Source organism: Phocoena sinus, chromosome 10 (assembly GCF_008692025.1).
Source record: "Phocoena sinus isolate mPhoSin1 chromosome 10, mPhoSin1.pri, whole genome shotgun sequence".
Taxonomy (NCBI): domain Eukaryota; kingdom Metazoa; phylum Chordata; class Mammalia; order Artiodactyla; family Phocoenidae; genus Phocoena; species Phocoena sinus.
In genome coordinates, this window is record NC_045772.1 from 64,384,896 (window position 1) to 64,456,984 (window position 72,089).

The 72,089-nt window shown below is 40.6% G+C and overlaps 3 protein-coding genes and 1 long non-coding RNA gene across 5 annotated transcripts in view; 3 read left to right on the forward strand and 1 right to left on the reverse strand.

The window, feature by feature from the left end:
- Positions 1 to 18,565: 18,565 nt before the first annotated feature.
- LOC116760706 lies at positions 18,566 to 31,186 on the reverse strand. Its single transcript, XR_004351809.1, has 4 exons — positions 31,063 to 31,186; positions 22,263 to 22,345; positions 19,782 to 19,876; positions 18,566 to 19,355 (listed from the first exon to the last, which is right to left on the reverse strand). It is a non-coding gene; the product is annotated as an uncharacterized LOC116760706 (long non-coding RNA).
- On the forward strand, positions 30,965 to 35,403 carry TUBA1A (tubulin alpha 1a). Of its 2 annotated transcripts, XM_032645999.1 has the most exons (5): positions 31,214 to 31,312; positions 33,104 to 33,192; positions 33,344 to 33,566; positions 33,709 to 33,857; positions 34,211 to 35,403. In XM_032645999.1, the coding sequence occupies exons 3-5, from the start codon at positions 33,446 to 33,448 to the stop codon at positions 35,189 to 35,191; spliced, it is 1,251 nt and encodes a 416-aa protein (XP_032501890.1). In that variant the 5' UTR covers positions 31,214 to 31,312; positions 33,104 to 33,192; positions 33,344 to 33,445; the 3' UTR covers positions 35,192 to 35,403. The 2 variants fall into 2 exon arrangements, with proteins under 2 accessions (XP_032501889.1, XP_032501890.1); XM_032645998.1 differs by lacking the exon at positions 33,104 to 33,192 and having other exon boundaries at positions 30,965 to 31,312.
- A 16,129-nt stretch (positions 35,404 to 51,532) lies between these two features.
- Positions 51,533 to 52,949, forward strand: LOC116760983 (kelch-like protein 8). Its single transcript, XM_032646613.1, has 2 exons — positions 51,533 to 51,745; positions 51,912 to 52,949. Exons 1-2 carry the CDS (start codon positions 51,533 to 51,535, stop codon positions 52,947 to 52,949), a joined length of 1,251 nt encoding a protein of 416 aa, XP_032502504.1.
- A 16,535-nt stretch (positions 52,950 to 69,484) lies between these two features.
- Positions 69,485 to 72,089, forward strand: part of LOC116760287 (tubulin alpha-1B chain) — a 3,897-nt gene continuing 1,292 nt past the window's right edge. The window contains exons 1-3 of the mRNA XM_032644941.1: positions 69,485 to 69,746; positions 71,350 to 71,572; positions 71,715 to 71,863. Coding sequence (XP_032500832.1) covers positions 69,744 to 69,746; positions 71,350 to 71,572; positions 71,715 to 71,863 — 375 coding nt within the window. The 5' untranslated portion in view covers positions 69,485 to 69,743. The remainder of the gene's footprint in view (positions 69,747 to 71,349; positions 71,573 to 71,714; positions 71,864 to 72,089) is intronic.

Consider the following 72,089-nt stretch of genomic DNA (forward strand, 5'->3'; position numbering starts at 1 on the left):
CTATTTTTTCTTAAGTGGAGGCCAGGCTTGTAATATTAGCTTCCCCTTCTGCTTTAAGAAGGTGTTTGGCAGCTGAAGAGAGATAAAAAAGAACAGGAGCAACAAATTGCTAATACTCAAGGAGGAGGTCAAATGTCTACATTTTTCATGTAAACAGAATATAGGGAACTCAAGACTTCCCCTTAAGAGTGTTCAGGGGCTTCCCTAGTGGCGCAGTGGTTGAGAGTCCGCCTGCCTATGCAGGGGGCACGGGTTCGTGCCCCCGGGAAGATCCCACATGCCGCGGAGCGGCTGGGACCGTGAGCCATGGCCGCTGAGCCTGCGCGTCCGGAGCCTGTGCTCCGCAACGGGAGAGGCCACAACAGTGAGAGGCCCGCGTAAAACAACAAACAAAAAGAGTGTTCAGTAACTCTTCCCAGCCTCACCGGTTAGGAATTTGACCAGCTGTCTATCGGGAAATGGGCTTTTAAAATGTCAAGCATTCTCTCTCTCTCTTTCCCCTCCCCCCGCCTCTGCCTCTCTCTCTCTCTCTCTCTCTCTCTCTCTCTCTCTCTCTCTCTCTCTCACACACACACACACACACAGACACACACACACACACATTCACATTCACAGATTTCAGTGCTTAGCAATACACTATACGTATGCTATTTACTCACATAGCTTGTTCCTTATTTTCAGTTATTTCTGTCCGTGGTAAAGTGGGAAGCATTCGGAAAGGCAAACTGCTCTTAGTTTTACTATGACTCACAATGAGCTCAAGTCAGGCGCACCAGCAACTGCCACATCCAGAGCATCATCATAAGGACCTTCCATTTGGTGTAATTACTGACCACAGACAGAGGGACTTGACCAAAAGCCACAGATATGGGCCTAGGCAAAATGCTTTGGTAAATAAATTTAACCTCACAGGTAAACAAATTTTCAGATCTAGAAGGAAACCTAAAGAACATGTAAGCCCTGAAATTCTTAACTTTTGTCAAGCAACAAACTTACTTCAGGACTCTTGAAACATCTTGGGATGAGGTCCCAGCATTGTATATTTTTCAAAAAGCTTCACATGTAATTCTGCTGTACATTAAAGACTAAGAATCACTGTTCTAATCCCATTCCTCTTATTTTACAGATGGTGACCTGGGGCCCAGAGAGGTGCTGCCTTGCCCAAGATCACACACCTGGTTAAAAGCAGAAACAAGTCTAGAACTCAAAGCTCCTGATTCCTGGCCCAGGGTCTTTATTCTTACACTACCATCCTGCCCCACTGACTGTTTTCCAAATATTTACTATTATTCCTTCCTAATACAATTGAAAATGTATAACCTTTGGTTATTTAATGACAAATCATAGAGTTGCAAAATCTAGCATTTATGAAAGGAGCCAGTCACAAAAGACCACATATCATATGATTCCATTTATATGAAATGTCCCGAGTAGGCAACTCCATAGTGATAGAAGTAGATTAGTAAATTACCAGGAGCTGGGGCAAAGGGTGGAAATGGGTACGGGTTTCTTTTGGGGGGTGATGAAATGTTCTAAAATTAATTGTGGTAATGGCTGCACAACTCTGTGAATATTTAAAAACCACCGAGGGCACTTCCCTCGTGGTGCAGTGGTTAAGAATCCACCTGCCAGTGCAGGGGACATGGGTTCAAGCCCTGGTCTGGGAAGATCCCACATTCCGAGGAGCAACTAAGCCCGTGTGCCACAATTACTGAGCCTGCATGCCTAGAGCTGGTGCTCTGCAACAAGAAAAGCTGCCGCAATGAGAAGACCGCGCACCACAACGAAGAGTAGCCCCCGTTCGCTGCAACTAAAGAAAGCCCGCACACCCCAATGAGGACCCAACGCAGCCAAAATAAATAAATAAATGTATAAAAAAATAAAAATAAAAACCATTGAATTGTACACTTTCAAAAGATGAATTGTATGGTATATGAATTATATCCCAATAAGATTGTTTAAAAGAGTCCAGGACTAACTTCTCACTGGACTCTGAAAGATAATTTAAAAGTTTTACTTACTTCATTCTTCAACATATCTCTAAAATAATAGTTTCCAAATGGGTCTTATCCTTAAATGTAGTTTATCCCTACTTAGGCGCATTTCCCAGTGCCCTATACCCCCCAAACAGATTGATCTTCCCAGAGCTTAGTCTGACATTTAGGAGTTTTGTCCTTCATGCCACCAGACTTTGTGCCTTTGCCAAGACTGTTCCCTCCACTGAGGAGGCCAAATTGTGTTTTCAAGGCCTGGCTCATATGTCATCTCTTCAAGGGCCTTTTGTCTCCACCACACTGGAGGTGGTCTGCCTTCCAGGGTATAAGAGGTGACTTTTTTTTTTTTTAGAAACAGACTTTATTAAAAATTTTAATTAATTAACTTATTTTTGGCTGTGTTGGGTCTTCGTTGCTGCGCGCGGGCTTTCTCTAGTTGCGGCGAGCGGGGGCTACTTTTTGTTGCAGTGCGCGGGCTTCTCATTGTGGTGGCTTCTCCTGTTGCGGAGCACGTGCTCTAGGCATGCGGGCTTCAGCAGCTGCAGCACGCGGGCTCAGTAGTTGCGGCTCGTAGGCTCTAGAGTGCGGACTCAGTAGTTGTGGTGCACAGGCTTAGCTGCTCCACGGCATGTGGAATCTTCCCGGACCAGGGCTCGAACCCGTGTCCCCTGCATTGGCAGGCGGATTCCTAACCACCGCACCACCAGGAAAGTTTCTGTTTTTAATGTATTTATTTTTGACTAATACATCAAAAATAAACAAATAAAATAAATAAATCTATTAAAAGAAAAGAAAAAAAAAGTCTGTTTCTAAAAATAAAATGTCACCTCTTATACCCTGGAAGGCAGACCACCTCCAGCGTGGTGGAGACAAAAGGCCCTTAGATGACATATGAGCCAGGCCTTGAACACACAATTTGGCCTCCTCAGTGGAGGGAAGAGTCTTGGCAAAGGCACAGTACACATGTGGTATACATTTTTGGTGTATTAGTCATGTTTCTCCCAACTAGACTATAAATTTACTTAGGGTAGGAATCATGATTTATAGTTCCTTAAGATCATAAGTTCTGGAATCAAAATATGCTCAAATCCTGGCTCTCCTACTTGCCAGCTGTATGACATTGGGCAAATGGCTAACTCCTCTGTGCCTTAGTTCCTAATATTTAAGACGGACATAGGGGCTTCCCTGGTGGCGCAGTGGTTGGGAATCTGCCTGCTAATGCAGAGGACACGGGTTCGAGCCCTGGTCTGGGAGGATCCCACATGCCGCGGAGCAACTAGGCCTGTGAGCCACAACTACTGAGCCTGCGCATCTGGAGTTTGTGCTCCGCAACAAGAGAGGCCGCGATAGTGAGAGGTCCGCGCACCGTGATGAAGAGTGGCCCCCGCTTGCTACAACTAGAGAAAGCCCTCGCATAGAAACGAAGACCTGACACAGCAAAAATAAATTAATTAATTAATAAATTCCTACCCCCAACATCTAAAAAAAAAAAAAGATTAAAAAAAAAAAAAAAAGACGGACATAGTAAAAGTACCTATCTCATAGGAGTGGCTATAAGGCTAAATGAGGCAGCTCATGTACAACACTCAGCAGATGCCTGGCACGTTGTAAGAACTCAGTAAACATTAGCTACTACTATTACCCTCCACATTGCTCAGCATATCAGTGAACACTGAGTAGATGCCTAAAAATTAATTGTTGCTGATTTATTAGGTTACATATAAATTTCTTTTAGATGCCTAAAAGAATCAGAAACTCTTGTATTAAGACAAAAAGGGTGTATTTGTACAGACACTAATTATTTTTAAACATTTATCTGGAAAATTTTACTTCCCCATTTTTGAGGAGCATCTCACCACTGCCCCCATATATGCTCTCACCTGGGTCCTGGAGACCAGGTGAGGAAAGCAAGAGGATTATCTCCCTCACTTTATAAGGAAATGGGGAATGAGCATTAGATGACAAGATAAAACTCAGATGCTTGGAGTATTCTGGGTGCCAAGTATCAGCCACCTGCTAAGAATTCATACTAAAGAGTCCATATTTGCGTAGTTTTTTTGTTTTTGATTGTCTGTACCTCAAAGAAATAAACATAAATTACCGTATTGGCCTGTTGGTAGTTGAGGGGACAGTATGTCTAGTAGAGTACAAGACAATAATAAAGGTGAGAAGAAGGTAATTAAAGACCCAAGGCTGAGCTCTAGACACACACTATTATTATATTTTATATTATACCAATTACCATGCATGCCCCTCCCCCCAATAGTCTACAAGCTAAATGGCTTCAATCAGCTTATCTGGAAGAGCCAACACCTGAAGTCCCATGTGGTCCCTGGACTGCATTCTGGTAAAATCCTTGGGACTCAGGTTGCTACAGAGAAAAAATTATTGTTGGAGGGGGAGGGGCTATGAGACTGCCCCAGATGATACTACCTAGACAGTTGTGGGATGTGTGTGTGATCCATACCATTAAAAAAGATCATAGAATGTGAATTGCTTTGTAAAAAAAATTCTTTGGGGCTATTCCTCTTCTTTTACACTTAAGTGTCACATTTTCCAAATGAAAGATTAAAAAAATAAGAGCTGGTTGAAAATCAGAATTGATTTATTTATTTTAGGATGTGATGATACAAGACAGGGCTAGAAGGCAATTGCACTGAATCACAATCCCATCTGCTGACTGTTCCCTTTGTCCAAAACTTCTGATGGCTGAGGGGCCAGAGCTGTCAGGCAAGGTGGGAATCAAATGCAGATGTGATGGGAGGTCAGGATGCCAGGAGAAGAGTGAGCACACCTGGCTTTCAGCCCAGTTCTGCCACCACTTGGCTCTGCCTCTTTGGACAGGTCACTCCACTTTTCCTCATCAGTAAGATGACCAGTGAGGGACAGGAAAATCATCGCTAAAACTCTTTCCAGCCCTGACATTTTATGATTCTGTTGAGTCTGAGAAAATCTATGCATTATCCTGCATTGTAAATTACAATTTACCTAAAAAGTTGATCTTTCTCTCTCCCCTCCTCCTCCCTCTCCCTTCTCCCCCAAACCTCCCAGCATGCACACACTGTCCCTTTCCCCCTCTGACTTTCACTTCAGAATCTGAAAAATATTCCCAAACCTAAAATTATTGGTTACAACAATGTTTTCCCCTGGATGTGTCTACGAGGCATTTGCTGAAAGCTTGAATTTAAATTTGTAGTTTCAAAGGAGCAGGAAGGATGATGATACTGAATGCTTGGCCATGTAGAGCTGTCTCAAGGCAGTTTCCCTACACAAGCTGAACAGTAGTTCCACATAAAGCTAATGATTTTATTTCTTCTCTATTTCCCTTCAAATGGTTCCTTAGAATTAGGATTGCTCTAAAGTGTCCATAATTATTTTAAATGACTGGGTCTTCCAATACTGTTCTCTAATATAATTTCTGGGTAGGCAGTCAGCATAAAAAAGGACTAGGTCAGCTCTCTCTGTGTCAGTGCTTGGCAGCACAGCTCCTCTGGGATGTGTCTCCTGGCATCCACCCAGCCTAGCTATCAACAATAAAAGCTTCTGTTTGTGCTTCCAGTAAGTCATAAATAAATCTCCTCAATCCCACCTGTTTTCTGAGAAGAGCTTCAACAGTGTCCTTTACCTTGGGTTAAAAAAAAAGAGACATGATTGTTGCTTTAGGAAAATAGGTTTTAAATGTCCACTAAGCAATTGTTGCTTTTCATTGTTCCCTACTCCCAACATTTAGATGTGTAATTTGAGTTGCAGTCCCTCTGGTTGCCAAGTTTCTGAGACTGGACTGCTTTCCCACTTTATGTTAATTGCCTTTTTGAAGCTGCTCAGCCCTAAGTGATCCTCCTGGGTATGAAAAGTGTTAGTTGTGGAAGAAGGGCTCTTCACCTGAGCAGCAGGGAAGGCATACCCTCCAGTAATGCAACCACACAAGGGGCAGAGGCAGTGACCTACCTGGCTACGGCTTCAGGAACCCTAATTATCATCCTCAAAAGGTGAGAGGTCCAGGACTGTTGGCCTCTGGGGGAATACCAGGCACCCAGGCTGGTACTAAAGGAAGAACAAATTAGCGTTCCTGTTTAGCTAAACAAGAAAACAGGCAAACTCAGTTGCAGCCCAAACAGGTTGGATATCTTAAACACTACTCGTCACAAACCTCCTCTGAAACATTAAGCCTCATATTACTGTTCTGAGGTAAACATTAATCTTATTTTCCGGCAAGATGTAGAATGAGGTCAAGCACATTGTTTCCTACTGCAGTCAACATTAGAATTAAAGAAATCTGAATCTCTTCTCAAAACTACATAAATGAGTCATTTCAGGTGATTCACCATTGAGTTCATATGAGCAACATGTTTCCTGAAGCATTAAAAATGGAAGCAGGGATTTTTTCCCCCTCTGTCACATTCCACTGGCCATGAAAGAAACCCAGGACCAGAAGTGAATGTTACCAAAGAAAGTCTCCTATCTGTACTTTGGTCCTTATGAAGGGACATAGATTTCTGTGCTTGTGCATACTTCTTTCTCTTGTTATTATCCTTTTTTTTTTTTCTTTCCCCCGCGCTGTGTGACATGCGGGATTTTAGTTCCCCAGTTCCCGGACCAGGGATTGAACCTGCGCCCTCAGCAGTGAAAGCACAGAGTCTTAATCGCTGGACTGCCAGGGAAGTCCTCCATACTTCCCTTACTTGTAATGCCAAACTCTGCAAGAGAACTTTGCACATGTTCCCACAATTCAGATATGTCCAAGTTTCCCTTTTTATAAAAATACCAGGGAATTAGGGCCCACCCTAATGACCTCACCTTAACTCGATTACCTCCTTAGAGACTCTATCTCTAAATAAGATCACCTTCTGAGGTACTGGAGGTTAGAACTTCAACATATGAATTTTAGTGGGGGATACAGTTCAACCCATTAGACTGCCACAAGTATGATTCCCCGGGAAGCAGACTCTGAGATGGAATTTAGCATGCACAGTGTTTTTTCTGTTTTTTAATTTTAAATTTATTTTATTGAAGTATAGTTGATTTACAATGTTGTGTTAGTTTCTGCTGTACAGCAAAGTGATTCAGTTATACACACACACACACACACACACACACACATTCTTTTTCATATTCTTTTCCATTACGCTTTATTACAGGATATTGAATATAGTTCCCTGTACTATATACAGTAGGACCTTGTTTATCCATTCTATATATAATAGTTTGCATCTGCTAACCCCAAACTCCCAGTCCATCCCTCCTCCACTCTTCCTCCCCTTTGACAACCACAAGTCTGTTTTCTATGTCTGTGAGTCTGTTTCTGTTTCATGGATAAGTTCATTTGGGTCGTATTTTAGATTCCACGTATAAATAATATCATATCGTATTTGTCTTTCTCTGTCTTACTTCACTTAGTATGATAATCTCTAAGTCCATCCATGTTGCTGCAAATGGCATTATTTCATTCTTTTTTTATGGCTGAGTAGTATTCCATTGTATATACATATACCACATCTTTTTTATCCATTCATCTGTCAACAGACATTTAGGTTGCTTCCATGTCTTGACTATTGTAAATAGTGCATGCACAGTGTTTATTGAGGCTTGTCCTTGGGATCAACATCTGGGGAAGTGGGGGAAAGGAAGCAGGCAGGATTAGACAGAGGGATGTCAAGTTGTCATGCAGGCCCCACAGCTGCCTTAGCCAACCCCACAGCACTCTCTGGAGCAAGAATGGCCCTTCAGAGTTGTACTAAGTTGGGCTGAGATGGTCAGGGCTTTATACTGCCACATCAGTCAGTCATTGGACCCAGCCACCTCAGGAAGTGGCATGACTTTGGGTGAGGCAGTTCTCTATAGCTGAGGCAGTCTCTGAAGCGGCTGACAGCTGAGGGCATCTGCCAACAGCACACCCAGCAGCTGGGGCAACAAGCCCTCAGTAAAGGGAGATCTGGGCAGTGTATCATAGAGCCCACCACACTGACTACAAAAATGGAATATGGTGTAGGTCTTCTGCAACTTGCTTTTCAAAAATGTTAATGATTATTTTCAAACAATTCCAAAGTAGAGAGAATAGTATAATTAACTGCTATATACCCATCATCTAGATACTTCAATTATCAAGATTTTGCAACACTTGCTTCATCTATCCCTTTCTCATTTTTGATTTATTACTTTAAAGTTGACTTCATGTCATTTTACCCCTGCATACTTCAATATCCATCTCTAACAAATATGAACATTTTCTTACATAACCTCAATGCCATTTTCATACCTAATAAATTTGTAACAATTCCTTGGTCCATTTTTAGATTTCCCTAATTATCTAAAAAAATTCATTTTTATAATCAGCATGTTTCAACTAGAATCCAAATAAGGGGAACACATTATTTTGGTTATGTCTCATTTCTTTTCATCTAAAGCCATTTCTTTCCCCCTTTATCTCCATGTTATTGTCCTGTTGACTAATTAAAAGAATGTGGGCCATCCTTGTTTATTTGCTTCTTAATGGTTCTTTTAACTTGTCCCTCTATCCTTCATGTTTCCTGTAAATCTTAAGCCAGTGCTAATGCTTGCTTAGATCCAGGTTCAAAGATCACAGGTAGTGCTGTGTGCTTCATACCGCACCACATCAGAAAGCACACAATTTCTGGTTACTCAACTGTTAGTGACACTAAGACTCACCAGTAGGTTCAGGTTGTGACTATCTGAGCCCTCCACTGTAAAATTCCCCATCAGTCTTTCTTGTAATTGTATCATCCTTTGGTGATCTTTGCCTGAAGCAATGATGTGACAGTGAGTTGTAAGAGTGATTTTCTAATCCTGGACTTTCCCCTACATTTATCAGCTAAAATTATTTTGTAAAGAAGTGCTATTTGGTTGCCTGAAACATAGTTTATGTGGCAAAGATAGGATAAAGCTTAATTCTTTACCTTTATATTGCCAATTTTCAGAATATAGCGATGAATGTGTCTCACTTTCTCTCTGTAAAATCTCTTCATGAAATCGTGATTTTAAAAATAGGACCAGTGTGTTGCCATCAATTGCAGTAATTGTTCTTTTGAATGCTTATGGTGTCCGATTTTTTACCAAGAAGAGTCTCTTCGTGTTAGCTCCTGTGTCCTTTTGACACAATCCAACTAATTTTTTTGAGAACTTACTTGCTTTCCGGAATAACAAGATATCTCAGGCTCATACTGTACATTTTATTCCCCAGACAAGGAATTAGCCATTTCTCCAAAAAGCTCTGCTTCTTTTTAGTAGGAAATTGTATTTTTTTTAAATAAATTTTTTTGTTATGGAATCGTTTTAGATTACAGAAAAAATTGTAGAGATAGTATAAAGAAAAATCTCATATACACCATACAGTTTCCCCTATTATTAGCATCTTACATTAGTATGATATATTTGTTACAATTAATGAACCAATATTGCTGCATTATTATTAACTGAAGTCCATACATTACTCAGACTTCCTTAGCTTTTATGTAATGTCTTTTTCTGTTCCAGGATTCCATCCATGATACCACATTACATTTAGTCAACATCAACATGTCTCCTCAGACTTTTCTTGGCTATGACAGTTTCTCAGACTTTCTTTGTGATGACCTTGACAGTTTTGAGGAGTTATGGTCAGATATTTATAGACTGTGCAACAATTGGGATTTGTCTGATGTTTTTCTCATGATTACCCTGGGACTGTGGGGCTTGAAGAGGAAGACCACAGTGGTAAAATGCAGTTCTCATCACATTGTAACAGAGGTTCATGTTATCAACATGACTTATCACCAATGATGTTAACATTGATCACTAGGCTGAGGTAATGTTTGTCAGGTTTTTCCACTGTAAAGGTACTCCTCTCCTCCCTCTTCATACTGTACTCTTTGGAAGGAAGTTATTATGCACAACCCACACTTAAGGAGTGGTAAGGTATATTCCATCTCCTTAAGGGAGGAGTATCTACATAAATTCTTTGGAATTCTTCTGCATAGGAATTTTGTCTATTCTCTTCCATTTATTTATTCATTCAATTATCAGATATTGATTTTATATCTTGGGTTTTAATCCAATATTACTTTATTTATTTGTGCTCAGATTGCTCCAGCTTTGGCCATTGGGCTCTTTCGGTCCACTCCTGTGTCCCTTTGACATAACCCCATCATTGTGGGGTTTCTTGAGCACTTTATTACTTTCTGGCGCTACAAGGTGCTCCAGGATCATCTTGTATATTTCTTGCCCTATTCTTTTTTTTGGCTGTGTTGGGTCTTCGTTGCTGTGCATGGGCTTTCTCTGGTTGCAGCGAGCGGGGGCTACTCTTCCTTGCGGTGCGCAGGCTTCTCATTGCAGAGGCTTCTCTTGTTGCAGCGGAGCATGGGCTCTAGGTGCGTGGGCTTCAGTAGCTGTGGCACACGGCCTTAGCTGCTCTGCGGCATGTGGGATCTTCCCGGACCAGGGCTCGAACCCGTGTCCCCTGCATTGGCAGGCGGATTCTTAACCACTGCACCACCAGGGAAGCCCTATCGTCCTAGTCTTAGAATCAGCCATTTCTCCATGGAGCTCTGGTTCCTTTTACCAAAGAATGTTATTAGAAATACAAGATAGGTGTGCTTGTTCATATTGGGGTGTGTCATTGCTTCTAGGCACTCTCAGCTGACAGAGAAAGGAAATATATGTATGTATACTAATCTGTATATATACACACATATTTATTAATATTTCTATATGTAACAATTGTATCTATATCAAGCTAAAAATGGGTTCACACTGATGTCTTGAACTCTAATCCATTATCACGTGGATCATTTTAGTTTTCTCCTCTTGCTTGTCTGTAACCTCCAACTCCAGCACTAAGGAAGAAATCTGGCTCTCACCATTCTCCATCCATTTACCTGATTGTTCAGTTCCAGTATGGATGTATACTGATTTCGGAATTGTTAACCTGTACCTTTGTGGGAAACAACTTTATTGACTAGAGTATAGTACTTATGTATGACTCGTTCACTTTTAGTCATACAGACTCCACTCATTTCCAAAGTTACTTAATCAGCACCTTTTCTCCCCATGCTTTTCAGAGAGGTTGGCTCATACATTTGTCATACAGTTAGATCCCTTTATCACATTCTATTCTAGGATTCTCTGACCTCCTAAATGTTCTGAAATAGTTTTTCCAACTTACAATCTTGGTGCTAAGGGAGCTCTTTGCTACTAGCATGTAATTATTTCTAGACCTATTCAGTGAGAACCAGGAAATAATTTTTTTCATGGCTATCATCTTTCTTTTTAAAAAAGCTTTATTTAGATATAATCAACCCATTCAATTATATCTAACCCATAAAATTCACCCACTTAAAGTGCACAATTTAATGGTTTTAAGTATATTCAGAGTTGTGCAACCACTGTCACATCAATTTTAGATTATTTTCATCACCCTGCAAAGGAATTCTGTATTCATTAGAAGTCACTCTCCATTTCCCCTAACCACTTCCCATACCCCCTCTCCTTACCAGTCCCAGGCAACCATCAATCTGCTTTATGTATGTATGGATTTGTCCATTCTGGACATTTTATACAAATGAAATCACACAATATGTGGCTCTTCATGTCTGGTTTCTTTCACTTAGCATAATGTTTTCAAAGTGCATCTATGTTGTAGCATGTATAAGTACTTCATTCCTTTTTATTGTTGAATAATACTCCATAGTAAGGATATACTGCAATTTATTTGTTCATTCATCAGTTAACATTTGGGTTGTTTCCGCTTTTTCACTATTTCAAATAATGCTGCTATGAACATTTGTGAACTAGCTTTTGCGTGGCCATTTGTTTTCTTTTCTCTTGGGTATATAGCTAGGAGTGGAACTGCTGGGTTATATGGTAACTCTGTGTTTAACATTTTGAGGAACTGCAAAACTGTTTTCCAAAGTGGCTGCACCATTTTACAATCCCACCAGCGATGTATGAGGTTCCAATTTCTCCACATCCTCAATAGCACTTGTTATTATCTGTGTTTTTTATTATAGCCATCCTAATATGTGTGATATGGTATCAGACATTTGTTTTTAATCATAGAATCTTCTAGCAACTACGCTCTTTTCCCAACACATATTCTATGGTAGGAAAGTTTATCAGGTAAATTTCATTTAACGGTTACAGTTTATTGTTGATAAATAGCTCTGAATTAGTAGAAAGAGAATGAAACCTAAATTTAGATATACTTAAGCTCAAGACCTATGTTTCTGCCTTCTTATGTATATAAAATGAAGATAATGAGAATATCTATCTCACAAGGTTGTTGAATGGATTAAATAAGATAAATTGTGAAAGTTCTCTGTAAACTATAAGGCACTACACAAATTCATTATTCCTAGCATTGTGGGATGGTAAAAAAGTAAAAGTTTTTCCTTAATGATGCTCCTTTATAAGATGCTGCACTAGACTTTGAGCTCCTAAAGGAGTGAAACCATGTATTAATCTTTGAGTCCCGGACAGTGTCCAGCACATCTTGAGCCTACCACCTTCTCCTTTACTTAAACTCTCAGGGAACACTCAGACCCATAGATAGGAATCATCTGCTTGCTTTTTCCTCAGTATTCACTTTTCTGTTGTCTTCTCAGATCATTAGAATTTCTGCAGGCAGGGGTTCTTCTGGGTTTCCATCTTGTTTGTTTCAGGTCTTGCCTCCCCTCTTGTTTCACCCATTTGGATTTAGCAATTCAGCTTTAGAATGTAGTAACCTAAGCTCTACTTGCCTGGAAACTTGATGGGTCCCTGCATCTGGCTATTGTCCCATGACTCCACACGCTATATCTCACCTCCCTGCCCCACCTCGACACTTAGGACATTATGAGTTGTACCATCTGGGGAGGGACACTAGACACTCAAGTCCTATCAGTTACCAAATCCTGAAAAATCTGCTTCTAAATCTCTCACGTTGGATTCTTCCTCTCCATTTTCACTGCCATCAGCCTCATTTAGGTTTCATTACCTCTTCGATCTTTATGATCATATGTCCATCTTCAAGGGACTTTGCTACTAGACAATAGGGTAACTGGAAAGGAAATAAGAATACTGGAAATTCAGTTTTAAAATAAGATACCAGGTATTCCCTGGTGGTGCAGTGGTTGAGAGTCCGCCTGCCGATGCAGGGGACACGGATTCGTGCCCTGGTCCGGGAAGATCCCATATGCCGTGGAGCGGCTGGGCACGTGAGCCATGGCCGCTGAACCTGCGTGTCCGGAGCCTGTGCTCCGCAACAGGAGAGGCCACAACAGTGAGAGGCCCACGTACCGCAAAAAATAAAAAAATAAAATAAAATAAAATAAGATACCAGTAGTAAACTGAGCCATGGCATGAAGCCACATATACAAAAATCTGGTACAGTGAATTTCAAACAGTAGGTTTACTACTCATTAGTAGGTCAAGAAATCAATTTAGTGAATTGTGGCCAGCATTTAAAAGGTGAAATAGAATAGAATTTTAGGTAGAAAATACCAGATGACATTATGCATAGTAAGAGTATTATTCTGTTTCAGATATATAATATGAATGCAAAATGTATTTTTTACAAGGGGTTGATGGTCAAAGGTTGAAAACACTGAACTAGTGGTATTCTATATATTACGTTAAACCTAAATGTTAATCTTGATCTACATTTAACATAAAAAAATATACCAGAAGGCCTATAAAGGATTAGAACTTGGACTTCTTGGGTTTGAACTCTGGCTCTAATATATGCTTGGTATCTTTCAGAAACTTACTTATAAACATTTTGTGCCTCGATTTTGTCATCTGTAAAATGTGCATATTTGGCACATAGTAATAAATTAAGAAATAAATATTCTCACATCATTTAGCAATAGAAAATTCCATTTTTCTAACAGTTACCATTCTAAGTTGGGTCATAGGCTTCTCACACATAGGCCCATCCTCTATAGACTAGGCCTATCATCTATAGATTTCAATAAGACTCTTTGGGCTATCATCTCAGAATCCAAAAGCTACCTACAGATGCTGTTATGAGAAATTATGCTGTCCCTGCAACCTGCTTTTACTTTCACTCTTAGACATTCCCAGATATACCCAACATTCTGACAAGATGTGTATCGTACCATAGCCTGCCCTGTGTCAAATATCGAACATAATTTCTACCAAGTCTTATGCTTGAAGGGTATAAGCTGTATGCCCTCATTTAATACTTGTACTAGTACACATCACTGAGCTGAGGACTTCATTTACACAATACAGGAGAAGTTCAGCAACATTATGCCAGTAACACAAGGATTGACTATGTTTCACTGAAGTTAAACAGCTGATGCATTGCTTTTTGAGAACTCCTCTCTTAGCGGTTTTCTAGTAAATGTTTAACAACTAGCTCTCAGAGAGGGAAAAAAGCCCCGATTTGTAGCACTGGCCAATTTCCATGGTGTAAATTCTTCCCTCATGACCAATTTCAAGCTACCAATGTGATTCTGATCACTAAATACAGAACTGGGAAGAGGTACATACAACCAATTCTCACAAGTCCTTACAAGCAGACCACCACACACCACCTGCATGTAACTATTTCAAGCTTTTTGCCCAGTGCGTATGGAAGAATGAAAGCTTTTTTAAATAAAATATTTTTTAATCATCAAATATTTCTTTGCTTTGAAATATCAATTCAATGGAGTTTGTTATGCAACGAGAAAGGCAAGATTTATTCTGGAATGAAGATTTAAAAAAATATTTTCCTTTTATTTAAAAAAAGTTTGGCCACACCTTGCGGCATGTGGGATCTTAGTTCCCTGACCAGGGATTGAACCCATGCTCCCTGCATTGGGAGCACAGAGTCTTAACCACTAGACTGCCAGGGAGGTCCCTGGAATGAAGATTTTGAGACAATGTGGCTCCAAAGCACTAAACCACTCTGGATAATGTAAAATGTTACAGCTATCCAGATTGTTCTTTTAAAAGGCTTTCTTTTCTAAATTAGAATTCAGACTAAACAGCCCCTAAAAATGATCTCCTGTTCTTATTAGATAAGGAAATGAGAAGAAGAGATCAGGTGAGTACAGGAAGGCTCTAGAGGCAAGCCTTCCTCACACTGAAAAAGAACTGCCAGGTTGACTGGACTGGGACTGCAGAGCCCAATCTGAACCATCCATCTAAAGACTCTACTAGGTGTTATTACATATGGAATAACCTAGATTTGGGGAAATGCAAGGATGGGGAATTGCAGGGTTCTGGAGGACTGTCCTGGTTGAGCCATTGTGGCAAAGTAAACCACAGAGAGAGCAGACATTCTGAGTTTCAACTACCCTACAAGGGGACAGAGGAACACCAGAGCCTATACTCTTCACCTTGACACAATGATGTACTACACAATTTATTCCCACATGAAAAGTATTCTCTATTAAATGGAATACATAGAGTAGTAGTTCAGAGTCAAAAGCTGAGCAGGATAGGTCCAGGTTTAAATTATCATTTTGCCACTTATTAGCTGTGAGAGACCCTGGGCATATTATTTATCTTCTCTGAACCTCAGTTTCCTCAACTGAGGAAAAAACTGAATATAACTGTACCTACCTCCTAGAGTTATTTTAAGGATTAAGTTAGATAATACATACAAAGTCCTTAGCCTTGATTAGGTGCTCAAAAATTAGTAATAATGACAATAATAAGTAGGTCTCAGTTCTACTTTTGGAGGCTAGATACCTGGTTTTAAGTAGATATAATGTCTTAGCGTTATAATAAATCTCACCCCAGATTTATAATTGTTTCCAGGTAAATTCAGAGCTAAAACTGTCTATGACTGGGCAGTTGTTACACAGGAAACAAAATTTAAAGCCTGCATCTGTACAGGATGGCTTAAGTAAGTGGGCTGTATTGATTGTGAGGTTCATCTAAGAGCTGATGTTTAATTTCAAGAGACAATGTCTGTTATTCTGGGGATGATGCTGACATGGATCTTTTTTTTAATTGAAGTATAGTTGATTTACAATGTTTCAGTTGTACAGCAAAGTGATTCAGATATATATATATAGATAGATATAGATATAGATATATATTCTTACAAGATACTGAATATAGCTGACATGGATCTTTATCAGAATCTTCTGGATTCCTATTTGAAATGGTGCCATCATTTGCACCATGGCTTCTGTGGTCACTACAGTGTCATGCTGTCAGCAAACACTAAGGGGGCCACCCTACCTCAGAATAGGAAGTCATCTAAATCTAACGAAATCTTTCTTGTCTGTGTTCCCTGTCTCAGACTCTTTACTGAGTATTTAGTCAAAGCTGGTGACACCAGAATATAAACCTTATTTTATTAAACCATCCCCCCAGGATCCTCTTAGTGCTCTGCACTGAGAGCACTGGCATTCGTGAAGAGGAAGCTGAGGATGAACTCTTTGTGTGAAGTCTCCATTTTACACTGATTTTCACTGAACACAAGATGGACTGTTTGCAACAGGACCATTGGGGACAACAGGCTCTGGATTTTGCGCAACGATTTCTATCTCTGGTCTTTCTGGCATTGATTAAGGTTTCAGGCAAACAGAGGCCCTGAGGACCTAGCAACAATCGCTAGGGAGCTTCCTGGTTGCCAGCAACAGTAAATACCACAGAGACACAAAGACTCAACCTTTCACATGCACACAATGAAACCTAGAGCCTGGTTTCTTATTTCAGATACAAGAGTCCTCTAGGTAGAGCACAATAGCTTCTTCTTTCCCTTCTTTATTTAGATTTGTTAAATTTTGTACAGAAATACATACCGCCCAGGAGCCTATATAACCACCTTGTTTCTAAATTTGTCCAAAACATTTATATTATAACCTCCCTCTTAGAACTATCTTTTTTTTTACTATTTTGAGGGAGAAATGGAAGGAAATAGTGTTGTATATCTGACTTTGGAATTTTAAATAATGTATGACTTGTTTAATGTGTTTGTAATTGGCAGTCTTCTGTAAGAGTTACAATTGATTTCCACCCTTCTGAAAATATTCAGGAATATTACCTGAAAGCTCTTCTCCAAGTTTACTGTCTAATATGCTTTTAGAAAGGATAGAAGCATACAGAATATGAAATAGAACACTGGCAATTTAAGGTTTTTTCATGACTCATTTAAGGAAATTGCATAATAGCCTTCCTCATCCAACCTCACACACTCTTCTCAAATACTTTGCTGTTTTCCTTATTCTATTCCCTCATCCTGGTCTCTTTTTCCATCCTTTCTATGGGCCATTAACTTTTCTCTCTTTTCTCTAAGGCTGTAAAACTCTCTAGGGTACAGTCATGTGGTATGCAAAGTGATGAGGGAAAACTGAACTACCCCCAAGCTTGCTAGTCTGTCTCCTGGCAACTGTATGATACGTTGCTTAGTAACACAAAGGGTGAGAGTGAAGTCTCTCTTACATACCTAAAAATACTGAAATCATTTAAAAATATTAATACTGAGCTTATTTAGTAAAGTATGCTAAATCCAGAGACAATCTTACCATGAGGAGGGACTTATTTCAGGGCATGCTACCTTGAATAAACCTCTGCATCTCTTATAATCTGTATACTAAATAACAGGTTGCTGTTCTTATAAGCAGATGAAGAAAAAAAACCGCAGCCTTTTCTAATCCTTTCTCTTCAATACATGCATAATCAATGTTTAAGGAGAATAGAGAAATGATCTTTTAGGCTGAGCAGCCTTTCCTCTCTTCTGCACATGCATAATTGATTTTTAAATCTAAAGGAAGATGGAGAAATGTTTCCCAAAACCTTTTGCAGCTGGATATCACTGGGAGTTGCGTCTTTCAGAATTATGACTGTCTGGAGAGTAATTCTCTGTCAATTTATTCGGGGGTTATCAGAATTTAGAAGTAACTGAATCACACTACTCCAAAGCATTAAAACTCTTTAGTTCCAAGCAGTAAATTATTAATTCTAAGAGAATACTATTTACTGAATTAGACCTACTGCATCAGACTCTTCAATGCAGGAACTGGAATCAGTATTTTTAACTAGCACCCTAGTTACTTCAGCACATTGAGGAAACACTGGTGTAGTGGATGATTCCAATATGTTACAAAGGGTTATCTTCTACTATTTTGGCTCATGGATTTATACATGTAATGCTTAAAGAGGAAGCTCAGGGGCTTCCCTGGTGGCGCAGTGACTGAGAGTCTGCCTGCCGATGCAGGGGACACAGGTTTGTGCCCCGGTCTGGGAAGATCCCACATGCCCACGGAGCGGCTGGGCCCGTGAGCCATGGCCGCTGAGCCTGCACGTCTGGAGCCTGTGCTCCGCAACGGGAGAAGCCACAACAGTGAGAGGCCCACGTACCGCAAAAAAAAAAAAAAAAAAAAAAGAGGAAGCTCAAAGAGCAATTCCTAAATATTCTGCCACATCCTCCCCTTGAGCTAAGCCCTTTGGCTAATAAAATTGGTCAAGCTTTAGATGATTAGTCATTTGTTCATCCTGCAAATATTTATTATGACAATTTTGAAATATAATTGACAGAATTTAGTGATTAATTGGGATTAACTTAAATCAGTTAATAATATACATAAAGTGCTAAGAATAGCGCCTGACACATAGTAAATATTATATGAAGTTATTATTATTTTAATCTAGCTTGATAGACTAGAAAGATGGTGACAATGAACTGATATTGAGAATAGAATAATTGAGAGTATAGAATACTCAGGAGGGTAATGGAGAAAAACAACTAATTTCACTTAGATATATTGAATTTGAGATGCCTGCAGGTCATCCAGGGGGATAAAAACCAGTAAGAAATATAAGTCTCAAAGATGGGGAGCATGTTGTATAAGACTTTTAAAAACTAAATTCTTACTTTTTGTGTGGCTAGCTCTACATAAAAATGGACCAGTTATAATTCATCAGTATTTTACTTCTAACAATATCAATTCATCTATAAACAATTTTGGAGGCAGTAAAAATTTTTTCTCACTAGTAAATCAATCTCACCCTGATTTCTCTATAACATGGAATTAATTAAGACAAGGGCTTGAGAGAAAAAAAGAGAAACACACATTTGGATGGTTGGGGGAAGGGACTCTGGAGCTTTTTTTTGATTGCTACTAAATCCCTGTAGCCAGTACACCATGGCAACCTTCCCAGTCTGCCACCTAATTTCCATCTGCTTTGAGGTAAAGGAGGGGCAGGACTGAAGCAGTTCAATGTGCATTCTTGTGAGTGTATGTAATTTGGGTTAATGAAATGCAACTAAATTATAAATTGTGTTTCATGGAAAACTGAGATTACCTACTGTCTTTTACACTTCCTTCTCTTTCTTCTCTTCTCCGGATGCCTTTGAGCCTCTTCAAGTTTTGTCCCCTTTTTCCAAATGTCAGATTCCATCAGTAGACTTGGGTAAAGCACCTCCTCAATGTACCAGAGCAAAATTACAAATTAAAATGTGTATCTCAGTACATAAATATTTTGTTAAAAACAGTGTTTCAGTAAATGACTGAACATCAGAGTGACCTCAAAACATTGCACTACAATACCAGAGATATATTTTTCATATTACAGGGTACACGTGTTTAATGTGTTATTTTATAAGTCTTACTTCTAGAACAGAAATTCATTAATATTTGTCTCTGCTATACTACATATAAACGTCCTTCCCAAAATAGATGAAACTCAGGTACCAGAATCACCACAGATAATTCTTAACCACCATTATCCAGAAAAAAACTATTATTTAGTAATAGTGCATTTGTTGACCAGAGGTTGAAAAAATGAATGTTAAGCTTTAAATAAAACTCTGAATTCAGGTGTGGGGTCATATTCTTACCTAGACCTTACCATTGAAATTTTGTCAAGGGGAATGCAGCAGATAGTCTTTAAAGGCCATACTTAGTGAGAGCCAGTTCACTCAATACCTTGATCAGTGCTGAACCCTAAAATAAAGATAAATGTAGAAAAAAAAAAGAGAAATGTAAATTCAGCATGTCAGCATAATCATATTCATCTCCTTGCTTAAATTTAGAATTTGAGGTGTGTTTTTGTTGTGGAATTCAAGGGAAACTTAGTTGTTTGAATTTATCCATTTACAATCAAACCTACATGAGGAAGGCAGCATGAGGTGGACAGGTATGGTCATTTCAAAAGGATGCAGAGGCAGTGTACACCACAGTGGGATGAAGTGGGGAAATGTGACACGGTTCTTTGTGTCTGAAAGCTCCTGCACTGACCTCTCTCTCACAGCACTCAACACAGTTTCCATTCTCGGGACCTTGAACTCCTCTGGGCCAGAAAACATGTTTTATGTCTTTTGGCCAAGCCCTTGCTGTATACTTATTTCCTTGTAGCTAAATCCAATGAACACTCTACTGTCCTTATTAACAACCCCTCTACAGTATTTGATGTTACTCAGCACTCTATCCTGACACTGTCCTTCTTTTGTTTCTACAACATCAATGTCTTCTGCTTTTTCTCCTTCTTGGCCAGTGCATCTGTGTGTCCTTTTCTGACACTGCTTTCTCTTGAAGTCCTTTACTGTTATTTATTTATTTAAATTTTTGGGCTGCATTGGGTCTTCGTTGCTGCGTGCGGGCTTTCTCTAGTTGCAGCGAGTGGGGGCTACTCTTCGTTGCGGTGCGGGGACTTCTCACTGTGGTGGCTTCTCATGTTGCGGAGCACGGGCTCTAGGCGCTCGGGCTCAGTAGTTGTGGCTTGCAGGCTCAGTAGTTGTGGTGCACAGACTTAGTTACTTAGCTGCTCCACAGCATGTAGGATCTTCCCGGACCAGGGCTCAAACCCGTGTCCCCTGCACTGGCAGGCGGATTCCTAACTACTGCGTCACCAGGAAAGTTTCTGTTTTTAATTTACTAAGTCTATTCCCAAATCAGGTAAATCAAACTCCCAAATATCCCCCAAATCCATCACTTTCCTTCCAACCACTCTCTTTCCCTCTATCCCCATGACTTTCATCATAAAGCCTGGATGATTGCAATAGCCTCCTAATTAGTCTCCTTGTCTTCCATCTCAAACGCTTCCAATCCATTCTTTTTTTTTTTTTTTTTTTTTAATTTATTTATTTATTTATTTATGTATTTATGGCTGCATTGGGTCTTCGTTGCTGTGTGCGGGTTCTCATTGCGGTGGCTTCTGTTGTTGCGGAGCACGGGCTCTAGGCACGCGGGCTTCAGTAGCTGTGGCTCGAAGGCTCTAGGGCACAGGCTCAGTAGTTGTGGCGCACGGGTTTAGTTGCTCCACGGCATGTGGGATCTTCCCGGACCAGGGCTTGAACCCGTGTCCCCTGCATTGGCAGGCGGATTCCTAACCACTGCGCCAGCGGGGAAGCCCCCAGTCCATTCTTTAAATCCATAATGGTCTTTCTAATCTGGTCTAAATTATGACAAAAAGGAGAATTAAGCCCAAGGCTGGCTGGCTCTGGAGGCAGCAGCCCCATCCTTCATTCCTTGCTGCTCCTCATTCCTACATATCAGCAGCTCCTCTAGATTCAACCTTCCATATATTTCCCAAATATATCCACTGTTTTCCATTGCCACTACCACTTCCTTAAATCAGTGTTATCATCAACTAACCAGCCATCTTCTAACCAGTCTCCCTGCTTCGTGTTCCTCCATCCCCAACTTTGTTCTATCTATTCTCTCTCCACAGAGCAGTCAGGATCTTGCTGAAATGCAAAGTTCATTATTCCTCTTTCCTTTAATGGCTCTCACTGAGTTTGGAATAAGGTCCTTTCATAATCAATTCTTTGCATAATCCTCCAGACTAGTATTCCCCAATCCCCTTATACTTTATGTAACAAACCATAACAAACCACTTCCAATTTCTGAAACTCACCCAGTTGTCTGTGTATTTGCATGTGGACTCTCCTCCACATTTGTACCTACTACTCCTATTCATTTTTCAAGACAGCCCCAAGTATCACCTCTTCCAGGAAGCCTTCCTGCATTCTTTACACCACACCACCCCCCAAAGATCTGGAGATTATAAGTAATACATATGTCTTTGCACAGGATCATGCCAAGCCTCTTCCTTGGGACTTATCAGAATGCATTATGTCCAGTTAAATCTTAGCCAAACAAGCACCTATTAATACCCTAGGCTATGCTTGGCCCAATATGAGCACCTTAGAAGGCAATCAATATGTTGCCAGGAAGAAAACAAATAAATCAACATATGAAGCCTATACGGTTGTTCATCCATATGAGTTAATCACTTGGGTTAAAAAAAGATTTTAATAATTTAGAAAATGATTAAGTTGGAATATGTATGAGCTAGAAAGAACGGAGGCTTTCCATATATATATGGTACCTTGATTTATGACAAAGGTGTCACTGAAGTCCAGTGGGAAAAGGATGGTCTCCTACATAAATAGTGCTGGGTCAACCGTATATCTGTATGGAGAAAAAAATAAATCTTAATCCCTACATTGTACCATACACACATAAAAATATCAATTTCCATGTGTATTGTGGAACTATACAAAAGGTTGAACAATAAATCCTTCAGGAGAGTATGTTAATGACCTTGTGGGTAGGCAAAGATTTCTTAATTATAACTCAAAAAATTGCTAACAATAAAGAAAAAATGGTAAATTGAACTACATTAAAATTAAGAACGTCTGCTCATCACATGACATCATTAAGAGAGTGAAAAGACAAGGTACAGAGTGGGAAAAGATTTTCTTTTTCCATCTGTAAATCCAACAAAGGACTCTTATTCATAATATATAATGTATTCCTACCAACGCTTAAGATTGGTAAAAACAGGCAACCCATGAGAAAACATGAGAAAGACTTGAACAGGCATTTCAGCAAAGAGGATATCCAGATAAACAAATAAACAAATGAAAAGGTGTCAACCTCATTAGTTAAAAATTAAAGTCACGGGACTTCCCTGGTGGTCCAGTGGTTGAGAATACATCTTGCAATGCAGGGGATGCCAGTTCAATCCCTGGTTGGGAACTAAGATCCCACATGCCGTGGGGCAACTAAGCCCACGCGCCACAACTAGAGAGAAGGCCATGCACCATGACGAAGGTGCTACAGTCACTAATGGCTACAGTGAAGGAGGATGAGGAATGACCAGAACCCTCGCATACTACTAGTGGGAGTGTACATAACCACAACCACTCTGGAAAAATTAACATTTTTTTCTACTAAACTGAACATATACATGCCTTATTACCCTACAGTTCCACTACTAGGAATTGAAATTCCTAGCAGCAGAAATTTGTAAATATATTCACCCAAACACATGTACAAGAATGCTAATAGCAATGCCATTTGTAATAGCAAAAAACAATGCAGATATTCATTAACATTGGGAAATAGATAAATAAATTATAGTATATTCATACCATGGGGTACTACATAGAAATAAGAACAGTTTACAATTGCATTCAGTGGTATGAGTGAATTTCACAAACATAACATTGAATAAAAGAACCCACATATAAAAGAGTATATTCCATTTATATAAACTTCAAAAACAGGCAAAACAAATCCATTGTGCTAAAAGTCAGTGGGGATTACTGAGAGTAGATAGTGACAGGGTAGGGGAACCAGAGGGAGGCCTCTCAGATAGTTCTGTTACTTGATCTGTATACTGGTTACTCTAGTAATCATAAGTTTGCAAAACTGTACATTTATGATTGGTGAAAATTTATGTACGTACGTTATCCTTCAATAAAAAGTTTTAAAAATAAAGAATAAAAAAGAAAGACAGGCTTTTCACTTGGTGAACATAGCTGTACCCGTGTTGCCCATTCAACAGCATAACTTGAAATTCTGGGTTACACTTGGAGAGCTCTATTCTTATACCACACCACTGGCACGTAATGCTGTTGTCATTAGGTTCCAAATATACATTGTCACACCTCTGATGCTGACCTCTCTCTGAGCAGTGCCAATCTCAGATTCCCGGTGGCCTCTACGACTTCTCCACTCAATCCACCTATCACCTCAAACAGTATAACATTCAACTTGTAAGATCACATTGACTGATGGGTCCTGCCCTTAACACCTTCCCCAAAACACACACACAAACGCATGTATCCTGCTTAGATGTGTATCCCTTCTCAACTTCCCTATTTCTGTAAAAAGCAGCACTACCATTTCATTCTCTTAGTTCTCCAGGCTCAAAACTCTAAGGGTCAATTCTGACTCTTTCCTTTTTACCTCATGTCCAGCCAATCACCAGTGGGATTCTTCCTTTGGATGGTCTCTTCTATTATTACCTTCTACCCATTCCTACTGTAATTACAATGGTTTGACACCTTCTGCTTAGATTATTACCATAACCTCCTTATTGATCCACTTATCCCCAGTCTCTTTCCCTACTCCACTTACCTGTCAGATTAATTTTACAAAAATGCTGTTCTTTTCCCTCCACTCTTTTCTATAAGAATATAAAGGCTTCACACTGCCTGTGTGTGTGAACTCAGCCCAAACTCCTTCTTCAGACTGGGGTTCAAAATGCTCCACTCTCCTCATATAACACATCACTCACAATTCTCTTGCATGCGCTAATCAAGTCAATTTCTTTGCCCTCCCTTATAGAGGCACCATATCATCATCATACTATGTCTTTGCTAATATTATTTTCCCTATTTAAAGTACTCACTCTGGGCTTCCCTAGTGGTGCAGCGGTTAAGAATCCACCTGCCAATGCAGGGGACACGGGTTTGAGCCCTGGGCCGGGAAGATCCCACATGCTGTGGAGCAACTAAGCCCGTTGCTGAGCCTGTGCTCTAGAGCCCACGAGCCACAACTGCTGAGCCCACGAGCCACAACTACTGAGCCTGTGCTCTAGAGCCCACGAGCCACAACTGCTGAGCCTGCGTGCCACAACTACTGAAGCCCGCATACCTAGAGCCCGTGCTCCGCAGCAAGAGAAGCCACCGCAATGAGAAGCACACACACCGCAACGAAGAGTAGCCCCCACTCACTGCAACTAGAGAAAGCCCGTGCGCAGCAACGAAGACCCAACGCAGCCAAAAATAAATAAAGTTTTAAAATAAAATAAAATAATAAAGTACTCACTCTACTCCCAACCCATTCAGTTAAAAGCCACCATTCCCAATAAAGGTTTTCACAATAAACCATAGATTATAATATAAAGACTTTTTCCTCCTCTTAAATTTCTATAACTTTTCACTTAAGGCAGTACAGAATAAATTGTGAAGTAGATAAAATTTGTCTTCAGCATTCACAATTTCTTTTTTTATATCCTTTAAAATTTTATTAAGAAATTTTCAAACATACTCAGAAATAGAGAAAAAAGTATAATGAACTCCATATACTCATTATTAAAACTCAACAACTATCAAGATTTTTGCCACAAAAATCTTTTATCTATCATCGTTTCCCTTTTTCTTTGCTGAAGTATTTTTATTTATTTATTTTTTTGCGGTACGTGGGCCTCTCACTGCTGTGGCCTCTCCCGTTGCAGAGCACAGGCTCTGGACGCGCAGGCTCAGTGGCCATGGACCACGGGCCCAGCCGCTTTGCGGCATGTGGCATCTTCCCGGACCGGGACATGAACCCGTGTCCCCTGCCTCGGCAGGCGGACTCTCAACCACCGTGCCACCAGGGAAGCCCTGCTGAAGTATTTTAAAGCAAATCTTAGACCTTATTTCATTTAACCTACCACTTCTGCATGCATCTCTAAAAATTATGGAAATTTTCTTACATAACCACACTACCATTATCACACTTAATAAAATTAATAATAATTTATTGGTATTATCTAATAACTAGTCCATATTCAAATTTCCCTGGTTATCTTCAAAATGTTTTACATTGGTTTGTTTGAACCAGGATCCAAACAACATCTGCTGTTACATTTAGTAGTTAGTCTCCAAAATCTCTTCTAACCTAGAGCTGTCCCCCTTTCCCACCTTTTCCACCCATCTCACCATTGACTTGTTGCAGAAACAAGATAATTTGTGCTGTAGAATGTCCTACACTCTGCAGTTGTCTGTTTTCCTCCTCATGATGTCATCTGACGTCACAGAAGTTGAAGTTGTCAGACTAAACGGAAGTTGGCTCTAAAGGCTTAATTAGATTCAGCACAACTGTTTCTGCTAGATCACTGCATAGGTGATGCTGTGTACTTCTTACTGGATCACATCTTAGGTTCACAGGGTGTGATTGTCCCACTTTTAGTGATGCTATGATTGACTAGTGAGTTCAGATGGCAACAGCCTATCCTTCCATTAAAACATTCCCCATCAATATTTTATCTGGGTTTTCATCCACTGATAATCTTTGCCTTAACAAATTATTTCATTAGAGGATATAAAGGGTGATTTTTCTGACTCTATTATTACTTCCACATTTACAAGCTGGCATTACTCTGTAAAGAATGATTTTCTCTGGTTAACTAGGGCCATTTGGTCACCTTGAAATACAATTTGTACAGGAAATGCAGGACAAATGCTCAATTCTTTATTTGACTATATGATTGCCAGTGTATAGAATATGCAGTTGGTGCCCCAGTTATTTCCAATGGTGCAATGGTATCAGATGATTATTTTTAATTCACTTTTATCTTTTTTTAATTTTCTTTTGCTTTTTGGGGATAACTTTATGAACTCATGAGTTTATACTGTTAAAATTAACATATTATAACTGTATTATGACATGATCAGTGATATGTATTACAATAAGATCACTCCAGCTGTTGTATGGAGACTGAACTGGAGAGGGGTAAGAGTGAGTGAATGTAGAGGAAATCTAGAAGGGCACTGAGGTTTTCCAGGCAAGGGATGATGTACTTATTAGAGTGGAGGCAATAGAGATGAAGAGAAAAGAATAATATTTGAGAGATATTTAGGAGGTAGACTTGGCAGCACTTAATAATTCTATGGTGTTCAGAAAAGGAGATGGAGATGTCAAGAGTAATTCTTGTTTCTGATTTGAGAAACCAGATGTGTGCTGCTCTATTTACTGAGCAAGAGAACTTGTAGGAGGTGCATATTTTTGAGACGATAACTAGTTCAATTTGGGATACATGTGAGAAACCCAGCCAGAGACTGGAAGTTTACTATAAGATCTGGATCTAAAAGATGTCAAGCAAGACAGGAATAAAGACGCAGATGTAGAGAATGGACTTGAGGACACGAGATGGGGAAAGGTAAGCTGGGACGAAATGAGAGAGTAGCACTGACATATATACACTACCAAATGTAAAATAGATAGCTAGTGGGAAGCAGCTGCATAGCACAGGAAGATCAGCTTGGTGCTTTGTGACCACCTAGAGGGGTGGGATAGGGAGGGTGGGAGGGAGATGCAAGAGGGAGGGGATATGGGGATATATGTATATGTATAGCTGATTCAATTTGTTATACAGCAGAAACAAACACACCATTGTAAAGCAATTATACTCCAATAAAGATGTTTTAAAAAATTTAAAAAAGAAGAAGATGTCAAGGAGCCATCGGCATATAGAAAGGATCTGCAGCGTTGGGAATGAACACTTACCAGACACTAGGGCAAGATCCATAGAATAAAATTAGGAAAAAGTCTAGGACCGAACCTTGAGGAACTCCAACATTTAAAGATTAGAAGAGGAAGAACCAGCAGAAACTGAGAAGAAACAAAAAAAGTAGGAGGGAAACAGAAAACAGAGAACTTTTGAAGCCAACGGCACAAAGCGTCTCAAGAAAGAGATAACCGGGCTTCCCTGGCGGCGCAGTGGTTGAGAGTCCGCCTGCCGACGCAGGGGACACGGGTTCGTGCCCCGGTCCGGGAAGATCCCACATGCCGCGTAGCAGCTGGGCCCATGAGCCATGGCCACTGGGCCTGCGCGTCCGGAGCCTGTGCTCCGCAACAGGAGAGGCCACAGAAGTGAGAGGCCCGTGTACCGCAAAAAAAAAGAAAGAAAGAGATAACAGTCAACTGTGACAAAGCTTATCACAGGTCAACAAGAACCAAAAAGTGTCCAATGGATTTAGCAACAAATGGAGAGGGCATTTGGTTTCAAGAAGTGGTAGGAGCAGAATCCAGACTGAAATGCATTTAGGGATAAATAGGAGGTGAAGAAGTAGAAAAATTGTTAGACAACTCCCTTGTTTCCTACATAAGTTAGATACATGGGGTCATGCAATGGATTCTACAAGGCTCCTCCCCATACACACACAGAAACACATGCCATTCTCAAAACTATATACTTGTACTTGTTTTATTACTTTGATTGGACCAGAAGATTCTAGAGAAAAGAGACCATGTTACTACCTCTGAATTCTCCATGCTACACTGGATGGTCCAGGGCTTATTGCAGACAGCAAGTAAATGCTTATTGAATAAGTAAGGTAAAATACTTTATTAAATACCTTTAAATTATTAACCATGATAATAGTTATGAAAATATGCACAGACAGAAATCATTCATTTAATTCAACAAACATGTATATGATGTTTACCATATGCTAGGCAATCTGTGACTAGGATTCACATTTTAATGAAGAGGAGATGTAGACACCCAAATAAATAATTTAAATTTCACAAATATTATGAAAGAAAAAATGTTTTATCCTAATTTTATTGTGGACAAGAAAGAATACATTAGTAGAATATTTATACATGTATACTGATGTAAGTTAAAGAATTTGGCAGTAAATATTAAAAAATGATCTAGTAGGACTTCCCTGGTGGTGCAGTGGTTAAGAATCCGCCTGCCAATACAGGGGACACAGGTTCAATCCCTGGTCCGGGAAGATCCCACAGGCCGCAGAGCAACTAAGCCCGTGTGCCACAACTACTGAGCCTGCACTCTAGAGCCCACGAGCCACAACTACTGAAGCTCACCCGCCTATACCCCATGCTCTGCAACAAGAGAAGCCACTGCAATGAGAAGCCTTTGCACCTCAATGAAAAGTAACCTCTCCTCGCTGCAACTAGAGAAAGCCTGCACACAGCAACAAAGACCCAATGCAGCCAAAATTAAATAAAAGTTTTAAAAAAATGATCTAGTAAAAAAATTTTTTTTGCTTCCCATAGCTTGTATGCTATTAAGTCAGATAATCAGGAACAAAAAGAATAGATTATTATTTCCCCTCCTCTCCCATTTATATATTTAAGATTAACAGTGCTCACATAGTCTATTTCTGACCTAGATCTTATTGTTACTTATGTCGAAGGGGAGGGAAAAAAATCCCAATTTTCATGAATGCTTCTGAGATAGAATTACAAAGTATCAATTGCATGAGCCCTCCTCTCTTTTATTTAATCCTCTGTAAATTGCAGTAAAGAACTGAGACTATTGGGGAAATGACATATTGCTTTCATATTGTAAAGAAAATAAAATTCAAGACTGCACCTCTTATTCCAAAAAAGGAGATTTGTACACTTTACCATGGTCCAGTTGTGTGTAATTTATTTCTTTATTAAACTTTTGAAAGAAGTATTTTCAATGAGCTACTTATTAATCCTTAAACTTCCCTATGCCATTTAATTCTTACTTTTGTTAAATGTATTTCCTGGTTCAGTAAAAAGTATTCAAGTCATCCTTAACCCTTCTGTCTCTTTACTGAAATATACTTTTATTTGCTAAAGGTATAGAGACAAGATAATGAAAATTATTTTTCCTGTAAAATATGAAAGAAGTGGATAAAATTATTTGTATGTCGGGTCTCATTTTTTTCTAGGGATGACTACCGCAGCAAATTTGAACAAGTAAAGCAGAGCTGTGGCTCTCAGGCTAGAAAAATCCATGGTCGCCACTGTCACACCACAACCTGCAGCAGCTGTCTCAAGTCCCTCCCTCCCACACCCAAGCACTGACTGCCAGCCCAGCAGGAATGAATGGGCTCTGCAGAGCACTATAAATGGTGCTGCAGACGCTGAAAATCTGTTGCTAAAAACCAAAAGAAAAAATTATCCACCAAAATACAAATTTTCAACTTCGGTGGCAATAACAACCTTCTTTACCTATGAAATTTCATTAGCAACGTCAAATGGTACCCAGTCAGAGTCATATTCCGCATACCACATCCTTGTTGGTAATGGAACCTTTCTAAATAGCAAAAGAATGTTACTGCAATCCATTTCCTAGGGCTGAAAGCAAAGCCTTTTGTCCCAAGAGGCAACTGAGCAACCACCAGAGTCTCTAGTTGAATAGCAACAGTATGAGGCTGGCTACAATTCCCACAGTTAAAAGCCTAATCTTAGAGAAGGAGAATTTACTGAATTCGCATAAGAGCTACATAAAAAAGAAATGCAGTTATTGAGCTGACATCTACACGGTCGTCTGAGACATCTACACGGTCGTCTGAGACAATATTACAAAATGGTTTTCTTTTTTACACTATACAGCGCTCCTCGTTTTTAATTTTCTTTCCGGAAGAGAGAACAATGAAGAATATAACTGCATGCACAGGTAGTACTAGCTTCTGAACTCAGTTCTTTCTCTTTGTATTTTCTCAATTCTATATTAGGCAATATGATTCATTTTAAGGAACAATACACTACATAAAATATATTACATAGACTTCTGGTAAAGGAATATTTCTAGCAGACTAAGTATGGTATGTTCATTAGATCTTCATTATCTTCATGTTAGAACTACTTGTGTGCTTCCGTATTTAGTATGATTATTCTTTCCATCTTCTGTTTTTGTGTAACTATTAGGGAGAGGGTTGCAAAAGAAGGTCTGAAAATAAATTACTTGAACCTGAGAAACCATTTTGGATGGTCCTATTATTGAATTTTTTTTAATTAAAAAAAATTACATTTACCCAAGCCATTTTAAGCAACATTCCCATCTTCTCTTCTACTTTATTTTTAAAGCAATTAGAGATGTTGAATCCTCACCGAATGCAGTTTAGTATTCTTTGAGGGAGGGGCTGGGAATAATTTTCCATTAAATATCTCATCTCAAATTCTGCGATTACATGTTGGGTAAAAAACTCTTACATTGGTAATTTTAACTGTAGTTTGAGGTTTAAACAACATAAAACCATCCAACTCTATTTCTCTTTCTTCCCTCCCCTCACCCCTTCCCAACCCCACCCCATAATGGATGTTCGGCTGACTGTTTTTGCACGGTCTCTTTGTCTGAAGGATGCAGTCTATGGATGCTAGGGAAAAAGGGGTGGGTGAGAGATTACCTCATCCCATGTCGCTTGCACCAATCACCACTCTTCTGTCGTGGCTTCTCTGGGCAGATTGAGGGGTCTGGACCAACAGGAAAAGGCCCCAGCCCATCCCCATGGTGACCGAGTTGTATATAGGGAGCCGCATCCGCCCATGTGCCGCAGGTTCTCTTACATCGACCGCCTAAGAGTCGCGCTGTAAGAAGCAACAACCTCTCCTCCTCCTCTCCGCCATCTGCTCGGCAGCCACAAAACAGCAACTATGGTAAGAATGTTTTCTCCGGCTTTGTGACCGTTGGGTGGGGTCAGCTTCCCAGGGTCTACTTGGAAAATCTTCTTCCTTTACAACTCGTTTGGATCAGTGTAGCTTTACGCTTTATTTGCAAGGTTGAGATTTGCCCCAAATCCTTGAGCCCGGCCGCCGCCGCAGTGCGGGGTGCAGGAGCCCAGCCAGAACTGCGTCCAGGGCGCAGCGGAACAGTGAGAGAGAACAAAGGCGGCGCGGAGGGAGTTTTTGTTATCCGAGCCCTTCGTTGCAGCAAGCAGCTCATGGGGCAGGGAAGGCGATATTGGCGTCGCCTGCTCGGCCCCTGTGTGTGCGCACGGTATTCGTGTGACTCGAAGAGCCCTTCCTCGCGTTGTTCCCCAGGGACAGGGAGAGGAGGAGTCGACCAAAAAGTCGGGGGTCGGTGGGTGTTGCTGGGAAGAAGAGGGGGAGAGAAGGAAAGGGACAAAGCGGAGCTTCGGGTTAATATAAAAAGATCCCTCGCCAGTTCGTTGACGTTTTAGAAAGATACCCATGTATTAACGGGGAAAATGGTTAGTTTCTGTTGGAACCCGTGGCGGCCGGCGTCAAGGCGGCGCAGGGGCGGAGTTGTTTGTTTCTTGCTTCTCTGGCCTTGGAACCACAGGGCGGGGTTCGCCCTCACTAAGCCTCCTCTGTCAGGAGAAGACTTTTAATAAGCCTTTCATCATTGCAGACGCCGTAGGCGTTAAAAGGTTTTTCATTCACTGTTAAAACTTAGATGAAATTTTTTTTTCTTGAGGAGCAAAATCACAATTCACTTGACAAGCCCTTTAATGTCTGGTGTGGGGCCGCCCAGCCCTGACTGACTCGTGTATGTCCGTCTTGGCCGCACGTTCAGCGAGAGAGAAAGCCGATTTTGTGAGCCAGGGTGCTGTATTGCGGAGGACCCAGGGAAACGCCCTTCCCTCCGCCCCCCCCGCCCCCATTTGTCAGTGAATAGACAACGGATAGACAAAGGAAGCTGTAGCCATAGAAGCCAGAGAGAAGACACTCTCTGTTGAATGTAATGAGTATGAATATTCTGTATTCTGTGGTGGTTACAGAATCTCAGAATGAAAATACTATTTTATTGTTTTAAATAATATTTCATTATCCTTTCACTGGGCTTTTATTCCTTGTCTGGTAGCTTCTCATGTGCTATTTATTTGTAATTTAGGAACCGTTGTTTTAAAGATACTAATAATTTTTCAGTTTTTTGCAGTGGAGAAGATTCTGGGAAAACTTTTTTTTTTTTTTTTAAGAAATGAAAATGCTGCAGACAAAGAAGACATACTCTTGTGCAGCTGTCTTTTGTTCTAGTGCATCTTCATTAATTCATTTCAATGTAGGCATATGGTCCCAGGCTGGGTCAGAGGAGGAAAACTGGCAGAATAGCACAATGAGATCATGTAGGCAGTTGCTGGAAATAGAGCTTGCTCTGTTAAATAATGTAGCAGACAGTACAGGCTGGCACCAGGCACAGCAAATGCAGCAATGCAGCAATGCAGAAGGCATTCCTTGTTTAGCTTCTAATCCGCTAGTACTGATGGATTCTGCAGAAAGACTGCAAAAGGGTGTGGCTTCCAGCCTCAGCTGCAGTACAGATGTCCATGTTGGAATACCAAGTCCTATTTAGCAGAAATGCTCATCTTTATTTAAAGGGAAAGGAGGCAGTAATATTGATTACAGTTAATTACTGATTGAATTTACTTCATTTTACAAATTCTGTGCTTTGAATATTTTTTAAATATGAGAAATCTTCTATTCAAGCCTGGCTTTTGGAACAATGGGCTTGCACCATGTGCTAAACAGTGCAACGTTATTCTTCAGACCACACGCATCTGCAGCATTTACAGCAGGTGGTTTTCCTTAACTGCTTCTATTGTGTTATGAATATGACCTCAAATAAATTTGAAGAATACTTCTATATTTCTTAGTTTTAGGAATTTACTGAAAACTGAAAATGTTAATACAACTAATTTTACAGTTTTTTTCTGTTCCTTCCCACAGCGTGAGTGCATCTCCATCCACGTTGGCCAGGCTGGTGTCCAGATCGGCAATGCCTGCTGGGAGCTCTACTGCCTGGAACACGGCATCCAGCCTGATGGCCAGATGCCAAGTGACAAGACTATTGGGGGAGGAGATGACTCCTTCAACACCTTCTTCAGTGAGACAGGCGCTGGCAAACATGTGCCCAGGGCAGTGTTTGTAGACCTGGAACCCACGGTCATTGGTGAGTTGACCTCAGTAACCCCAATGAGATCCTGGAGGTATGGGACAGAAGGTGTGTCCTGGGGGCTCCACTGATGCCCTGGGGTCGAGCAGACTTGTGCAGGTTGTTAGTGATGGGTGGCTGCTTCGTTTTCCTTTTCCAGATGAAGTTCGCACTGGCACCTACCGCCAGCTCTTCCACCCTGAGCAGCTCATCACAGGCAAGGAAGATGCTGCCAATAACTATGCCCGAGGTCACTACACCATTGGCAAGGAGATCATTGACCTCGTCTTGGACCGAATTCGGAAACTGGTATGTTTATTCTCAAGAATAAAGTAAATTAATGAACCTAAGGGAGATATTTGGAATATGCTCTTTTTTTCACACAGAATTGAAATGTAATAGTGAGGTTAATTACTCCTTTAAAGTTTTTTTAAAGTTCAATTAAAATATGAACTATTGATGTCATTTTATAAATGGATATATTTTTAATAAAGTAATGCTGAGTAATTTAAGGAAGGTCTACATTTTTAAAAAAGTGTTTCTTGTCAGAATACAACCTAAATCTTTGGAGTTAATATGAAAAGTGAAAATATTTATTATGATTACTATGAGGGTATCACAAAGAGCAATACTATATTTTTTCTATTCTTCTTTTGTAACAGGCTGACCAGTGCACAGGTCTTCAGGGCTTCTTGGTTTTCCACAGCTTTGGCGGGGGAACTGGTTCCGGATTCACCTCCCTGCTGATGGAACGTCTCTCTGTCGATTATGGCAAGAAGTCCAAGCTGGAGTTCTCCATTTACCCAGCCCCTCAGGTTTCCACAGCTGTAGTTGAGCCCTACAACTCCATCCTCACCACTCACACCACCCTGGAGCACTCTGATTGTGCCTTCATGGTAGACAATGAGGCCATCTATGACATCTGTCGTAGAAACCTCGATATTGAGCGCCCAACATATACTAACCTGAATAGGTTGATAGGTCAAATTGTGTCCTCCATCACTGCTTCCCTGCGATTTGATGGAGCCCTGAATGTTGATCTGACAGAATTCCAGACCAACCTGGTGCCCTATCCTCGCATCCACTTCCCTCTGGCCACATATGCCCCTGTCATCTCTGCTGAGAAAGCCTACCATGAACAGCTTTCCGTAGCAGAGATCACCAATGCTTGCTTTGAGCCAGCCAACCAGATGGTGAAATGCGACCCTCGCCATGGTAAATACATGGCTTGCTGCCTGTTGTACCGTGGCGATGTGGTTCCCAAAGATGTCAATGCTGCCATTGCCACCATCAAGACCAAGCGTACCATCCAGTTTGTGGACTGGTGCCCCACTGGCTTCAAGGTTGGCATTAATTACCAGCCTCCCACTGTGGTACCTGGTGGAGACCTGGCCAAAGTACAGCGAGCTGTGTGCATGCTGAGCAACACCACAGCCATCGCTGAGGCCTGGGCTCGCCTGGACCACAAGTTTGACCTGATGTATGCCAAGCGTGCCTTTGTTCACTGGTACGTGGGTGAGGGCATGGAGGAAGGAGAGTTTTCTGAGGCCCGTGAGGACATGGCTGCCCTTGAGAAGGATTATGAGGAGGTTGGTGTGGATTCTGTTGAAGGAGAGGGAGAGGAAGAAGGAGAGGAATACTAAAGTTAAAATGTCACAAAGGTGCTGCTTTTACAGGGAAGCTTATTCTGTTTTAAACATTGAAAAGTTGTGGTCTGATCAGTTAATTTGTATGTAGCAGTGTATACTCTCATGTACAATTACTGACCTATGCTTTCAAACACGACGCTTTGTTATAGATCCAAGCTATCCATTTCTCTGATGGGTTTGAATAAAGTATTCCCTGTCTTAAATGAGCTCAGTTTTGTGCCTTCTATGTGGGTGTCTGAAAATTTTCATCTCTTCAGTAGACTGAGAAGAAAGAATAACTAACTATTGACTGTGGTTTATTCATATTCTATGCAACGATTTATTTTTTAATTTTACATTGTCTTAGTATATTATAAAACTTATTTATAAAATATAACATGCATATCTAAAGATTACTATTAGATGTCAATCAACCGTACTTCAATTTTAAAAATCGATTAATAAAAAAGGCGGTAGGGCTTCCCTGGTGGCGCAGTGGTTGAGAGTCCGCCTGCCGATGCAGGGGACGCGGGTTTGTGCCCCGGTCCGGGAGGACACCATGTGCCACGGAGCGGCTGGGCCCGTGGGCCATGGCCGCTGAGCCTGCGTGTCCAGAGCCTGTTCTCCGCAGCGGGAGAGGCCACAGCAGCGAGAGGCCCACGCACCACAAAAAAAAAAAAAGGCAGTAAAGATTACCATTAGATAACATCCATGCTACTTTTAAGTTTTGACTCCATTATAATAGTTACTTAAATTGCTAGTACTTTGAGAATTGATATTTGCTAATACACAACCAAAATCTGGTTGACTGCTGAGTCTCATACAACCAACATAAAATGGTAAATATTCCAAATGCATCATCAGGTCTTATAAGCTTATTTTCATGCACCTCATCTCCTTGGCAAGTGTCTAGTGCCATCATGCTTCCTCTGCCTTGGGTTCTCAAAAGTAGTCTGTTCTCTCCAAGCAATTTCCTACTATGCTAGACCTAGTTTTTTACTTTCTTCTCTCCAAAGTTATTTTCAGCTGAATATCACACTGGAAAAGGCTGATACACTTATTCACTCTAATGTGTTAGTTATATGTCTGAACTTTAACTCTCCAAGGATATTCTTATTTTAATATGGGCCAATAACTTCAAAGAACAAAACTCTAACAGTGTAATAGTAGGCATCAACAACCAACACAGTGAATTAAACAGTTTTGGACCAAGGGGTTTTGTCAACAATAGAGTTCAGCTGCCAGTCCAAATGACCAAAAGGCTAAGAACCCAAGAACAGCCATCACATTACCTTGTTCTGGGATAATACCCAGTGATGATGAAAAGATTTTTTTGGTATTAACTGCCTATTTAATTTTTTTTTCCTTGGCACTGCCAACTAAGGGGTGTAATAGAATTGTAGTACTGGAATCTGAGTTTAACGTAAATTAATGGAGATAATGAAGAAGAAGAAATAAGCCAAGGTCAGCTAATTTGAGGAATTTGCCTGGTGGTGCAGTGGATGAGACTCCACGCTCCTAATGCAGGAACCTGGGTTTGATCCCTGGTCAGGGAACTAGATTCCCACATGCATGCTGCAACTAAGAGTTCACATGCCACAACTAAGGAGCTGGCGAACCGCAACTAAGGAGCCCACCTGCTGCAACTAAGAACAGGTGCAACCAAATAAATAAATATTTTTTAAAGAAAAAGATCAACTAATTTGAAAGCCAATTCAGAATTGCTCAGTAGTTTTAACTAAAGCTAATGCAAACAGATCTGATGCACAAAAGTAAAAGGTCTTGCTCATTCAGATAAAAAACAATGTGGAGGGACTTCCCTGGTGGCCCAGTGGTTAAGACTCCATGCTTCCACTGCAGAGGGCACGGGTTCAATCGCTGGTTGGGGAACTAAGATTCCACATGCTGCACGGCACGGCCCCCCCAAAAATTTGGCAACTAGATCAAATGTCAGTTTCTTAATGTACATTCCCAGCACACAGCAAAATATAAGGGATACGGTAGATGTACAATGGTTATTGGTTGAATGAGTAAAACGTAGGATAAAAGAAATACAAATATAAAAATCAGAAGTTAAATAAAAGCCCTATGATCCTAATCTCAATTGTAAATATCAGTGTGAATTTGTTATATATTCTCTATTATGAAAGAAAAAAAAAACATTTTATAGCTTTGTCCACTGAAAATGCCTAGAACCAATGTAACAGTAGTATCCCCAGCACTCAGATGGTGGTCGCTTAATATCATTTCTCACTGAAAGGAAGCAGGACATTTTAGAGAAATGACTAATTCCAAGCCTGGAGCAGGAAATATACAAGTTTAGCCCAAGTATTTTCTCATTCCAGAAAGCAAGGAAGATATAAAAGACTAAAGTCAAATCAAAGGGACACAGAAGTCAGGTTGAAGGGGCTCTCATTGATGGTACAATATAAGTATTGAAAACAATACTGACTGCAATATATTGAACCATACAAAATTTGTTAAAATCCATGAGATCGTAATGGCTTTGTTTAGTTTAAAAAAGAACGTAGGGCTTCCCTGGTGGTGCAGTGGTTGACAGTCCGCCTGCCGATGCAGAGGACACGGGTTCGTGACCCGGTCCGGGAAGATCCCACATGCCGCGGAGCAGCTGGGCCCGTGAGCCATGGCCGCTGAGCCTGCGCGTCCAGAGCCTGTGCTCCGCAACGGGAGAGACCACAACAGTGAGAGGCCCGTGTACCGCAAAAAAAAAAAAAAAAAAAGAATGTAAAAATTACTAAAAACATTAAATAGAATGACCATATGATCCAGAAATTCCATTTCTGGGTAAATACCCAAAAGAACTGAAAGTAGGGACTCAGATATTTGTACACCTATGCTCATAGCAGCATTATTCACAATAGCCAAAAGGTGGAAGCAACCCTAATGTCCATCAATTGATGAATGAATAAACAAAATGTAATACATATAATGGAATATTATTCAGCCTTAAAGAAGGAAAATTTGACACATGCTATAACATGGATGAACTTTGAGGACATCATTCATAAGCCAGACACAAAAGGACAAATATTGTCTCATTCTAATTATGAGGTAACTAGAATAGTCAAATTCATAGAGACAGAAAATAGAATAGGAGTTCCCAGGGGCTGGGGGGAAGCATATAATGGGAAGTTATTGTTTACTAGATACAGTGTTTCATCTGTTTGGAATGATGAATAGTGGTGATGGTTGCACAGTGATGTGAATGTACTTAACTACTGAATTGAACCTAGGGGCAGGACAGGAATAAAGACGCAGACATAGAGAATGGACCTGAGGACACGGGGAGGGCGAAGGATTAGTTGGGTTGAAATGAGAGAGTGGCACTGACATATATACACTACCAAATGTAAAATAGATAGCTAGTGGGAAGCAGCCGCATAGCACAGGGAGATCAGCTCAGTGCTTTGTGACCACCTAGAGGGGTGGGATAGGGAGTGTGGGAGGGAGACACAAGAGGGAGGAGATATGGGGATATATGTATATGTATAGCTGATTCAATTCGTTATACAGCAGAAACTAACACAACAATGTAAAGCAATTATACTCCAATAAAGATGTTAAATAAATAAATAAAATGATGATAATAATAAAAAATGGGTTAAAATGGAAGCAACAGGGATATATTTTACAGCACAGGGAAATATAGCCATTATTTTGTAATAACTTTTTTTTTTTTTGGCTGCGTTGGGTCTTCACTGCGGTGCGCAGGCTCATTGTGGTGGCTTCTCCTGTTGCCGAGCACGGGCTCTAGGCACACGGGCTTCAGTAGTTGTGGCTTGCGGGCTCTAGAGCACAGGCTCAGTAGCTGTGGCGCACGGGCCTAGCTGCTCCACAGCATGTTGGATCTTCCCAGACCAGGGCTCAAACCCGTGTCTCCTGCATTGGCAGGTGGATTCTTAACCACTGTGCCACCGGGGAAGCCCTGTAATAACTTTTTAATTTTTATTTTTTAAGTATAATTAATTTACAATATATTTTGTAATAACTTTAAATGAAGTATAATCTATAAAAATATTGAATCACTATGTGGTACACCTGAAACTTGTATAATATTGTAAATTCAACTATACTTCAGTTTTTTAAAAAGGTTAAAATGGTAAATTTTATGTTTGCATATCTTACTACAATTAAACAATGGAAGCATAAATCAAAAAAAATTTTTTTAAATTACCTGTAGGTAGGGACTTCCCTGGTGGCGCAGTGGTTGAGAGTCCACCTGCTGATGCAGGGGACACGGGTTCGTGCCCCGGTCCGTGAAAGATCCCACATGCTGCGGAGCGGTTGGGCCCGTGAGCCATGGCTGCTGAGCCTGTGCGTCCGGAGCCTGTGCTCTACAACGGGAGAGGTCACAACAGTGAGAGGCCCGCATACAGCAAAAAAAAAAAAAAAAATTACCTGTAGGGGAAGGGAATATGGTCTAACCAGACTTCTTTGGTATTTGTTGTATCATTTGACTGTAGAAACATGTGACTGTATTATGTATCATACAAAAGAATTAAATCACGGTGGAAAAAATATCTAATAATTAAAAGCAAAATGAAACCAGTGAATCTAACCAAATATGAAGTTGGTGGCTTAATTACAAACTGGAAAATTATTTCAAGTGACTTAAAAACATAGTAATTTGGGAATTCTCTGGAGGTTCAGTGGTTGGGACTCTGTGATTTCACTGCTGAGGGCCCAGGTTCGATCCCCAGTCGGTGACCTGAAATCCCACAAGCTGCGGGAGGTGCGGGGGGGGGGGCAGCCAAAAAAAAAAGAAAGTAATTTGGTTGTATATCCATAGTAAGTATATAGCCTAAGGAAGAAAAGGAACTCCAAAAAACCAAGCTGTTTTCAGTAATCATGTAGTTATTAATAATACTGATATTGTTATTTTGAAACTATTACATATTAGAATAAATGAAATAATTCATTAATGTTATTAGTAAACAAAAACCTTAAAAGTTATTATAATTATATGATATATGTTCAAGAAAATAGAGATATGAGGAACAATCCAAATCAAAATTCTAGAGATGAAAAATATATCTGAGGTTTAAAAAAAATACTAAATGGGGTGAACAGGGGACTTCCTTGGCGGCCCAGTGGTTAAGACTCCATGCTTCCACTGCAGGGGGCACAGGTTTGATCCCTGGTCAGGGAGTCGGGGAACTAAGATCCCACATGCCACACAGTGAGGCAAGAAAAAAAAAGGGATGAACAGTAGATTAGACCACAGAAGAAAAGATTAATGAATTGAAGACATAACAAAAAAAGTATCCAAAATGAAAAAAATGAAACACAGAACAACAAAAACTGAGGAAAAAAATGAACAAATATATGGATACTAAATAGAACGTAAGCAGGAGCACATTGATGATGACACAGCATTTTTTTTTTTTTTGCGTACGCGGGCCTCTCACTGCTGTGGCCCCTCCCGTTGCGGAGCACAGGCTCCGGACGCGCAGGCTCAGCGTCCATGGCTCACGGGCCTAGCCGCTCCGCGGCATGTGGGATCCTCCCAGACTGGGGCACGAACCCGTGTCCCCTGCATCGGCAGGCGGACTCTCAACCACTGCGCCACCAGGGAAGCCCAGATTTTAAACTTTTGGCTTTTATATTTTCTCAATTACAAACTACTTTCAACATAAAATACACTGCTACAAATAAATTTAAAATAAATTTTATATATTTATAAGGAAATATTTTTAGGATTAGAATTTAAATAACTGTAAAACACTTTTTTAATATATCATTTATTTTACTTTATTTTATATTTTTAATTTAATTTTATTTTTTGCCACACAGCTTGTGGGATCTTACTTCCTCAACCAGGATTGAACCACCAGGGAATTCCCTGTTTTACTTTATTTTTAATTGTGGTAAAATACGCATAGAATAAATTTACTATCTTAACCATTATTTAAGTGTACAGTTCAGTAGTGTTAAGTGCATTCACATTGTTGTGCGACCAATCTCCTGAATTCTTTTTACCTTGAAAAACTAAAACTCTATACCCATTGAACAATAATTCCCCACTCCACCCTCCCCTAGCCTCTGGCAACCACTGTAATAGAGAACAAATCTGACTCCATATTGGATCTGTTTCTTTTACTTTACCCTTTGTATTATATTATTTTTTCTATAAGTTAAGAATGTTGGGCTTCCCTGGTGGTGCAGTGGTTAAGAATCCGCCTGCTAATGCAGGGGACACGGGTTCGATCCCTGGTCTGGGAAGATCCCACATGCCATGGAGCAACTAAGCCTGTGTGCCACAACTACTGAGCCTGCACTGTAGAGCCCGTGAGCCACAACTACTGAAGCCCGCGTGCCTAGAGCCTGTGCTCTGCAACAAGAGAAGCCATCCAGTGAGAAGCCTGCACACCACAATGAAGAGTAGACCCCGCTCGCCGCAACTAGAGAAAAGCCCATGTGCAGCAACGAAGACCCAACGCAGCCAAAAAAAAAAAAAAATGTTGCGGGAATTCCCTGGCTGTCCAGTGGTTAGGACTCTGCATTTTCACTGCCAAGAGCATGGGTTCGATCCCTAGTCAGGGAACTAAGATCCCACAAACAAACAAACAAAAAAAAGAATGTTGCCTATAGCCTGAAATATACAGGAGAGCCCATTCTCAATGCTCTTACTTACAAAGGTATAAATCTTTTCTATTCCTATAGAGATAAAAAGTTTCAGAACAAAATATACAAGTAGTTCATAAACTCAATAACAAAAACAATCCAATCAAAAAATGGGCAGAAGACCTAAATAGACATTTCTCCAAAGAAGACATACAGACGGTCAATAGGCACATGAAAAGATGCTCAACATCACTACTTATTAGAGAAATGCAAGTCAAAACTACAATGAGGTACCACCTCACACCAGTCAGAATGGCCACCATTAAAAAGTTTACAAATAACAAATGCTGGAGAGGGCGTGAAGAAAAGGGAACCCTCCTATGCTGTTGGTGGGAATGTAAATTGGTACAGTCACTATGGAAAACAGTATGGAGGGTCCTTAAAAAACTAAAAATAGAGGTGCCATACAATCCAGCAATCCCACTCCTGAGCATATATCTGGAGAAAACTCTAATTTGAAAAGACACACGCACTGCAATGTTCATAGCCACACTATTTACAATAGCCAAGGCATGGAAGCAAGCTAAATGTCCATTGACAGACGAATGGATAAAGAAGATATAGTGTATATATACACAGTGGAATACTACTCAGCCATAAAAAAGAATGAAATAGTGTCATTTGCATCAACATGGATGGACCTAGAGATTATCATACTAAGAGATGTTAAGTCAGAAAGAGAAAGACAGGGGAATTCCCTGGCCGTCCATTGGTTAGGACTCTGCGCTTCCACGGCCAAGGGTCCAGGTTTGATCCCTGGTCAGGGAACTAAGATCCCACATGCCACGTGGCATGACCAAAAATAAAAACAGTTTTTAAAAAAAGTGAAAAAAAATAACAAAGAGAAACACAAAAACCAAGTGATGTCACTTATATGTGGAATCTAAAATATGATACAAATGAAGTTATTTATGAAACAGAAACAGACTCACAGACATAGAAAGCAAACTGATGGTTACCAAAGGGGAAAGGAGGTGGGGGAGTGATAAATTAGGAGTTTGGGGTTGGCAGATACAAAGTATTACATATAAAATAGATAAACAATGAGGTCCTACTCTATATAGCACAGGGAACTATATTCAGTATCCCATAATAAACCATAATGAAAAAGAATATATACATATAAGTAAATTACTTGCTGTACACCAGAAACTAACACAACATTGTAAATCACCTATACTTCAATTAAAAAATTAAGAAGTTGCATAACAGAGGAATAATAGTTGTCTTGTCAGAGGTTATAGGAAAATTGTGATCAGACCTATGTGGACAGTTGCAACAACAAAGGATTCTGGCACCAAGAAGTTTGCAGCAACCAACCACACCCCCTCCCCTTTTAGTATAAAAGAAGCTTGAATTCTAACTGGGGGAAAGTGGTTCTTTGGGACACTCGTCCACCATCTTCTCAGTCTGCTGGGTTTCTGAATAAAGTCTCTATTCCTTGCACCAAAGTGTCTCTTGATTTATTGGCCTGTGGTATGGCAAGGAGTATAAGCTTAGACTCAGTAACACCATTTATTCCACTTTCTGTCTCTTAATTTGTCTATTCTAAGTACCTCAAATAGTAGAATAAGACAGTATTTGTCTTTTTGTGAATAGCTTATTTCACTTAGCATAACAACCTCAAGGTTCGTCCATGTTATAATATAGTCAACATTTCCTTCCTTTTCAAAATTTCTTTCCTTTTTAAGGCTGAATAATATTCCATTATATGTATAAACTACATTTTGTTTATCCATTCATTCATTGATGGACATTAGGGTTGCTTCCACATTTTGGCTATTGTGAATAATGCTGTCATGAAATGGGTATATAATATCTCTTTCAGACCCTGATTTCAATTTTTTGAGTTTTATACTCAGAAGTGGATTTGCTGGATCATAATATATGGTAATTCTATGTTTAATTTTTTTTGAGGAATTGCCACACTATTTTCCATAGAGACTAAACCATTTTACATTCCCACCAAAAGTGTATAAAATTTCCATTTTCTGTATGTATCCTTTTTTTTCTTGGTTGCACTGCTCGGCTTGCAGAATCTCAGTTCCCCGACCAGGGATTGAACCTGGGCCACAGCAGTGAAAGCACGGAATCCTAACCACTAGACCACCAGAGAACTCCCCTTGTTTTTCTTTTTTTTTTTACAGTAGCCATTCTAGTGGGTGTTAGGTGGTATCTCACTGTGATTTTGATTTGCATTTCCCAAATGATTACTGATGTTTAGCATCTCTTAATGTACTTATTGGCCATTTGGGTATCTTCTTTGGAGAAATGTCTATTCAAGTCCTTTGCTCACTCTTAAATTGTGTTGTTAGTATTAAAACACATTTATTGGGACTTCCCTCGTGGCAGAGTGGTTAAGAATCTGCCTGCCAGTGCAAGGGACACAGGTTCAAGCCCTAGTCTGGGAAGATACCCACATGTTGTGGAGCAACTAAACCCGTGTGCCACAACTACTGAGCTTGCACTCTAGAGCCCATGAGCCACAACTACTGAGCCCGCATGCCACAGCTACCGAAGCCCACATGCCTAGACCCTGTGCTCCACAGCAAGAGAAGCCACTGCAATGAGAAGCCCACGCACCACAGCAAAGTGTAGCCCCCACTCACTGCAACTGCAGAAAGCCTTGGTGCGGCAGCGAAGACCCAACACAGTCAAAAATAAATAAATAAATTAATTAATTAATTAATTAAAAAAAAAAACCCACACATTTATCTTGGAACTTCCCTGATGGTGCAGTGGTTAAGACTCTGAGCTCCCAATGCAGGGGGCTCAGTTTCGATCCCTGGTCAGGGAACTAGATCCCACATGCATGCCTCAACTAAGAGTTCGCATGCCACAACTAAGGAGCCCACGAGCCACAACTAAGGAGCCCCCATGACGCAGTGCAACCAAATAGATAAATATTTTTTAAAAACCACACTTATCTTGCTATTTAATCTATGAGGTTATAATAAACTTGAGAAAATCAAAATGTAAAAAATTGACAGCAAAAAGAATATTTTGAGACCATTATATAAATTTTATAATTATATTGTATGTAACAATTTCTTCATATTAAAAAGTATGGTGCTCATCCTATCCTTTTCTCTATCTTTAATTGGAATGTAACTCTTGGCCTTGAGACAACATATGTTTTGTACTTTTTTAATCAAATGTATGGAAAGGATATATCTCAATGTAAGAATTTCTATCTTATTTATATAATGTTAAGAATTTTTATCAGAATGGATATTGAATTTTATTAAATGTGTTTCCAGTAATATTTGGAGGCTGACATGATTTTTCTCCTTCAGCACATTATAATGAATTATTCTAAAAGCTTTTCTAATGCTGAGTCATCACTGCATTTCCAATACAAAAAACTTGGTCATGGTGATTATTCATTCTTCTAATGTGCTACCAGATTCTATCTGATGATGTGAATTTTCACTCCCACCAGCAATGTTTTGGAGTTTTATATTATTTTTAATATAAGTTCACTAGAGTCCTGAGAATGGGCTGAAGGTGAAATATTTTCTCCCTGGATTTTTACCAGTCTCACATGTTTCCGACTATCACCTTGTGCCACCAAACCTTGATTGGTGTTTCTAATTGTCCTCCTTCCAGGGAGGGATTTTGCAGCTTTTTAGCTAAAAGGAAGGTCTGTGTGTGAGTATCTCTCACACTCATACATTGTCCTCTACTATCTTTTTATTTAGGTTAGGAATGTGGGAGGTTGTGGGCAGGGGGAAGGAGGAATGGGAAGACTTCACTGTCTTTGAAATGAGAGTTTCCTTTTACTTTCTTCTATTGCCTCTGAGAGCTTTGGGTCTGGAGGCCTGACCACCAGGCCATCAGCTGCCTGAGTCTAAAGCCTGGAGATGGTGGATAATCCCCAAGCCACAGAATTTTTGTCTCTGGAGAACTGCCTTCTTCAAAGAGGAGGTAGGGGGAAGTGAATTGGTTATTAGTTTCCGAGTTTTGCCAAATAAAGTAGAATCTAAGAAGAAAAAAAAACCATATGAGTCATATTATGTATTTTTCAATATAGACTGTACATCACACTAGAGTACATTCTAGGAAAAAAAAGTGTAATTCCACCAGAAGCCTATATCGTGCAGTCCAGGTAAGTAGGCCTTTGATAACCTAGCTTTGTTCAGTGTTAGAACTTAGAGCATCTAAAGCAGGAGGTCATTCTCAATGACTACAGGTAGTGAGAGCAGATATCGTCTTGTTTCCAATCTTAGAGAATGTTTACTATTCATTAGGCATGATGTTAGCTGTCAGTTTTTCATATATGCTCTTTATCAGGTTAAAGTTTCTTTCTATTCCTAATTTGCTGAGAAGTTTTATTTTTATAAGTAGATATTGGATTTTGTCAAAAATTTTTTCTGAAATGATCACATGGGTTTTTTCCCTTTATCCTACTAATATGGTGAACTGGGTTCATTGCCTTTTGAATATGAAACCAACCTTGCATTTCTGGGATACACTATACTTGGTTTTTATATATATATATATATATATATATATATTTTTTTTTTTTTTTTTTTTTTTTTTTTTTTTTTCTGTACGCGGGCCTCTCGCTGTTATGGCCTCTCCCACTGCGGAGCAGAAGCTCCGGACGCACAGGCTCAGCGGCCATGGCTCACGGGCCCAGCTGCTCCGCAGCATGTGGGATCCTCCCGGACCGGGGCACGAACCCGTGTCCCCTGCATCGGCAGGCGGACTCTCAACCACTGCGCCACCAAGGAAGCCCTTGGTTTATATTTTAAAGCTGAGATTCTTAACCTAGGACTCTGGAAAACAGATATTTTAGGGACTTGCCTGATGGTCCTGTGGCTAAGACTCCGTGCTCCCAATGCAGGGGGCCTGGGTTCAATCCCTGGTCAAGGAACTAGATCCCACATGCCTCAACTAAGAGTTCGCATGCCGCAACAAAAGATTCTGCACGCGGCAACGAAGATCCCATGTGTCACAACTAAGACCCATTGTAGCCAAATAAATAAATAAATATTTTAGAAACAAAAAAAAAAAAACGAACAGGGGCTTCCCTAGTGGCGCAGTGGTTGAGAGTCCGCCTGCCAATGCGGGGGACGCGGGTTCGTGCCCCGGTCCCGGAAGATCCCACATGCTGCGGAGTGGCTGGGCCTGTGAGCCATGGCCGCTGAGCCTGCGCGTCCGGAGCCTGTGCTCCGCAATGGGAGAGACCACAACAGCGGGAGGCCCGCGTACCACAAAAAAAAAAAAAAAAAAAAAAAAAAATCGAACAAACAAAACATAGGTACTTCATAAAGGATTCTCGGGGTTGGTGAACTCCCTGATGTTGTATGCAAAATTCTGTGTGAATACATTCATGGTAGACCATCGCCAAAGATATCCACTAACTGTTTCTCTCATCCCTGTAGGTACATGCTATGTCTCCCATCAAGAGGTGGAGTCTATTCCTCTCTCCTTAAAACTCAGTTGGCCTTATGACTGCTTTGACTAATAGAATGTGACAGAAGAGAAGCTACACCAGATCTAGGTCAAGCCCTTAAGAAGTCTGTCAGCTTGTTTTCATTCAGAGAGGTCATGTGGAAAAAAACCAGGCCACCCCATCCAACAGCAAGCACAAAGACCCCAAACATGGGAATGTGACTGTCCTCGGCATTGCAGCACCAGCTGAAATCCCAGCTGAATGCAATTACATGAGTTAACCAGATGACACCACATGGTACAGAACTGTCCAAAACCCACGTAACCATAAAAAAAAATAATTGTTGTTTTAAGTCAATAAGTCTTGGGGTAGTTTGTTACACAGCAATAGGTATCTGATACAGGGCTTACCCACACATCTGGAGAGAAAATATACAGTTTTTTTTGTTTGTTTTTATTTCTTTTTGGCTGTGTTGGGTCTTCATTGCTGCACACAGGCTTTCTTTAGTTGCAGCAAGCGGGGCCTACTCTTTGTTGCGGTGCACGGGCTTCTCATTGTGGTGGCTTCTCTTGTTGTGGAGCACGGGCTCTAGGCTCCTATCGAGTAACAGGCATAATGAATCAGAAGGGTCCAAGGTAGTACGGCAAAGAGAAGCTAACCCTGGAAAAAGGAGCTTGAAGAGATCAGGTGAGGTACCCAGATAGTTCAAAGAGAATACATCAGGGACCCAGGCAAGGCCTGCTAGGCAGATTGGCTCCCGTGTTAGGCATTATTTAGGGAAACAACAGCTAAATGTCCTTTAAGTGTCCAGGATGTTGAAGGCCAAGATATCCAAGGTCTGACCTAGAGAGGAAGGACAAACCCAGGACTCTGGGTGGCATTCATAGAAATCCTTGCTGCAGCATATCACAGAAGGAATGACCCAGCCCAGTGACAATATACAAGAAAGCAAACCAAATGAGTTACATACTGGAACTCATGGGGAAACCCTTGATGAAGGAAACACAAGAAAACAAGGTGAGAACCAAGGAAGCTGATCAGTTGTAATGCCGTAATGGAAAGATTAGAGCAAAAGCAGTTGAAGAGATGAAGTGAGGGTCAGGAATATGGGTGCAGCCAAGATAGGTTCTACTAGAAGAGATCTCTCATGAGGTTTCAGTCACGCTGTTGGCCAGGGCTGCAGTCTAATCTGAAGACTCAACTGAGGGAGAATTCTATTCCAAGCTCACTCCCATGGTTGTTGGCAGAATTTAGTATCTGGACAGCTGTTCAATCGAGGGCCTCAGTTCCTTGCTGCCTGTTAGCTGGAGACCTCCTGCATAGGCCTCTTCAAAGGGCAGCACAACCTGGCAATTGGCTTCCCTCAGAGCAAGGGAGCAAGAGAGAAAAAGAGAGCCCTTAAAACAGAACCCACAGTCTTTTTCCAAACTAACCTCAGAAACAACATCTTATTACTTTTGCTGTAGTCTGTTAGAAGTGACTCACTAGGCCCAACCTACTGTCAAGGGAAGAACACAGGACATGAATACTAGAAGAAGGGGTACAATGGAGGCCCCATCTTAGAGGCTGTGTATCATATTACTCAGATCTAAAAACTCTATCCTTATATTTAATTGTCACAAATATCAAATTTCTGGCAGTGGTGATCTGACTGGCCCAGTTGGGGTTAGAATTTTTCCTTTGGGTCTGTTAGCCTTGGCCAGATGGGGCAAGATCATATAATACATTTTATTATTTTTAGACACTTCTAGAGAATAGGAAATTATTGTAGGCTTGTTAGTCACATGAAAATTTGTTACAAAGATACACTATCAAGCTATTATTACAACTATATATAAACCTAAAAAGATTACTTGAGATTTAGTATTGGGAAATCAAGCTAAGGAATGTTTTCACTCAGTCTCATGATGATTGCCTTATTCTCTAGAGCTAAAGGGAGAGAGTGAGCCATCATTTTATCACCTGCAGAGACAATTTAATGGGACAATTTAGACACATCTTGTCTAAGTCAAATTAGAAGACTCTCAGAATTATGAAGGAAGTAGTGGGGGAGAGAGTAAAGAAAACAGATATAGCAGAAATAAGACCAACAAAAGGAGAGATTTTTTAAAGAAAAATTCACTTGATGTCCTTGAAAGTCAAGGCGTCTCAAAGGTAAATAGAAAATCATCTTTGCTGACACTGACATAATATTTACATAAAGGCAAATAACTTAAGGTAGGCTCTGAGTATCACTGCTTTGCTTCGATTGTCTTATTTTTAAAGTTATTCTGTAGGGAGTTCTGCTCTCGGTAATGGTGGAGTTTCTTGCAGACCAAGACTACAGCAAAAAACAACTGGAAAATATGAACAAAATTTAAAATTAAAAAAATCGATTTGTAGATATCAGAGAGGTACCAAGGCAGCAAGGACTTGAGGGGCTAAAATCTCAGACAGAAAAGGAGTTCTAAGAGATAAGCCTGACATTCAGTGCTTCTTTTCCCCTTAAGGCATCACTGATTCAAAAGTAGTAACGAAAGTTTGAGAAGCTGAGCAAAAAGCAGTAGCTAAATGGCTGAAAAACTAAACTGGTCTTCCTGTAGTCTTACAGAACTTGTGGGGGGGAAAAACCTGGAGGTTCAGGACCTAAGAAGATAGAGGAAACCTGGCAATCACTCCTTACTTTTAGTTGAAACCCTCAAAGGCCTACACCTAAGGAGAGACCAGCTCCTATAAATACTAAAGCTCACCTTCTCATTACAAAATCCCTGGCTTGATTAAGAGAGTCTAAGCTTACCCTAACTGACTGTCAGAAGCAAAAACAAACCCTTGCAAGAAGAAGACTACACCATTCAGGGCTTCAAATTATCTCTTTAATTTTTCATAAACCATTTTCAGTATTAAACAAAAAATTACTAGTATTCCAGACAAGATCAAATGACAAAAACTGAAGAGATATCAGAGAAGAGAAACAGATCCACAGAAGAGCCAGATACTGGAATTATCAGACTTGAACTTTAAAATAACCATAATGAATAGGTTTGAGAAATTAAATGACAAGATGGAGAAATTCCATAGAGGAAACTGTATGAAATATGAAATGGAAATTCTAGAACTGAAAAAAAATCACATTTAAGAACTCAACAGTGCTTAACAGCACACTGCACACAAATAAAAAGATAATTAGTGAACTAGAAGACAGGTCAGAAAAATCATCTAGACTGAAGCTCACAGAGATAAAAAAGAAAAAGAACGGGAATTCCCTGGTGGCCCAGCGGTTAGGACTCCTTGCTTCCACTGCAGGGTGCCTGGCTTCAATACCTGGTTGGGGAACTAAGATCCTGCAAGCTGCGCAAAGGAACAACAGTAAGGCTAACAGTTGGCTTCTCAACAAAGTGAGGAAAGCCAAAGATAATGGAATGACACATTCAAAGTGTTGCAAGATAATAACTGCCAAGCTAGAATTCTATACTCAATAAAAAATGTCCTTCAAAAATAAAGACAAGTAAAAGAGAAGAAGACAAATTAAATACATTTTCAGACAAACAAAAACTGAGAGAACTTGCCACTGACAGACCTGAATTAAAGGAATACTAAAGGGAATTCTTCGAATAAAAGGAAACTAATCCTAAGTGGAAGCACAGATAAGCAAGAAGAAATTTAGCAATAAAAAGGGTAAATAAGAAGGTAAATCCTGAAGAATATTGAGCTGACATTTAAGGATATATGAGAACAGGTAAAAATAAAGAATTTATGGAATGAAAAGCTATGATCTTCCAGGAAAACAATTTGCAGATGAATTAAAGGAGAGAATGTTTACTGTCCAGATCTGAATTGTGGCTGGAAAATTAAGCAGAAGGACTATCTCAAAGCAAAGACCTTAAATACAAACAGAAATCATGATGGAAAATACAAGACTTAGAGGATAGATCCAGGAGACCTAATACGCAAATACTGGCAGTTCCAGAAGAGAAAAGAGAACAACAGATGGCAAAACTTTAAAAAATACTATAGATTGCAAATATTTTGTATACAAAAATATACAAAGGCTCAAAAGAGTGCGCGTCCGTCGGGTGCTCGCGTGGGGCTGGTACGGCGCTGCTCAGGGCTGCGAGAACCTGGTAGCGCGGCTGCAGCCTTGGCGAGGCCGGGAGGAACCGAGCGGCGGGACGGGCCGAGGACTGAGCTAACTGGACAATGGCAGTTAAGTAGGTTTTGAAAAATGTCTGAAGTTTAGTGAACTGCATCTACATTCTGCCTTTTCCCCATCCTTTACAAAAGATTAATGGGATGTTTGAGAAGAGAGCTGTATTAAAAGAAGAGTGTTACAAATGGCTTCAGAACCTATGAATGCAAAACAAGCTAGGAATCGCTTCACAAAGGGGAAAAGGCAACAGCACCAGCAAATAAAGAACAGATCTTCACTTGGTGATGGTGATGGAGAAGACTCCTTTATCTCTGATGCCAATGAAGCTTGGAAAGATTTTCATGGTTCTCTTCTTCAGTTTTATGAAAATGGAGAACTCTGTGATATCACATTGAAGGTTGAACTGGTGGCTAGAGCTTGCTGTGAATACATGAAGTTACATTTTCATCCCTCCAGTTATCTGGCAGTAAGAGCCTTTGCAGAAAGTCACAATCGTATAGACTTAATGGACATGGCAGATCAGTATGCCTGTGAGCATTTTCCTGAAGTGGTGGAGTGTGAAGACTGTTCGTTTGCCGCTGTTGCCAGTTGATTTTCTTATGGGTGCTGTGGCAAAAGAACAGATTGTCAAACAGAACGTAAAATGTAGAGGTTTATTGGATGAAGCAAGAAATTACCACCTTCACTTGAGTAGCACGGCAGTACCTGATTTTGAATACTCCTTCCAGACTACCCCAAGGAAACATACTGCTGATGTGCTATTTTGTGTAGGTGGTCGAGGTGGATCAAGTGACCCCTTTTGCTGTATCGAATGCTATTCTATCAACAAAAACAGCTGGTTCTTTGGACCAGAAATGAACAGTCGAAGGCTACGTGTGGGTATAATCTCAGTGGAAGGTAAAGTGTATGCAGTGGGTGGACATGATGGAAATGAACATTTAGGTAGTATGGAGATGTTTGATTGTCTCACTATTAAATGGATGATGAAGGCATCAGTGAACACAAAGAGGCGAGGAATTGCCTTGGCTTCCTTGGGGGGCCCAATTTATGTAATTGGAAGGTTAGATGACAACACTTGCGTCAACGATGTTGAGAGATATGACATAGAATCTGATCAGTGGAGTACAGTGGCACCAGTGAATACTCCCCGTGGAGGAGTTGGCTCTGTGGCTCTTGTGAACCATGTTTATGCAGTAGGTGGCAAGGATGGAGTAGCTTCTCTATCTAGTGTGGAGAGGTGTGATCCACATCTCGATAAATGGATAGAAGTTAAAGAAATGGGTCAGCGAAGAGCAGGCAATGGAGTTAGTGAGCTCCATGGTTGCTTACATGTTGTTGGTGGTTTTGATGATAATTCTCTGAGTTCAGTTGAGCGGTATGATCCTCGAAGCAACAAGTGGGATTATGTAGCAGCCCTTACCACTCCTGGGGGTGGAGTGGGGATCGCAACAGTGATGGGCAAAATCTTTGCAGTTGGTGGTCATAATGGCAATGCATACTTAAATACAGTAGATGCATTTGATCCAGTGCTGAATAGGTGGGAGCTTGTTGGATCTGTGTCTCACTGCAGAGCTGGAGCAGGTGTAGCTGTGTGTGCCTAACTAGGCAAATTTGAGATGTAGGTCGTGGATCCAATAATGTGGCTGACTGTATGTGACTTGAGTTCTAGCCACCAACAATTCAATCATATCTGATAGGCAAGAAAGGCTACCAGGATTTTGTAATGGCCACCTTTGAACAGTTTTAACTACTACTAGAGTCTGATTTAAACGTAAACTGTTGTATTGTGACTACGTGCAACTTTTGAAATTGTAGCTGAAACTACTAGTAATAAAGTTGATACTTCCCACTTTAACAAATAATGAAGTAGGGAAGGAAGACACTCTAACCTGAAACCATACATCCTCCAAAGAAAATGTGTTTAAAGGAGTGCCAAAACCTTCAATTTCCTTCTTTTAAAAAACTATGGATGAATCAAAATGTAAAATGAAGTCATTTGCTGAGCTTTACCTTTTGCCTAAAGGTGTTAACCTTAGGCAGTGGACTTTTCCTAGGGGGAGATTGTGAACCTATTCATCAACACAAGGATATCAGGACACATAACAGACCTGCTCCATTTGAAGATCTTTTCTACTTGGTGCTGATGAATTTTTGCCTTGTTTTTTTCTAGGTGTTGATTTTTCAATCCCTTGAATATTTACAGAAATAGGAAAAATGTTTCATCTTTCCGAGTGCCCTTTGGCTGTGTTTTCAGAAGCTTATAGGAATGCTGTAGGAAGCCCTTAATTTCAGTTTGAATTGTTAGGACACAAAAAGATCTAACTGAACTAATTCCACCTGAACGAATCTGCACTTTTATTTTTTCATCTCATGCCGAAAGGATCTGTTTCATAATCAAAAATTGAACCAGAGGGGATACTAGAGGAGAAGGCTTTAAAGTCAACATTATTCTAGTGCCCACTCAAGAGCCTTGAGAGGGAATGGTGTCCGTTACATGACTCCCCAATGAGGGGACTCCAAAAATATGTTTAACTCTCTTCTTTGATTTAATCATTTCATTTTGAACCAAGATTTATTATCTTTCTATTCTTCTATTTGCCACCATCATAGTTTTTCTAAACTGTACAGAGTCTGGATTTATTTATTATCAGAAAATGAATGCATTTTTACAAAAACCCTTTATAGACTGTAGTTGAACTGTTGATTACCTCAAGTCCATCATTACCAATAAAAGATATTATAAAAACAAACCAAAAAAAATACAAAAATCAACTACATTTTTATATACCAAAAATGATTAGAAATTTTAACTTTACAAAGGATATTGTTCATAACAGTATCAAAAAACATATAAAGTGCCTAGGGATAAAATTACCCAAAATATGCAAGACATATTTTAATAAAACTTTATTGAAAAACACTAAAACACACTTAAATACATGGAATTATAGACTTAGTCTGTGAGTTGGAAGAGTCACCTAATAAAATGTGAGTTCTTCTCAAATCAATCTATAGATTCAATGCAATTCCAATCAAAATCACAAAAAGTTCCATGTGTGCGTTTGCACATGTCATCTAAGCATGCACTTGACAAAGAGCATATATCATAGATGGCACCATACCAGATTTTTTTTAATACAGAATGAATAAAAGTTCCTGTGGACCATTTTATACAACACAGGGAATAGTGGCATCATGAGACAAAGTGCTTTCAGGGGGTCTGCTCTTCTAGAGCAGACTTCCTCATCCTTCTAAGGCTTGGGTAAATATCAATTATGCAGGCACTATGTTTATTTAGACACTATGCTATAAATTGCCTTTCTCTGTAAGAAAATTGAAAGATAAGAATATTTACTACTCAGAAAGCTAAATACAGATCCTTCTTATGTGGCTATTCAGGCTAAGGTGAAGGACTTAGGTAAGATTAAATTTGACTATGTTCTGTTGTCTGACTTTCTCTGTTATAACAATTTTCTTGACAGATCATGTAAAGAGACAAGGATTTTGTGTGTGTGTGTATGTCAAACCGTTATGCTACAGAGTCTATCTTTACCATTCTGGAATGTAGCCCCTTCACTCCAAGACTTGGGCTAACAGCAAAATTTTACAATATGATTTAGAGAATTAAAGAGAGTCACAAATATGTCTATAACAGATTTTTGTTAGTTTATAAATTGTACCAGCATTAATCAAATAAGCTATTAAGATGCTCTTACTAGCTTTATATTAATTAACCAATAACCATATATGCTGTATAGATTCCCTAGTTAGAAAAATCACAGATCTTGGATCTAGTTTTCTCTTGGCAAGCTTGCAAATTATAAATAAAGAAAAGAAATGCCTCTAACAGATTCATAACCAAATACAATTCCAAGTCTTCTTTTTCCACAATATATAGTATGTATAAATCCATTTATACAAAATTATGTACATATATGTACATACATAGAGAGATACCTAAAGGATCTTTATCAAATCTTACAGTATTTTTACTAATGACAAGATTTCACGTAAATTTTACTTTCATCATAACTTTCTAAGTTGTCTGAATTTTCTAGAATGAGTATACAGAACAAATGAAAGAGGAAATGTTTAAAAAGAAAGGAATTTTTCTGATATGAACTTAAAAAAATGTTTATACTGGCTATATAGGCTGGGTGTCAAAAAAAAAATCCAGGGTATTCTCAATGATGCACTCTCTTAGTTTTACAAGTCTATTTATAGCTGATGGCTAGCATGCTCTAGATGCCACTCCCAGTTAAAAACCTCTCCAAATCATTATCTTATAAATCACTTTGTGGCAATGAATTAGGAAGTAATTTTCTTAAAAGAACACATTAGAGGTGCTAATCATGGGACTTCCCTGGTGGTCCAGCGGTTAAAAATCTGCCTTCCAATGCAGGGGATGCTGGTTCAAACCCTGGTCAGGGAACTGCCACAGGGCAGCTAAGCCTGCATGCCACAACTACAGAGCCCATATGCTCTGGAGCCCACACGCCACAACTAGAGAGAAGCCCATGTGCCACAACTAGAGAGAAGCCCACACGCCACAACTAAGACCCAACGCAGCCAAAAAAGCAAATAAACAAATGAAATATATAAATATCTTAAAAATATATTTTTAAAAAAGATGTTAAGCAAATGTCTCACCTGCAACCTTGAGCCTGAGCAATTCTCATTCTTTCAGTTTTTTTGGTAAAGAGCAAAAAATCTTAATTTTATCAAAAGAGTATAGGGTTTAAGCAATGTAGTCATAAATAATAGCACCAACTTTAGGAATACTCTGATGTAAATGAAGTTTTCTTCTGAAGAGTCTCACATCCTTATTCAGCACCTCACTTTCTGGTACTGGCCACTCTCAACCCTTACCCATACTCTAATACCCCATTCTGTTTCTCTTACCCAAAGCTTTAATTTCTATCAACAGCCTACTAGTATCTATAAAAATAGTAACTGATTAATTAAAATACCATCTTTTACTAAAGTACTGGCATTTAAACAGGGAATTTTTAGGAACTAAAGGTTTGACTTTTAAAAAATCACCAGGAGAATTTTAAGCACTGTCTTAGGCAAAGCAGATGACATTTTGGGTAGCTATTTCAAGTATCCTGAGACATTAAAATCAGAGTACACAGTGATAGACTAGCATCCATTCTCCCTACCCCAAGGTTAATGCCTGCCCCTCACACTTTATCCCTTGTAGGTTTTTTTCCCCTAATATAACAATTTTATTTAAATATAATTCACGTCATACAATTTAAAGTGTACAATTCAATGATTTTCAGTATATTCAGTGTTGTGCGACCATCACCACAATCAGTATTAGAGCATTTTCATCATCCCACCCCCCACGCAAAGAAACTCTGTAACCTAGGCAACCCCCACCCCTAAAGAACCACTAATCCACTTCCTGTCTCTTTACAGCTTCCTACTCTGGACATTTCATATAATGGAGTCCTGAAAGCCCACAGGCACACCTTCCCATCAGGGGCTCCCCATGCCCTTCCGGCCAGCTTTCGATTTTCACCTGCCCCCAGTCTTCCATTTTCCTGCTGCACAGTTCTGTAAACATTAGTAAACTCATAAAGAAGACCCAAGCTCCAAACACAGCCCCCAGTGCTGTGCCTGACCTGGCAGGAAAGTTTCCCCAACAGCCAACGGTTCCTTATGGACATGAACCCTCCTCCTCTCTCCACCCTTCTGGGCGTCTGGGGCTGCAGAGAACAACCCACAGGTCCTCTCCCCTGCCATGTTCCTCTCCAAGGCAACAATCTTTGCTACCACCCCACCAGTGTAGCACGGGTGGGCGTCTTCCTTGACCCATTCTCCCTTCCCTCACCTCCCTTTCCCCACCACGTGCACAGGATAAAGTCCTGGGGGAAAATAATAAATAAAGAAATAAGTAAATAAGTGAAATAAATAGAGTACACAATATGTAGGTGTAACTGGCTTCTTCCTCTTTAAAAAAAAAAGTCAAGTAGACATTTTTAAAAAAATATTTATTTATTTATTTAGGCTGTGCTGGGCCTTAATTGCAGCACATGGGATCTTCGTTGCTGCACTCAGGATCTTTAGTTGTGGTACGCGGGCTCTAAGTTGCGGCACGCATGTGGGATCTAGTTCCCTGACCAGGGATTGAACCTGAGCCCCCTGCATTGGGAGCATGCAGTCTTACCCACCGGACCACCAGGGAAGTCCCAAATAGACATATTTTTGAAATATTTCTTTTAAAGTACTCCAGACTGTTATAGGGTTAGGAAACACCAGTAGGGCAAGAAAAATTTTTAATATAGCAATTTCTGTCTTGTTAATCAATATATACTTCACATACCATAAAATTCACTAATTAGCGTACAATTTTAGTGTACAATTTGTTTTTAGTATATTCACCAGGTTGTGCAAACATTACCACCATCTAATTCCAGAACAATTTCATATTCTACAAATAAACCCCTAAACTCTATACCTCTTAGCAGTCACTCCCCATTCAAACCTCCCCCTAGCCTATGGCAAACACTAATCTATTTCCTGTACCAATGGATTTGCTTATTCTGGACATTTCCTGTAAACAGAATCATATAATATGTGGCTTCTTTTACTTAGCATGATGTTTTCAAGGCTCATCTATGTTGTAGTGTGTACTTCATTTCTTTTTATTGTCAAATAATATTCCATTGTATAGAGATATAACATTTTCTTTATCCTTTCATCAGTTGATGGGTGTTTGGGGTATTTCCAATTTTTGGCTATTATGATAATTCTGTGAAAGATAGCAGAATTTGCCAACCCAAAACATGCCACTTTGTCATAAAGATTATTTTGAACTGAAGGCAACTAAGAAGAAGCAGATACAAAAAAGCTCTCTGCTTTCCCCCATTTGCCTAAAAGCAGGCAAGACATAAATTTGCACAGAATTTAATCACTGATAACTCCAGACCTTTATCAGCCCAGAGACAGCACCAGAGGTTCTCTACAGCAAACTTTACTGACGAGCCCTTATCTTCCATTAGTTCCTCACATATTTACCTTCCCACAATTTGCCACCCCTAGAGACTCAAGATCCTTTGTCACTTTTCTAAAAATTTGCTCCTTCGCTAAGATGCTATATAAGCCCAAGTTTTAAACAAACCTTTAAATTACTATTCCTGAGTTTCTCCCATGTATATATGAGATATACGTGTTAATAAACTTCTATTTGTTTTTCTCTTACTAATCTGTCTTTTGTTACAGAACTCCAGCCAAGAACTTAGAAGAGTAAAAGGAAAATATTTTTTTCCTCCCCTACAGCTGCTATGAACATTTGTATATGAGTTTCTGTGTGGCCATATGTTTTCATTTCTCTTTGATATAATCCTAGAAGTGGTATTTCTGGTTTATAGGTAACTCTATGCTTAATATTTTGTGGAACTGCCCAACTATTTTCCAGAGTGGTTGCACCATTTACATTCCTACCAGTAGTGTAGGAGAGTTCCAATTTTTCTATACCCTCACTAAGACTTATTATCTTTCTTTTTGATTGTAGCCATCTTAGTGGGTGTGAAGTGGTATCTCACTGGGATTTTGATTTACACTTCCCTGATGGTTAATGATGTTGAGCACCTTTTCGTGTACTCATTGGTCATTTGTATATCTTCTTTGGAGAAATGTATATTCAGATTCTTTACCCATTTTTTAATTGGATTATTTGTCTTTTATATTGAGTTGTAAGAATTCTTTACATGTTCTAGTTATGAATATCTTATAATTTGCAAATATTTTCTCCCATTATGTGAGAATGAATAAAATGGATAATATTATATACATAATTTTTTTTTTTTTTTTGGCCACGCATCATGTGGGATCTTAGTTCCCCAACCAGGGATAGAACCTGCGCCCCCTGCAGTGGGAGCACAGAGTCTTCATCACTGGCCCACCGGGGAAGTCCCCATACTATTTCCTGATACAGTCCTTTGAAACACAGAAGTTTTTAATTGCCTATGTTTGGGGTGTCATATCAAAGAAGGCTTTGACCCAGGGTCATTAAGATTTACTTCTATATTTTCTTCTAAGAGCTTTATTGTTTGATCTATTACATACACTAGGTCTATGATCCATTTGAGTTAATGCGTGTATACGTGTTTGTGTATGTGTGAGGAAGGGATCTAACTTTATTCCCTTACATATAGATATCTAGTTGGCCCAGCAATATATGTTGAAAAGACTATTTTTTCCTCATTGAATTATCTTGAAACCTTTTCAAAAATTAATTGACTATAAGTGTGCAAGTTTATTTCTGGACTCTTAATTCTATTCCATATATCTATACTTATGCCAGCACCACACAGTCTTTTATTATTAATTTACTTATTTTTGGCTGCATTGGGTCTTCGTTGCTGCATGCGGGCTTCCTCTAGTTGCGGCAAGTGGAACTACTCTTCATTGTGGTGCGCCGGCTTCTCATTGAGGTGGCTTCTTTTATTGCAGAGCATGGGCTCTAGGCACTTGAGCTTCAGTAGTTGTGGTACTCGGGCTTCAGTAGTTGTGGCTCGTGGGCTCTAAAGCACAGGCTCAGTAGCTGTGGCACACGGGCTTAGTTGCTGCGAGGCATGTGGGATCTTCCCGGATCAGGGCTTGAACCTGTGTCCCCTGCATTGGCAGGCAGATTCTTAACCACTGTGCTACCAGAGAAGTCCCACACAGTCTTGATTATTGTAGCTTTGTAGAAAGTTTTGAAATCAGGGAATATGAGTCCACTAACTTTGTTTTTCTTCAAGTTTTTTTGGCTATTCTTGGTCCCTTGAATTTTCATATAAATTTTAGGATCAGTTTGTTAATTTCTGCAAAGAAGCCAGCTGGGAGTTTTGATAGGGATTGTATTGTATCTGTATATCAATTTGGGGAATGTTGCCATCTTAACAATAGTAAGTCTTCCAATACTTAAACATTTTTCCATTTATTTAGATCATCTTTAATTTCTTTCCACAATGTTTTATAGTTATTTGATGATGTTAAATGCAATATTATCCAATGTTAGACAGAAGTATTAGTTATAATTAATGTTCCCTGAAGGAACACTATTGTGCTGCACAACATATTCTCTGTACTCATCAGGGATCCAATATGATCATTCCACTGGGATGGCTTTTTACATCTGTGATAAGATGCAGGGATTTTTCCCTACTTGGGTTTATTAAGTAGAATATTTTATTCTACAGCTACAGTAGAGAACAGCATTAAGACACCTTCTGTAGGGACTTCCCTGGTGGCGCAGTGGTTAAGAATCCGCCTGCCAATGCAGGGGACACAGATTTGAGCCCTGGTCCGGGAAGATCCCACCTGCTGCGGGGCAACTAAGCCTGTGTGCCACAACCACTGAGTCTGTGCTCTAGAGCCCGTGAGCGGCACTGCTGAAGCCCGTGCCCTCTAGGGCCTGTGTGCGGCAACTACTGAGACCACGTGCTGCAACTACTGAAGACCACGTGCCTAGAGCCCATGCTCCGCAACATGACAAGCCACCACAATGAGAAGCCCGCGCACCACAAGGAAGAGTAGCACCCACTCGCTGCAACTAGAGAAAGCCTGCGCACAGCAACGAAGACCCAGTGCAGCCAAAAAAAAAAGAAAAGGAGCTGTCACCACAGAAGTCATACACATTAAAAAGATAAACTAAGGTATTATGAAGATTTAATCCAATAGATTTGTATTTAAAGATGAACTGAGAAAAAAACTTCAAGAAGAAATTAAAAATCTGAATAATCACATAACCACTAAAGAAACTGATTAGAATTTTAAAAAAAATCTTCCCATAACAATACCACCAGCACCATCCAGGTTCAGACTGCTCTACTAGAAAGCTGCACCAAATTTTAAGGGAAAAATATTCCAATATTATACCAACTCTTCCAAAGAATAGAGATGGCACATTCCTTTATGAATCTATCAAACTCTTACACCAAAATTTGAAAGATAAAAATATATAAGGAAAATTACACCCAATTTCACACATAAACATTGATGTAAATATCCATGCAAATATTAGCAAACTGAATCTAGTAATATGTTCTGAAATATGATACATTGTGACCTAGTCTGACTTATCACAGCAATTCTAGGTCATTTTAACTTTAGGAAACAAATTGGTATAACTTGCCACAGTAACAGAGTAAAAGAGAAAAATCAGAGGATCTCAATAGATGCAGAAAAAGCATTTGCTAAACTTCAACATTCATTCATGATAAAACTTTCACCAAATTAAGGAAACCTCAATCTGATAAAAGACGTCTATAAGAAAAACTACAGCAAACATCATCCTTAAAGATGAATCATTAAAACCATTCCCTCTGAGTGCAGGAACATGGGAAGAATGCTCATTATCGCCACTTCTTTGATCATTCTAATGAAGGTCCCAGTGAGTAAATCAAGAAAAGCAAATAAGAGGAATAAGGAATGCAAAAGAATAAATGTAAATGCAAATTAAATGGTTGTGGTATAATAAAAAATAATATTTGGTTTTTGTCTCTCATTTCCTGGCACAGAGCTCCTAAAGTCCTTGGAATATCCTGAGTAAGAAGAATGTCTTTTGTATGCTAATAAGATAATGGGGAGGGGGTGGTAATAGATAGCTTTAGGATGGGGGTTGGTCCATTGAAAGACCAAACCAAGATTAGAGGGCAGAAACTTTCAGTCACACCTCACCTCCAGGGAGAGGAGAAGGACTGGCTACTGAGGTCAGTCACCAATGGACAATGATTTAATCAATCATGCCTATGTAATAAAATCTCCATAAAAACTAAATGATAGGGTTTGGAGAACTTCTGGGCTGGTGAATACATCAAAGTACTGGGAGAGTGGTGTACCAGGAAAGGGCATGCCTCCCCCCACACCCTGCCCTAGGTATCTCTTCCTCTGGCTCTTCCCAAGTTATCCTTTATAATAAACTGGCAAATATAAGTAAAGTGTTTTCCTGAATTCCATGAATCCTTCTATCAAATTATTGAACCTGAGAGAAAGGGTCATGGAAACCCCTGAATTCATAGCCTGTGGGTCAGAAGTACAGATGGCAAACTGGGACTTGTGACCAACACCTGAAGTAATGACAGTCTGTGTGATTGAGTCCTTAACCAGTGGAGTCTGCAAGAACTCCATATAGCGGGTGTCAGAATTGAAATGACTTGTTGAACTTCCAGTTGGTGTCAAAGAATTAGAGAACTGATGTGGATATATACACTACTATATATAAAATAGATATCTAATAAGGACCTACTGTATCGCACAGGGAACTCTGCTCAATACTCTGTAATAGACTGTATGGGAAAAGAATCTTAAAAAGAGTGAAAGAAAGAAAAAAAGAGAGAATTGATGTGGAAAACACCATGTATTTAGTGTCAGAAAAAACCTTACAGAATGCTTATGTAATGTAAAAATTCCCCCCAAAATGTTCACGTTGTAAGGCCAACTGGCCCGAGGCAGGGGAACACAATCAGATTCACAGGTTGCATCAGACCGAAATTCTCCGGACCATCCAGTTCCAGAAACTGCCCTGGAGCCATTCCGGACCACCCAGTTCCAGGAACTGACCTGGGGGCTTTGAACCCAGCCCAGCCTTCCCGCCTTTCGAGGGGCGGGATTAACGGTCCCCCAGGATACCCGAAAAGACCACCAAATAAGGAATACCCTGCGCCCTCCCAGATTCACCACACCCCTTTCCCTTCTTCCCCTATAAAATCTTGCCCAACTTCTCTGGCCCCCTTTCTCTCGGACCAGTGAACCTCGCCCGGGAGCGCTCCCTAATAAAGCTCACTTGAAGCTTTCCTCTGTTTCGTGGTGCCCTTTGTTAAGATCCGACCTTACACACGTAAGCTATTAGAATTTAAGAATTTAGCAAGGTTGTTGCTAGGTACAAAATCAATAAATAAAAATCAATTGTACTGGGCTTCCCTGGTGGCTCAGTGGTTAAGAATCCACGTGCTAATGCAGGGGACGTGGGTTCGAGCCCTGGTCTGGGAAGATCCCACATGCCACAGAGCAGCTAGGCCCGTGAGCCATGGCCGCTGAGCCTGCGCGTCCGGAGCCTGTGCTCCGCAACGGGAGAGGCCACAACAGTGAGAGGCCCGCGTACCGCAAAAAAAAAACACACAAAAAAAACAAAACTACAATGAGGTATCACCTCACGCCTGTCAGAACGGCCATCATCAAAAAGTCTACAAACAATAATAAATGCTGGAAAGGGTGTGGAGAAAAGGGAAACTTCCTACACTGTTGGTGGGAATGTAAATTGGTACAGCCACTATGGAGAACAGTACGGAGGTTCCTTAAAAAACTAAAAATAGAGCTGTCATATGATCTAGCAATCCCACCCCTGGGCATATATCCAGGGAAAACCATAATTTGGAAAGATACATGCACGCCAATGTTCATTGCAGCACTATTTACAATAGCCAAGACGTGGAAGCAACTTAAAGATCCATCAACGGATGGATAAAGAAGATATGGTACATATATACAATGGAATATTACTCAGCCATAAAAAAGAATGAAATAATGCCATTTGCAGCAACATGGATGGACCTAGAGATTATCATACTAAGTGAAGTAAGTCAGACAGAGAAAGACAAATATCATATGATATCACTTACACGTGGAATCTAAAAAAATGACACAAATGAACTTACTTACAAAACAGAAACAGACTCACAGACGTAGAAAACAAACTTATGGTTACCAAAGGGGAAAGGTAGGAGGGAGGGATAAATTAAGAGGCTGGGATTAACGTATACACACTACTATATATAAAATAGATAATCAACAAGGACCCACTGTATAGCACAGGGAACTCTACTCAATACTCTGTAATAACCTATATGGGAAGAGAATCTGAAAAAGAATGCATATGTATATGTATAACTGAATCATTTTGCTGTACACCTGAAACTAACACAACACCGTAGATCAACTACATTCCAATATAAAATAAAAATTGAAAAAACACTGAAAAAAATTAAATAAATTAAAATTTACAAAAATAAAATATTCAGTTCCTCAGTCAGACTAGTCACATTTCAGGTGTTCAATAGCCACATGTAGTTAGAGGTTACCACGTTGAACAGCACTGCTCCAGATTTTAGTAGTATTTTCAAAAGCAGTACTAGCAAAAGCATTTTTATCTCTCCTGATATCTTAACTCTTTAGTATTATTAATTTTAAATATCTGTCAAAGAATATATGTACATGGTTTAAAAATGAAACATTCTTGATCTGGTCGCTAATTTACACAGGTTTGTTCACTTTAGGTTACTTTATCAAGCTGTACTTTTATGAGTTGTACCCTTTTCTGTATGTAGGTTGTTACATATATATTTCAATAAAAAATTTACGAAAACCATAAATCTAGTACTGTTATTTTAAAACAATGGTCTTCCTGTATCATTCCTCCTCTACTCTAGACCTGTTCACCAGAGGCAATTACCTGCAATTCATCTAATCATTTCCCTTGGAATTAACTAAATTATTTCTAAATAATGTGTCTATGCAGCTATGTCTTGATTTATTAATTTTAGACATTACCTATTTACTTTTCACCATATTAGTTGAGAACTTAGTTCTTTTATACTCCTCATATTTCGCTTCCTGGCTATCTCACCAAAAAGTTTCGATTTAAATAAGCCAGTGCAGGCTTCCCTGGTGGCACAGTGGTTGAGAGTCCGCCTGCCGATGCAGGGGACACGGGTTCGATCCCTGGTCCAGGAAGATCCCACATGCCGCGGAACAACAAAGCCCGTGCGCCACAACCAAGAGTAGCCCCTGCTCACCGCAACTAGAGAAAGCCCGCGTGCAGCAGCGAAGATCCAACTCAGCCAAAAATAAATAAATTTTTTAAAAAAAGAAATAATACTAAGCCTTCTTTACATTATATCTGTATAGGTATACGTTTCATATGACATTCCTGAGAATCTGATATGTCCTGGTATAACATTATCATTTGTAATTTCAGCTATTATCTTTAAATGTTGTATGTCACAGAAATAACCAAATTCTCTTGTCAACTGCATTATAATGAACTCTTAGATCTTTAACTTTTGCTATTTTTAAGTCTTTTGTCATTTATAGATAGTAATTGTTTTACTCTGATGCTTTGCAAAAATGTTCCCACAACCTGAAGGAATCTCATTTTCAAGGAGATTCATGGGAAAGACCTTGACAAGTACTCTAGAATGCAGGGTTTCTTGTTTTGTTTTGTTTTTGGCCGTGCATAGCTCCCCCATCCAGGGATCAAACCCGTGCCCCCTGAAGTGGAAGTGCCGAGTCTTAACCACTGGACCGCCAGGGAAGTCCCTGGAATGCAGGTTTCTGATAACTTTAAGATCATAACACTGAACTGGATAAAAATTTCTAAGACTTTAATGGCAAACTGATTGATTCATAAAGTTGCTAACCCAAGATCAAGATCAACAAGAATTAATTACAGGAAACTAAATGAACCTATGAGGATGATTATAAATTTTGACTTCTTATGCTGTTTTTCTGTTTTATTTTTCCAGATTTAAGGAAACTTTTTCTCTTAAGCATCTATGACTTACAGCAATTTGGTAAAAGATATCTTTGTAAGCAAAGATCAAATATATATCTTTTTTTCCCTTCCCGATCCCTCCAGAATTCAGAGACTCATATTATTGTTAATCACAATATATGTATTTGCATAAGTTCAATAAGAATCTACTCTCCTTGTAACAGAAAACAATTGGAAATATTGGCTATTTTACGAAGGCTTTGACTAGCTTATCATACTCAAGAGAGATATACATAGACTCAGAAATAATCAGACAGTTTTAAGGAACTACTTGTAAAAATTGGCCTAGTACCTTGCTTTCAAGCTTCCAACAAGATAAGCTTAAAAAGAGCTTATATGATCAATCACTATTCTCGCTGTGTTTATGTAAATAATCAGGCCAAATTTAATACAACCAAATTAGTTTTACTATGATTATCTTTGAAAAAAAGGAGGATGATTATGAAGAGAGAAATTGTTTGCACCTTTGTAGATACTAGATTCCTGTCCTGTTAATTATCTTTAAGGTTATACACCTGAGCTGGACTGGATCCTAAACTCTTCTAGTTTCATCACATATCTGACTACAAATCTCCAAACGAACGTTTCCAATTTCTCTCACCCTTCTGATTTCAAATCAATAAAAACAACAATTGCCCTTAAATCTCCTTGGAAGGGACTCTAATAGGTCCTCCTCACTACACAGATGAACAGCCAAACTTGAGGCCCAAGCTTTGGGTACACATTTCACAGCTAAAGAAGGCTCCAACTGACATCCAGTCCTGTACAAGCACTGGAGACCTCTGAATCAAACCGACTAGGAACTGAAGCAAATGACAGCTGAAGGGGACAGCTTTCCCAAGATGACCAGACCAGGCCTGTATACCATTTCCCACTGTTACTTCCTACCTTATCCTTTCCCTCTTTTTCTTGGGAAGAAATGCTCTTATCTGTATTTCTCAGTCTATTACAAAAGGGGAAAACTTATCTAATTGTTGGGTTTGCCACCAGAAACCTTGATCTGTTCACAATAGTGAACCTTTAGTCCACACTGTAATGAATTTTTTTTCACTTTTCCCAAGTGCTACTGCTAATTTCACCTGGTGTTCCTTGATGACAGCTATAAAGTAAGATTTTTGAAGCTTCCCATTGTTCCACCCCATTAAGCCTCCATGGTCACCTTAAACAAGAACTTCAAGGAGGCATACATGACTTCAAGTATGCCTCCATAGGGAGAACCTTTCTCCTTTGGGTCAGAATAAGTGCCAATGAAATGCATGATCAGAGATCTCTCCTGAACATCAGGAGTGCTAGCTGATTCCGCAGCCAAAGAAATAGCAACCCAACAATGACCACTTGACTCGTTGACTAAAGTAATTTTGGATAACTGCATGGCCTTTGATTATCAACTTGCTGAGCAAGGAGGCATCTGTACTACAGCAAATAGTACCTGTTGCACATAGATAAGTGCCTCTGGAAAAACAGAAACTCAGTTACACAAAATCAGGGAACAAGCCCATTGGTTACAACTTCCACCTGATGGCCGGCCCTTGCCTGGTCTTTTGACCTATTTAGCTGATTACCTTCAGGTGTGGGCTCCTGGCTTAGCACCATCATACAAACTGAACTTATATTAAATTATGCTTCACATAATCATTTTTAAGCTTTGTGCCTGTTGCCTGTTAAATCTTTGTAGAAATAACTTGCCCAACTTAGCTCAACACTTCAAGATGATCTCCAATGCTTAAGACCTTGGTAAGATATAGAGGTTTGTTTGTTTTGTTTTGTTTTTTTGCGGTACGCGGGCCTCTCACTATTGTGGCCTCTCCCGTTGCGGAGCACAGGCTCCGGACGTGCAGGCTCAGCGGCCATGGCTCACGGGCCCAGCCGCTCCGCGGCATGTGGGATCCTCCCGGACCGGGGCACAAACCCGTGTCCCCTGCGTCGGCAGGCGGACTCTCAACCACTGCGCCACCAGGGAAGCCCTAGAGTTGGTTTTTTAAAATTTATTTATTTTTAATTTTATTTACTTTTGGCTGCGTTGGGTCTTCCTTGCTGCGCGCGGTCTTTCTCTAGTTGCGGCGAGTGGAGGCTACTCTTCATTGTGGTGCACGGGTTTTTCTTTGCGGTGGCTTTTCTTGTTGCTGAGCACGGGCTCTAGGCGCGCAGGCTTCACTAGTTGTGGCTCGCAGTCTCCAGAGCGCAAGCTCAGTAGTTGTGGTACACGGGCTTAGTCGCTCCGCGGCATATGGGATCTTCCTGGACCAGGGCTTGAACCCATGTCCCCTGCATTGGCAGGCGGATTCTTAACCGCTGCGCCAGCAGGGAAGCCCCCTTTAAGGAAAGGTCTTGATCAAAAGGGGTAAATGTGAACATAAATAAAGGAAACTTCATTTTAAATGGAGTCAGGAAGCCCTAAAGGGGGGACTCTCAGTACAGGTAGCACTAGTTGCAGTCTGCATAATCAGCAGGAAGATAAGAATGTTACTTTTCTTCTGGTACAAGGGAGGACATTTTCACATAGGAATTTCACCTCCTGCTTTTAAAAGAAGGAAGATCCCTCCCAACTCCAGCAACAACACTCTAACCACCACTTGCAGCCAGAGAGAAAACTGCCACAATCTTGAACTCTCATTCTTCTCCAGAGAACTTTTCTTCAAACGGTCCCCCCGCAATTTCCTCCTAAAATCTAATAAAAGCAAGTTACTCTCCTTTGTTCTCTGGATTTGCCTATGATTCCCCATTGCTTGCTTGTCCCGAATTGTGATTCTCTGCTATTCCTGAATAAACCCACCTTGCTGGTAAAATAACTGGTTGCTTTATTTTTGAGGGTGACAATGTATATAAATATAAAATTACTATGTTGTACAGTTGAAAGTAATGTAACATTGTTTGTCAATTATGCTTCAATTTAAAAACGTTTTACAAAACTCTAAATAGCACAAGGAATCCCTACTTCCTAAATATCCTTCAGGATCAAACAGTTGCCTCCCTCCCCAACTTTCTGTCCTTACTCCTTCAATTCAGCTACCAAATTTGAAATGTGTCTTTAAATCTCTTTCTAAAAGACCCTAGAGCTGTTTCATAAAGTTGGTTGGTTTAGGTCTAAAAATGGGGCCTACCCTACCCTTTTAACAGCTTAGATGTTCAGTGCTTAGGTGCTTACTCTTTGAATGAAATACTGTTTGGTAGCTTTAGTTTAAATAACAAGTAAACCAAATAGAACTATTTTTTCTAAACCTTGCTCCTCCACATTATCAGGTAAATGCTTTCTGTACTGCCTTTAAAGGAACTGGGAAGAGAAAAACAAAACTCATTGACAAATGGTGACAACGTGAAAATAATCAGCTGAGCTATCTGGACCAGAAGTTTCTCCATTTCATGGTGCTATCTTTAAAACTGTGTGGACTTCTTCAATCTTACGATTCGTCCAAATTAAAGCAATCGAGCCCCCATTCTCATGTTGGTTTCTTCCGAACCTGCGCCCCATCCCCCATCCCCACCCCCACCCCCACGCCCGCCCCCGCCCCGGCCCTGGCGGTCATGCGCCAAAGACTGCAGCACGGGAGCTCACGGCCCGCAGGCGCGGCGGACCCCGCCCCGCACGCCCGGCGCGGGGAAGGGCTCGGGGCCAGGAGCCCGCCTCTGCGGCGGCCTAGCCGGGAGCCGAGTGGGTACGCCGGACCGGGGGAGGGGCCTGCGGCCATGGCACCGCCTGTGCCCGCCAGCCCCTCCCCGGACCGTTACTTAAGTGGCTCCCGCAGCGCCCCCACCTCAGTGCGTTACTTACCTCGACTCTTAGCTTGTCGAGGACGGTAACCGGGACCCGGTGTCTACTCCTGTTGCCTGCGCCTGCTGACCCGTAGCCACCATGGTGAGTGGACCGCCGGCCTCGCTCGGGAAAACGGGGAAAAGCGAGCCCGGGGGAGCGCGGAGGGCCTCTAGCTAGAGAGGGCTGGCGCCACCGCTGTTCGTTTGGAGGGCGAAGAGCGAGGCGAGGGCCGAGGATGAGAGTAGATAGATCCCGTTTGTGGAGAACGGGTGGGGCCCGGGAAGAGGGAACGGAGGGAGCCCACCGCCTTTTTTTCTGGGACTCTGGAAGGGGATGGCGGGACACTAGCTCTCCTTCACCGTGGTTGGGGCTCTCATTTAGTCCTTAACTTCTGGGCGTGGTGCCCTGAAGACTGCATTCTTTTCCCGCGCGTTCCCATCCCCCTCTTCCCCCCAGCCTTTGGCGAGCGCGCGCGCGGCTCTCCCCACCCTCACTTCCTCCTCAGCTCGAAAAGCGGAGGCGGGAAGGAGCTGGACACAAAAGCGCACGCGCGACCGTTACCTTCCCGCCAGGGAGTGGACGGGAGCCCGCCACTGCAGTGCGCACGCGCGCTGAAGGTCTATGGCTGGAGGGCGTGTCTCCTGTTTCCCAGAGTTCTTTCTTTTAAAAAAATACAATCAGTAAGATGAATGTGGAGAAGGACTCCTTATTGGTGTACTGCGCTACGCCAGTGTATTAGAGCAGCTAGCTCCAACAGCCTGTAGAGGCCATCTGTCCCTCCCTGCCCTCTGCTGTGTTAGGAATGCGTGTGGGAGCAGGTGGTAGCGGTGAGGGGTTTTGAGGGAACAGAAATCGGATCTTGGTCCAGATCTGGGCCGCCGATAATCCCCTGCTGCGTCGTGACACATGTGGAGGTGCTGGACAGAACTCAATGGTTGGGCATGGCTGCGCCTCTGCAGACGTGGCTGTTGAGAGGCTCTGCAGCTGCGCGGCTCCACGAACCGCGGCGGGGAAGGGGGGGAGGGCGCGGGCGCGCGCACCCGGAATTGCTCATTCATCCTTTGCCGCAGAGCCCCACCCCTGGTCTCTGCAGCCAGACATTTCCTCTGCGCTCTTCTGGCCACGTGCTTCCCATGTTGGGAGCTGCCCAGAAATCTGGCCACCTACTCTAAAATGGGATTCTGGGGCCTGAGCGCTAGATGGATGACCTCCTCCGTATCTTGATCCTCCAAAGGAGGAAGCAATGACTAAGGTCTGTTCTTGGTCTGGAAAGAGGCCTTCCCAATTTAGAGGGGAAGAGGAAATTAATTAAAACTAATGGAGATAAAAAGTACAGCCCTTCTCCCTAGATTAAGAAAAAAAGCATTACACTGTAATTCGTTTTGAAAGAAAATTTGTAAGATTGTTTCCATAAACATTTTGTTCTGCTTCACAATCACCACTAATTGGGGTTTTGTTTTGTTTTGTTTTGTGCGGTACGCGGGCCTCTCACTGTTGTGGCCTCTCCCGTTGCGGAGCACAGGCTCCAGACGCACAGGGTCAGAGGCCATGGCTCACAGGCCCAGCCACTCCGTGGCATGTGGGATCTTCCCGGACCAGGATACGAACCCGTGTACCCTGCATCGCAGGCGGACTCTCAACCACTGTGCCACCAGGGAAGCCCCACTAATTGGTTTTAAATGTTTCTTTTTTCTCCCTCTCACAGCGTGAGTGCATCTCCATCCACGTTGGCCAGGCTGGTGTCCAGATCGGCAATGCCTGCTGGGAGCTCTACTGCCTGGAACACGGCATCCAGCCTGATGGCCAGATGCCAAGTGACAAGACTATTGGGGGAGGAGATGACTCCTTCAACACCTTCTTCAGTGAGACAGGCGCTGGCAAACATGTGCCCAGGGCAGTGTTTGTAGACCTGGAACCCACGGTCATTGGTGAGTTGACCTCAGTAACCCCAATGAGATCCTGGAGGTATGGGACAGAAGGTGTGTCCTGGGGGCTCCACTGATGCCCTGGGGTCGAGCAGACTTGTGCAGGTTGTTAGTGATGGGTGGCTGCTTCGTTTTCCTTTTCCAGATGAAGTTCGCACTGGCACCTACCGCCAGCTCTTCCACCCTGAGCAGCTCATCACAGGCAAGGAAGATGCTGCCAATAACTATGCCCGAGGTCACTACACCATTGGCAAGGAGATCATTGACCTCGTCTTGGACCGAATTCGGAAACTGGTATGTTTATTCTCAAGAATAAAGTAAATTAATGAATCTAAGGGAGATATTTGAAATATGCTCTTTTTTTCAAATACAGAATTGAAATGTAATAAAGAGTGAGGTTAATCCTTTAAAGTTTTTTTATGTTCAATTAAAATATGAACTATTGATGTCATTTTATAAACATTAATGGAGATACTTTTAATAAATGCTGAGTAATTTAAGGAAGGTCTACATTTTTTAA

What these genes read in the sequence shown, in the direction of transcription:
- TUBA1A (XM_032645998.1), top strand. An exon ending in CCTGGAACCCACGGTCATTG is followed by an intron (nt 33,567 to 33,708) that starts GTGAGTTGACCT and finishes TTCCTTTTCCAG; the next exon opens with ATGAAGTTCGCACTGGCACC. An exon ending in TGGACCGAATTCGGAAACTG is followed by an intron (nt 33,858 to 34,210) that starts GTATGTTTATTC and finishes CTTTTGTAACAG; the next exon opens with GCTGACCAGTGCACAGGTCT.
- LOC116760983 (XM_032646613.1), top strand. Translation starts at nt 51,533, where the DNA reads ATGGCTTCAGAACCTATGAATGCAAAACAAGCTAGGAATCGCTTCACA. An exon ending in TCTGTGATATCACATTGAAG is followed by an intron (nt 51,746 to 51,911) that starts GTTGAACTGGTG and finishes TGGAGTGTGAAG; the next exon opens with ACTGTTCGTTTGCCGCTGTT.